At 45.3% G+C, this 72,089-nt stretch overlaps 4 protein-coding genes across 4 annotated transcripts; 2 read left to right on the forward strand and 2 right to left on the reverse strand.

Annotated features, from left to right (window-relative positions):
* Positions 1-25,971: 25,971 nt before the first annotated feature.
* Positions 25,972-27,752, forward strand: LOC123411832 (haloacid dehalogenase-like hydrolase domain-containing protein Sgpp). Its single transcript, XM_045104785.1, has 3 exons — positions 25,972-26,398; positions 26,498-27,032; positions 27,527-27,752. The coding sequence occupies exons 1-3, from the start codon at positions 26,391-26,393 to the stop codon at positions 27,704-27,706; spliced, it is 723 nt and encodes a 240-aa protein (XP_044960720.1). The 5' UTR covers positions 25,972-26,390; the 3' UTR covers positions 27,707-27,752.
* Positions 27,753-35,628: 7,876 nt separating this feature from the next.
* LOC123407949 (putative F-box protein At1g70380) lies at positions 35,629-36,864 on the forward strand. Its single transcript, XM_045101194.1, has one exon. It carries the CDS (start codon positions 35,629-35,631, stop codon positions 36,862-36,864), a length of 1,236 nt encoding a protein of 411 aa, XP_044957129.1.
* Positions 36,865-41,657: 4,793 nt separating this feature from the next.
* Positions 41,658-44,101, reverse strand: LOC123407408 (noroxomaritidine synthase 2-like). The gene is made up of 2 exons (XM_045100533.1): positions 44,007-44,101; positions 41,658-43,090 (listed from the first exon to the last, which is right to left on the reverse strand). The coding sequence occupies exons 1-2, from the start codon at positions 44,099-44,101 to the stop codon at positions 41,827-41,829; spliced, it is 1,359 nt and encodes a 452-aa protein (XP_044956468.1). The 3' UTR covers positions 41,658-41,826.
* Positions 44,102-57,649: 13,548 nt separating this feature from the next.
* LOC123411875 (haloacid dehalogenase-like hydrolase domain-containing protein Sgpp) lies at positions 57,650-58,834 on the reverse strand. The gene is made up of 2 exons (XM_045104833.1): positions 58,412-58,834; positions 57,650-58,312 (listed from the first exon to the last, which is right to left on the reverse strand). Exons 1-2 carry the CDS (start codon positions 58,417-58,419, stop codon positions 57,685-57,687), a joined length of 636 nt encoding a protein of 211 aa, XP_044960768.1. The 5' UTR covers positions 58,420-58,834; the 3' UTR covers positions 57,650-57,684.
* Between the last annotated feature and the right edge of the window lie 13,255 nt (positions 58,835-72,089).

A 72,089-nucleotide genomic window follows, 5' to 3' on the forward strand; every position in this document is an offset into this window, starting at 1 on the left:
TTCTCGGTGGCACCCCGTAGTGGGGCTTCTCTTGCCGACAACTTCAGGTCTCCTGCCGACAAAGTATCAGATGCCGAGAACACGGAGTTAACCCTACCATTCTTGGAGGAGGATGTGGGCAAGGCTCGGCCCCGGGCCTAGATGGGTTCTCAATGGTTTTCTTCAAAAAGTTCTGGAACATCATTAAGCCGGTGATCATGCCGATGTTCCCTGAGCTCTATAGTGGGACTTTCGACATGGCCTAGACTAACTATGGCATGATTACCTTGATCCCCAAAATAGTTGGGGCGACGAATATTAGGCACTTTAGACTTATCACGGAGATCAATGTTCTCGAATGCATATTCTCGAAAGTATGCGTGACATGGCTGGCCCCATTGGCGGAGCGGCTTGAGCACCCCCTTCAGACTACGTTCCTGATGGGCCGACGGATCCATGATGGTATCTTGGCCCTCCACGAGATTGCACATGAGATGCACTCATGTGGTGATAAGGGCTTCTTCCTCAAGTTGGACTTGCAGAAGGCCAATGATCGTCTCGATTGGTCCTTCTTGAGGTTGGTGCTATTACGCAGGGGTTTCATCGACGGATGGTATTCCTTGATTATGCAGATGGTCCAGTCTAGCAAGACGGCCATTAACATTTATTCTGATGTGGGACCTTATTTCTCATCCTCGGCTGGAGTGAAGCAAGGGGACCCGATTTGCCCCCTCCTCTTTAACCTCGCCATTGATGTCCTCGCTAGCATTCTATAAAAAAACACATATGGTAGGCCATATTACTAGGGTGGTCATCACTTGATCCCTGAAGGTGGGGTTACCCACCTCCAATATGGAGATGATACCATGATCATGGTTGAAGGGTCACACCTTGACATTGTGAATCTGAAGTTCCTCCTGTTGTGCTTCGAAGCGATGTCGGGCCTAAAGATCATTTTTTATAAAAGCGAGGTCTTTGCGCTCGATTGCTCGTGAGAGGGATAGCTCCGGATTGCTAATAAACTAAATTGTAAGCTAACGGAGTTCCCCACAACTTATCTGGGATGCCTTTGGCCGAGTTGAAGATCCTTGCGACTGGGTTTGACCCCCTAGTTGGTCGGGTGGCCTTGCTGATGAAGCTGTGTCGAGGCCGGTTTACCTCCAAGGGGAGTAAAACGGTTCTCATTATTGCTAACCTGGCGAGCCTCACCATGTTTATGATGGGGTTGTATATCCTATCGAAGAGTGTTCATAGCTCGTTCGATAAGGAGCTCGCTAGGTTCTTCTGGCAGGCCGCGGACGGCCGACAGATGTACCACATGGGCAAGTGGGCGGTTATCTTCCTATCCAAGGAGCGTGGTGGGTTGGGGATCATGGCCTTCCGCCTTATGAATACCGCCCTCATGCTACAGTGGGTATGGCAGACCCTTCGTAACGATGAGGGATTGTGGCTTCAACTCCTTCAGGCAAAGTACCTAAGGGGTGAGCCGCTTCTCGCTTGTTCACACACGGGAGAATCCCAATTCTGACGCTGTACAAAAGATAAAGGAGGAGATTCGCCTAGGAATCCCCTTTAATACAAGTAATGGGGAGGGGACCCAGTTTTGGCTGGACCCATGGGTTAGGGATGATCCACTCGGGGTGGGATTGCCTATCCTGTACTCCATCTACGTTGATCCATCCCTTCTCGTTTTGAACATCGTCCGCCAAGGGCAATGGGATATTAGGTTCAGGCGCTCATTCCGACCGATAGAAACGGCCGGGTGGAACTGCCTGCTAGATGCGTTGCCAGACATGTTCCCGGACTACCCAGATACGGTGGCTTGGCATCTATCCCCATCTAGGGAATTTTCGATTAGTTTGGCATATCAAGCCCTCTGTCGCTTCCCCATCATACCTTGGCTCTCACCGCTATGGAAGACTCCCCCCTGAAAATAAAAATCTTTCTGTGGTAGTTACTCCGTAATCGTATCCCCTCCGGGATGAAGGTGCTTAAGCGGAACAGACCAGGAGACGTCATGTGCCTCTTATGCGCTGCCCCGGAGACTGCGACACACATAATCTTTATGTGCACGGCAGATAGGGCCATGTGAGAGTTCATCTGCGAGGCTCTTGGACCCGACTAGGAGGCCGAGGACCTCGCGGAGTTTCTCCAAATTAGGGCCAACCACACTGCTCGGCACCGCCGCCTATTCTGGCTGATCTTTACCGCTATGGCATGGACCCTCTCGATGGCTCGCAATAAGATGGTGATGGAAAGGATCTTCCCAAGGCAGGCTTCTAACTCCTTCAAATTCCTTGCTTTTATGTAGCATTGGCACCCCGTCTCTAGGCAAGAAGACCGGAATCGTCTGGATCGTACGCTGGATGCGCTTCAGGCTACAGGGCGACGTCTTGCCTCCCTGCAGGTCCGATGCTCCCCCACCACTAGGTGCCTTTTTTCCTATTTCTTTTATTTTCTTTGGGCCAGAGTGTGTCGTTGCCCGGCTGCTATATGTGACTGAACTTGTATGTGACCATTGCTTTATCTATAAAGCGGGGCGGAAGCCCATTTCGAAAGAGAGACATTTTGTTACGACTATATAGGTGTTTTATAATGCCTGCAATCGAACACTTAAACTTGATTGTGTATAATTTACTATGATCTAAATTCGTAAAAAAACACTGGCTAATGTATGTATAGATACAAAATCATGGCAGCGAAGGGAGTGATAGCAACTCCCAACAGACGGGTCATATACTACTACACATTAGTTCGAATTCTATCTAGGTACATGAGCAATCCTTGCAAATAGCTCACCAAATGGCACGGAAAAACTAAATCCTCTTCCTCTCAAACAAAAGTGAAACAATTTATAGATGGCAAGCCCACAAAGTGGATAGGGACGAGCAAAATGTGATAGCTAATGCAAATCTCAGTTAAGCTCGCGGCACTGATTCTTGAAAATCTAGATGCATGAATGGATGGCATACCATGCTCCCCATGATGTATTGAATTGATCTTCAGGTTCATTTGGAGTTGAATTGGCTTGTTTAATCTAACCCATGATCTAAAGGGTCTGCAGCAAAGACTCCAGCTGGCTTAATTCGTTCCTGCATATGTGTAGGATCGGTGCAAGCATTTGGAGAAGTTACAAGAAGATCCTTAGCTCGTTATAAAGTCTTTCAAAAGCTAGACAAATTTGCAGAAGAGCTCTGCAGATCATATACCTATATAAATGATTGGCACAGTAACATTACCTTGATTGTGGCGCAGCTGGATTGAACAAGTACAAGTTTAGGTAAAACGAAGCCAAATAGATGGACCAGAAAACTAGACACAGAATGGAATAGATACAGCACGCTCTTGCATGCCCAGGCATGCGTACATAGTTGTATTCCTTGGGTTTGCTTTGCTGCTTTACTTGCTCTTCTGCCAACAAAAGGCTGTCAAAATTCTTTGCTCCACCCAGTTGTCATCATCAGATTCTTTGCTTGCTAAGTTTAAAGACCACAAAGGTAAAGGTAAAGATAAAGTTAGGCTACGGGCGACCAACATGTGATCGAGCATTTTTGTTTATCTAGCAGTGGGATCAGGGTTGTACATGCCAACAGAATACTGGGCTTGTGCCAAATTTGAGATCAGGCTGATTGAGAGAAGTCGAAACCAATTATACAAAAATAGTAAGAAGAAAAATTATGATCGTAACACTATTTTCTATACTGGATTGTATCATCACAAGGAAGCACGATTTGTTACAGTCGGACCGAATGGGTCAAATATCGAGCATTTTGCTACTACCATTTTTTAAACTATGATTGGGTACACTCCCCTTAAAGAAATTGTAACTTTTGATTCAAGCCAGTGGTTGAGATTAAAGCTCACTCCTTTAGTTGTGAAAAAGGCAATATGTTTGTTTAAGCTGGACAATTGGGTATTTGGCTTAACACTCTGAAAATACAGCCCGTCAGCATCTCTCGTCTTGTCATTTAAAACAACACATCTTATTTTCGTCTAGACTTGTGCGCATTCGAAAGATCCAAGATAAGCTTTCTTATATCCTACAGTCACACTTAGATAATGCATGATACCCCGCCCCCGCGTCGGCCTCCTCTAGCGGCACGGGAGAAAACCTAGCCCGCGCCACCAGGCGTCCTCTCCCCATCCTCCCTCGCTGCGCCATCATCGGAGGGCGCGCCGGCGAAGCCGCGTGCATGCCCTAGAAGGTGGTGGCGGGGGGATCTCGCGGTAAGATGGAACGACGGTCCGGTGGTTCGGTAGTCCGTGCTGCAAGCGGGCGGCCTCCCCCGCAGGATCCCGCTGGTGGCGACTCCCTGGGCGCCCTCACCAGTGACTCGTTGGCTCCCCCGTCGCGGACCCTCCTCCACCGCGACCTTGCCTGTCCAGGACACGTCCCCAACCATCGCCGTTCGCCTGCCTTCTCGTTGAAGGGTTGTTGCGGCGCTAACTGCTCGTCAGTACAGTGGCTTTGGGGAGGCCAGATCTAAGCCCTATCCCGGTCTTCGCTGTGTAATTCCGGTCAAAGAGGCTGAGTGCGCGGTAGCCTGACAGGCCTAGCTCCGGCATCAGCTCGCCAGATCACTTTGGTGCGAGACATCGACGATCTGCATGGCATCCGGTCTGCGGCTCCTCTTTGATCTATCCATCGGCTAGTTCCGGACTTCTCTCTTTTGAAGGAAAACGAAGACCAGCGTATATTCTCTTTGAACACCTTGATTGCATAAGGACTGGTCTTGTACACTCGCAACGTTAGCATCAACAGCTTCAACGGTTATCGTGAAGCTTTACTTTTGTTGACACCTTGGGACATGTCTGCATCAAGATTTCCAAGAGATCAACACACGCAAAGAATGCCATCGCGTGATTGGAGGACCTGCAAGTGGAGACGGCATGGCCTTCGTTGCGATGGAAACTTTAGTTCCCATGCAGCTGTCCAGACTTCGCTTGCCGGAGATGTTTCCATCCAGATTGGGCATGAGTTCCTGTGAGCCTAGTGGTAATTGAATTTTTAATATTAGCCTTCGCAAGTGGGGGCGGCAGCATTAGAGGACTTCCTGGTTGGTGGTGCTCCTTTGAGTACGGAGTCATGATTTTCAAGGTGAAAACCTAAGGTCTGACCTTTATTGGTTGTGCCTGACAATGGACTTGATGAAGGTATTTTCACTACACCACATCACTACATTCTTAACATACTAGTTGGTCGGGATAACAGCTTCCACCAACAGACAGTCTGTTAGGAGAAAGTATTGCCGACCGATGAGGTCTGTTGGGGAAAAACCAGACGGGAAAGCCCATTGCCGACCGACAAAGTTTTGCCGACCAACAGACCGACGATAGTAGGAAGAATTGCCGACCGACAGTCCATCGGCTATGTCATGGATTTTTCCCGACCGACATCCTGTTGGCCCTTGAAGTAACCTTTCCCGACCGATGTGTCATTAATATTTTTGTTTTGCCGACCGACTGTCTGTTGTCCATGTATGAACCTTCCCCAACTGATGGCCTGATGGTGGCTTCTTTGCCTACCGACTTGCCGTCAGCCCTATCATAAACATTTCCCAACCAACAGTCTGATGATGTTTTGTTTTGCCAACCAACAATTCAGCAGAGGCTGATGATATATATTATTTGGCCATACTTAATGCCAACCAACAATTCAGCAGAGGCTGATGATATATATTATTTGGCCTTACTTAAACAATATCAACCACGTTAGATATCTAACTCACCATACAATATGCATGTACTCCGAAATATTAAAACAGCTGCAAACATATCAATTTATATCAATTTTTGTTGCTCCGTTACACTTGCAAACATCTATGTTTGTTTGCTATAAAATACCCAGCTAATTAACGAGAGCTAAAATGTGCATTGTTTCTACTCCATTGTTCCCAGTATGGCTAAATGATTCACCATTACAAAACGATAGCTACGAGATCCACCATAGACTTACAAAACGATAGCTAGATCCACCATACTGGCTCAAACTACCAGCTTCATGGTGCCTAACTTTTCCTCTTGTCTTTCCTACAATGTTAACAACAGAGATGACATAGTAAGGGTCATAGTGGATTTATAAAAATGCTCAGTATTTTAAGATTTTTATGTATTTTTTTACTATTAGAAATTAAAATGGCGTCTAAATTGTGGAATATTATTCCTATAGGCTCTGTGTCACTAAGTGAATTGCACACAAGATCTCTTAATGATCAAAAGTTGGTTGCTACAGTACATTCTAAACATTGAAAATGCATCCAGCCATACAGTCAGGTTAATTAAATATACAGTTATATGAAGGCACATCCCATAACTGTTGTGGTAGAGTGTCAAATAGTAAATTTGTTGAGTGTTGCGCCACAAACAAGGTGGTGTTCCTGAAATACTGGACATGTATCTTTCAAAATATCTATTATTTTCATCAGGCACACGTTGGTAGTCAGAAGTGATAAATTGACCACACATTTCTAAGAAATAAAATATAAATTGGATTCAGTTAGATAATTTTTGTTTCCCCAACCATAAAAATGTTGAATCCTATAATCTGTCATGTTCTGGTCAAGTAGTAACCAGGCATCTATTTAAAGTCAAAAGGAGGAATTTATCGACGGTCGTCATTCTTTCTTATCAGCGGGGAATTATTTTAGTATCCTAAATTTTGTGCTCATCTATGTCTAACATCCTGTACAAAACCGCTACGCTAGCTCCACAATTTGTAGGGAATATTTGTGACAAGTGCATTGCATGTGTAAGTAAACCGTGGCTTGACTAATGTTGAGGTGTTCCATCGATTTTTGATAATCCAGCAGAAAATATAGTCCTTATGCCCATTGTGGCAGTAGTACTTTTGACATCAGGCATCCTTGGCGGGGAAGAGATGCAGATAGAACTACTTTTTGATGTAAAGTATATCCTGCTGCAAAGTAGTGCCCCCTATGATGTAAGTTTAGTCCACAACTACACATAGAACTACTTTCCAGTGTAGTAGCAGTTTTGTTACAGCAGCAGCAGTTTTTGTTACAGCAGTAGCAGTTTATGATGTAAGAGCTGCACGGGATGATGACTAGTTTAATCAAATTGGAGAGAAGCGAGCAAGTGTAGCAGCAGTTTTGTTTTATTCAACAGAGGTTGTCCACTTTCCAGTGTGTACAGGATTAGCAGCAGTTTGGTTGATTAACATGCATCATAATAAATCAGAGGCCACGAACTAAAGCTAGGACAGTACTGAGTAATGACATTGCTCTGTTTTCCAATTTTCTACAGTGGTAATTATATATGATTCCAAAAAGCTACACATGATTACAAATTAAAACCTAGATGTTCTTTTTCATCATATTTCTAGTTGCACTATCAGTTAGTTTCAAATTCCTGATAAAGAGTGATCTTGAATATTTACATCAGCTTCTGTTTTTCTTTGTCATGATAACTCTGTCATTGTTATGGTTTTGATCATTGAACAAAATTCTATGCCTTCAAATGTATCTATACCCTTTGTGCTGGTTTACTGTAAGTTTACTGTAAGTTACCGTTAACACAAGTGCAGATGCAGTTTCTAACTATTAACCCTTTCATTAATATCAGAACGCAAGCAAAAAAGATAGCGCTAGGGGTGGTCAAGGACAGTACCTTAGCGGCAGGTCGAGGAAGATGCCCCTCGCTTGTTGGGCTTCATCTGGCAAAGTAATCATGAGTCAATATCACACGCCAAACAATTCGAGGCAAGTGGACAGAACATATATTGTTGGTGATTACCTTGCTAGATGGCCATGCAATGGACTTTGTGACAGCATCAACGATACATTGTAAACCGTCACATTCAAAAGGCACCGTAGCATCCCTTCTGATCGCAACATTGACAACAACCTCATAAGTCCCTGGTCCAAGGGGCTCTTCGCCCACAATAGTGTCTGGATCAACTAAGATAATTGTTTCCTTAGCAACAGGAGTTTCAGGACCAGTCCATGCATATAGAAGCACATCCATACCAATCTGAATCAATGATAATTTTAGAAACATGAAAATAATATAGAATTTAAACATATAGGTAAGCATGAGAAGATTACCAGGCTTTCATCTTCATGGGTTGATGAGCTTCTTTCAGGGGGCTTTGCAACAACTCTTCTATGAATAAAAGGCTCTTCATCATCCCCTTGATCATCTTCTTCGCCATCATTATCTTCCTCAACTTCAAGTCTTGAGTTCTATTCAGACAACAATATGGAAAACAGAGTTATTGCATGCAAGAAGGATTATTGATGCAAGGAAAAGATGTGGAAATAGTTCTTTACTTGTCGAGAATTGGAACCGTTATGCGAGCTAGGAGTTTCCATATCATGCCCTCTTTGTGAAACCAACATCAATTCCATTCGGTCCATTCGTTCATGCATTTCTAGCACATGCTCCTCTAGCACGCTAACACGATTTTCAGCTACTCGACGCCCTTCCATTGCAACTAGAACTCTTGTGCTCATTTTACCCCATGTACCCGGTGTGCCCAAATCTTGAGGCGTTGGCCCTAGACCTAACACACGGACATGATCCCTTGGCCCCTTAATTCCACATACACGTGCAAACAGATCACCTTCTTTAATACTTTTTTCCTTCCATTCAGGGTGTGTTTCAGCTTTCTCTATGAGGTCTTTCTGCAAAATGACATTCACTTGCTATGTTAATTCTACTTGTACAATTTCTAAGTAATTCTACTTGTACAATTTCTACGCATGGCAAAAGAGACTTATAATTGTTGTTGCTGAATGAGGCACATAGCTACCTTTCCTATCCCCTTTCTTGCATGTATGTGTTTCGATATAAACTTGATCTCTTCGAGGCTCATGCCCAAGTTTGACAGCCTGCAATCATTTATTTATGCATTAGCAACAAAGACTCTTGCTGCCATTTATAATGGGGGTAACTATTTTTACCATTTCATCGGCAACACGGGCATGAATCTTGCTGCCAGATGTATGAGGCACTTCATTGGCACAATTCCTCTTTGCGATAGCACTGCGAGACTACAAGAAGAAAGGAAAGCAGATTTATGATGAGTAGCCATGTTGACAGAGTGATGTATGTGTACTATGATTTTGATTCAGCGGGATGGCTTACTTCAAATACCTAAGATCTCCAGTAAGTAATAAGGGTCTTCCAATCAGCTTCACTAATTCTGCTATCACGTCTTTTCATAAGTTGTGCATCAGTGAGTGCAGCATCAAACTTGTGCATGTTCAAATCTGACTTCCAATCCTTCCATTTTATGTGTGAAGTGTTGATAACAAAGCTCAAAGCGGATGAATCCAGATCATAAAATGCCTATTAAATAGAGAGAAACTAGGAAACTCAGTTAGACAAGAATTGAAAGAGTGTACGTTAATCAAGCTATGCCCATTTATACCTTCAAGGTCTCCCACATCAACAACTTCTTTTCTACGTCAACATATCGCCAATCTAACTCTGCAGGTGGTATATGCTTCCTCACCAATGTACCAATGAAATTGGTAAATTCAGTGGCATCTGGCCCAACAGGCTGGCCATTCCCATTAAGTGGAATATGGATTTTGGGTTGATTGAGCCTAGCATATATGTTAGCCTTTCGAGTAATTTTCCGTCCACCTTTGTTCTGACTACCTTCATCATCAAGCTCACGAGTAATCTCTTCGTGCAAGAAAATTAACATAGTCATACAACAATTCTAGCAAGTGACATTAGGATACAATATGAGCAACTATACTACAATACCTTTGGAAGGATGCGTTGGAGGATGCCTGCATAGATATATAGTTAGTGTTGAAAGCTACATTTGCTTTCTTTAGGTAGAAAATGAATCTGATGGAAATTCACCTTTCTTTTCTTTTTGGAGGATTGGTTTGCCTCCATATTTTCCTGCATAGAAGCTTTTGTTGCCCGTACCACTGCTATCCATTTATCATTTTCTTCAATGGTCTTACTTCTCTGTAACTCATACTCTACCGCATTAAGTTGATCCACCATGACCCCGCCATCTTTAGCTTTTCCGTTTGCGCTTGCCATTTTTCCTCCTGCAAAAGACACATTATACGAGTACATTTACATCACTGGAAATACTTACAGGATCGTACACAACACTTACTTTTTTTCAATATCACCAGCTTTAAGAACTAGTCCATCTATATCTGTCGTAGCAGAACCAATGCCTCCATACGCAACACTCACACGTATGGCATTACATGGATCAGGCAACATCACACGTAAAACATTACCATTTTCATCTTCAAATTCTTCTATGTCATACAATGATGGCACAAAAACACTAGACCACTCAGCATCAATGGGATCTTCAACATAGTAAACTTGAGTTGCTTGTGTGGCTAATATGAAGGGCTCATCTGATATTTTCTCACCGGTATTAAATACATGCTTGAAATTCACAGAAGTGATCCCAAACTAATCGGTTTTTACCCATTCATCTTCTACACGATTATCAACCCAGTCACATTTGAACAACACTACTTTCCCTTCATGTCTATAGTTTACCTCAAGAATTTCCTTTCTAATGCCATAATATGTCTTGTTTCTTACACTAATATTGCCACTTTCTCCTTTTGCAAAAGACGTGGTTTGTCCAACAAGAGCTACTCCACTACTCTGAAACGGCCGGCCCTCGTCGTATGCTTGGGTATGAAAGTCTACCCCATTTATAGTGTAGCTACTATACTTCATCGCGACCATGTTTGGCTCTTTAGCTAATATTTTTATCTCGTGTGGTGCCTCATCGGCCATTTCTGCCACCTGTGATTACAAAATGCTAATGTTACTCTATAATGGAATTATGTATTGTAGGTTTACAAAGTCACATGCCCACTTATGTGCATTTTAAGCCACTCGTGAAAGGTTTCATAATGCACACGATTGACTTCTCGATGACTTCGAACACCAATATAAGAAAGGTACTCCATATGTTTGCTGCATATATAGGATACATTTATCAACCGACAAGGAAGTAAAAAATAACGTAAAAGCAATACCTAGTATGGATATCTTACTCTAGGTATGGTTCTATGTTGTCATAGTTGAACAAGACATATTTGTGTGCTTGCAGCCAAGTTCTGTTATCTAACATCACCATGCACTTTCCGGCCAGCCCTCGACCAATGTTGTGGAAGAAAGGAGCTGTATCATCAACTTCCATATCTAAACCTCCATCATTCCTAGCTCGGTTGGACCGAGTCTCACCACCTAAATAGCGTGAGCAAAATGTCAAGCTCTCGTCAAACAAATAGCCCTCCGCAATCGATCCTTCCACATGACTTTTAGTGTGTACATGTCCCTTGAGCTTTCCTATATACCTCTCTACAGCCCACATGCTGCGAAAATGTACTGATAACTTGGGCTGGAAGATGAACCATCAAATGTACCATAATATCAAAAAATGAAGGGAGGAATATTGCCTCAAGAAGGCTCAAGGTCTCAGCTATTTCAGCCTGCAACCTTTGCATGTCACTTATGCGAATAACCTGTGAGTACATTTGCTTGAAAAATATGCTCACACAAATCAATACCGCACTCACTCTTTCTGGTAATGTTCTTCTCACAACAAGTGGCAGCAAGTCTTGCAAAAGGACATGGTTCTCATGGCTCTTTAACCCAATTATCTTTTTCTCCTTAACATGCACATTACGACGTATGTCAGATGCATAACCATTAGGAAACATGTCATTTTTAAATGCTTTGCAAAATGTCCTCTGCTGATCAGATTCCATTGCGTAAGGCGCCGGAGGGAAAAAACTTCATCATCATCAAGATCAATAGGTTGAAGATCCTTTCTAATATTGAGTGCTTCAAGGTCATATTGACAATTAATGTTATCCTTGGTGTTTCCATTCACAGCCAACAAAGTGTTAACTCTGTTATCACACACGTTTTTTTCAACGTGCATGATAACAAAGTTATGATGCATCTTCTAATCCTTCCAATAAGGCAGTTTCAACCAAACAGACTTTCTTTTCCAAATGATCAGCGGATCCCCTTTCTTGCGTTTCTTAGTTCTAGGCTTCTTCGTTTTAGGGTCCTTCCCAAACTTGGTTTGAATATTTTCTGTCAGCTCTAAGATTTTCCTACCGGTAAGTGGAACGGGTGTTGTCCCAAGTTCTGTGTCACCGAATGTGCCTGTATCATACCTCAAGGGGTGATCTGCATGTAAGAACCTATGATGCCCCATGTAGGAAGTCTTGCTACCATTTTTCAGCCTAAGAGAACATACATGGGAGTGGCATTCAGGGCAAGCTCCTTCCCAGAGGTAGCACAACCAACCAAAGACCCAAGACCCGATTTGTCTGTAATTATACATATTATGGCAGCACGCAACTGAAAATATTCTCCGCTTGAAGCATCATAGGTCCTAAGACCATCAACAAACATATCTACCATATCATCAACTAGTGGCTCAAGATAGACATCCATGTCAATTTCGGCCAGGAATCAACAATGATAGAATGAAATTTGATTGCTTCATAATCATCCAGGGTGGAAAGTTATAAGGAACCAATAGTACTGGCCAAATGCTATAGCTAAGATTCATGGATCTAAATGGATTAAAACCATCTACCCATACTACAAGCTTAAGATTTATGCTTTCTTTTGCAAAATCTTTATTCTTTTCATCAAAGTCTTTCCATAGGAGAGAATCTGCAGGATGCCTAATCGAGCCATCTTGTGTGCGCTCTTCTGCATGCTATCTTGTGAGAGCCGCAGTTCTGGAACACACAAACAACCTTTGAACCCTCTTCTTTATTGGGAAGTAACGAAGAACCTTCTTAGGAACCTTGTGGACACGTTTCCCATCTGCACTCTTCCTTTCAGGTTTCCATCGTGAAGCCTTACATTCTGGGCATGAATTAGCATTGGCATTGTTCTTCCAAACTAGAATGCAGTCATTTTCACATGCATGGATATTAACATACCCAAGTCCTAAGCACTTGACAAGTTTTTTGGCTTCATTCAAGTTTTTGGGTATCGCGGACTCAGGGTAAGCATCTTCTAGTAGACCTAACAACAGATCAAAACTTCTATCGGACCATCCTCCAAGCAGTTTGGTGTGAACAAGTCTCACTAGGAAACGAAGCTTTGATAATTCTTACAGCCTGGATATAGCTCCTGTTTAGAATCAGCTTCAAGTTTGTGAAGAGATTCTAGAAAAGAATCATCCTGATCTAAACCACAATCATCATCAAGATCTCCCTCTTTATCTAAACCAGCAGCAAGGTCTCTTAGCAAATCAGATATATCATCGTCCTCATCCCTATCGCCGCCCTCATCTAGATTTGGAGGAATGGCAGAAGAAGAGACGCGTTCACCATGAAATATCCACTGCTTGTAGCCATCTGCAAATCCCTCGCATACCATGTGCTCACGGACTTCAGATTCTTCTCTCTAGTACGAGTTCACACAGTTTTTGCAAGGACATAAGATTTTATTCTCGGCTGATGATTTACTAAATGCGTAGCCTAGGAATTTGGTGAGCCCATGTAAGTACTTCTGTGTATGCCTACATCCAAGCATAAATGTGCAGTGTGTTATATGTGATTTCAGCATCTAAGAAATTTAAAAAGATGTGGCATTATACCTAGGTGCATCCATCCAACTTCTATCCATCGTAGGTTAGCTTCACACTTGATTACTACCAAAGCAACACTAAATCCCGAATGGATAATATCAAAACCAGAGAATGCAAGGAGTTACTTAAGTACAGTAAGTACAGTGGTTTAAAAAGGAATGAAGAATCATGGAACAAATTCAACTGTAGTACACATAGTAAAAATAGATACCACCATAACTAAAACAGATCAAAGATGTGGTTTACTCACCAAGTAGTGAAGGATGCAGTGACAAGCGCGAAAGGGGGCTCGCTGTGCAGCTGCTGGTACGTGAGTCGTTGGGAGCAAGAATCCTAATAAACAACCAAATTAGACAATATAAAAATCAGTGCCAAACTTCAATTCTTTCTCAAGCCCTATATTGGCTGGGAGATGATAGGAATACAATAAGATAACATCAAGAAATCTTATACTAAAAGCAAACAAAATTGGACACTCCACACACTGTACTCCCTCCGGTCCTTTTTAGTTTGCATATAAGTTTTGTCCGAAGTCAAAGCATCTCTACTTTGACCAAACTTATACAAAAAATTATCAACATTCACCATGTCAATCCAATATTGTTAGATTCTTTATGAAATGTAGTTTCATAGTGTATATATTTGGTATTGTAGATATTGATATTTTTTAATATAAATTTGGTCAAACTTTACAAAGTTTGACTTGACCGAAATCTAATATGCGAAGTAAAAAGGACCGGAGGGAGTATGCACTAAGGTGGCGTAGCAAAAAATATGATTCAATTTCTCTTCTTCAGCTCAATGTTACTAACAACTGTCCTATGTGCTACCTGCATAAAAACAAGAGAGATGAACAAATGTTTTACATGGCTACTTGGCTGCTACACAATCTTTTGACCTGTTACAATATCTTGATGCTACACTCAGGAAAATTCAGGCAAAAACAGATTTCTATCTAACATTACACGGTATTGTAATGAAAATTAAACGAGGCACATAACACAGCCTTTGACCCATAAACTAGGATGGAATTTAAGCCAAGTAAGATCACTGAATATGCATCCCTAGGTATGGTATGCACACTACTCAATCAAATATCATATTTTGAACATGCTAATATAGTTTCAGACATAAATAGTAGCTTTGCAGTGGAGTAGCGGGAGGGAGGCAGGAGTTCACTCGAGCTCACTAGTTGGAGAGAGAGCAGATGGCGGTGTAGAGGGCGTGGAGACGACAATGAAAAGGCAGACGGCGTGGGGCGGCGGCCGGAGGAGCAGGACGGCATGGGGAGGCGGTCTGAGGAGCAGGACGGTGTGGGAGGCGGTCGGAGGAGCAACACGATGTTGGGTGGACGGAGGAGAAGGACGGTGTGGGGCGGCGGCCGGAGGGCAGGACGATGCTGGGGAGGAGCACGACGGCGGGGCGGCGGTGGGACAGAGTGGGGATCGATGGGAAGCTCCGGTCGGTGTGGGGCGGGGGGCGTGGGTCGACTCCGTCGGCGGCAAGCCCCGGTTGGCGGCGAGCGGCAGGCAGCAGGCGGCGTGGAGATCGACGGGAGGCGGAGGCGTGGAGATCGACTGGCGGGCGGTGTTGATTCGACACAAGGGGAAGCCAAAGAATATTCTCGAGTATTAGCAGTTGATTTGTCAATTTAACCACACCTGAAAGACTTAGTATCTGCAGCAAAGTATCAGTAGCAAAGTAGTGTGATAGTAACAGTAGCAGCAGTGGCAACAGTAGCGGCAAAGTAACAATAGCAGCAGTGACAGCAGTAGCGACAGAGTAACAGTAGCAGCAGTGACAGCAGTAGCGGCAAAGTAACGTAACAAGGATCAGTAGGAAAAACTCGTAGGCATTGGATCGGTGATGGATAATTATGCCGGGTGACATTCATCATGCAACAGTTATAACATGGGGAGATATGTAACTAGCTCCAGTTCGTCAATGTAATGTAGGCATGTATTCCGTATGTAGTCATACGTGCTTAGGAAAAAGAACTTGCATAACATCTATTGTCCATCCCTCCCGTGGCAGCGGGTGATACGTCTCAAACGTATCTATAATTTTTGATGTTTGAGGTTGTTATCTTGTCATCTTTGGATGTTTTATGTACCTTTTATATCTTTTTGGGGACTAAATTATTAATTCACTGCCAAGTGCCAGTTCCTGTTTTTTCTGTGTTTTTGGCTCTTTTCAGATCTGATTTTGGAATGGAGTCCAAACGGAATAAAATCCCCGAAATATATTTTTCCCGAACGGAAGAAGATCAGGGGGCTTATGGACCAAGCCAGGAGAGCTACAGGGAGCCCACAAGCCGTGTAGCCGCCACCAGGGGGCGGCGGCTAGCAGGCTTGTGGCCTCCCTGGCGCCCCCATGACCTAGATCCTTCGCCTATATATTCCCTAAAATACAGAAAAAAAATCAGGGAATCCACGAAAACACTTTTCCGCCGCCGCAAGCTTCCGTTTCCGCGAGATCTCATCTGGAGACCCTTCCCGGTGCCCTGCCGGAGGGGACTTTGGAGTTGGAGGGCTTCTACATCAACATCATCGCCCCTCCAATGACTCGTGAGTAGTTCACTTCAGACCTACGGGTCCGTAGTTAGTAGCTAGATGGCTTCTTCTCTCTCTTGAATCTTCAATACAAAGTTCTCCATGATCTTCATGGAGATCTATCCGATGTAATCCTCTTTGGCGGTGTGTTTGTGGAGATCCGATGAATTGTGGATTTGTGATCAGATTATCTATGTTATATATTTGAGTCTTTGCTGATTTCTTATATGCATGATTTGATATCCTTGTAAGTCTCTCCGAGTCTTGGGTTTTGTATGGCCAACTAGATCTATGATTCTTGCAATGGGAGAAATGCTTGGTTTTGGGTTCTTACCGTGTGGTGACCTTTCCCAGTGACAATAGGGGCAGCAAGGCACACATCGTGTAGTTGCCACCAAGGGTAACAAGGTGAGCATTGTCGTAGATATGAGATTGTCCATCTACATCATGTCATCTTGCTTAAGGCGTTACTCTATTCTTTTGGACTTAATACACTAGATGCATGCTGGATAGCGGTCGACGTGTGGAGTAATAGTAGTAGATGCAGAAAGTATCGGTCTACTTGTTTTGGACGTGATGCCTATAGATATAATCATTGCCATAGATGACGTCACGACTTTGCACGGTTCTATCAATTGCTCAACAGTAATTTGTTCACCCACCGTTTACTTGCTTTGATGAGAGAAGCCACTAGTGAACACTACGCCCCCGGGTCTATTCACACCTATCGTTTCCACTTTCGCTTTTACTTTGCTTTGTTACTTTGTTGCTTTCAGTTCTCACTTGGCGAACAATCTATAAGGGATTGACAACCCCCTTCATAGCGTTGGGAGCAAGCTTTTTGTGTTTGTTCAGGCACTTGAGATACTCCTTTACTGGATCGATACCTTGGTTCTCAAACTGAGGGAAATACTTACCACCGCTGCGCTACATCACCCTTTCCGCTTCGAGGGAACACCAATGCAACGCTCCAAGGCCACGGGGGAAATCCTTTGCATATTTGCCTAGGAATTCCCTTAAGGCGTAGCCGTAGCAGAAGGATTCCTGGTGCCGTTGCTGAGGAGTATCAAGACAAACAGTCTCCCGTCAGCACGTTTCTGGCGTCGTTGGAATGTCTTTTGTTGCAGTAGCAGAAGTATTTCTGGCGCCGTTGCCGGGGAAGGAGAGATCTATCCAAGTAGGTCTCACAAACTCATCTCTTGCATTTACTTTTTTTGCTAGTTGCCTCTCGTTTTCCTCTCCCCCACTTCACATTTGCCGTTTCCATTTGCCTTTCTCCTTTGCCTTTTTCTTTTTGCCTTTTTCTTTTTGCCTTTTGCCTTTTTGCCGTTCCCTTTCGCCCGCCTACTCTTAGGCTTATTCGTGAGAGACGTTTCCTCATGGCCAAACCAAACTATTTCAGAAAATTGGAGGAGATTGAAACTAATGTCAAAGGTTTCAAGTCTTCTCAGTTTCACCAAAATAGTTACTTCCGTAGGGAATTAAAAGAGCAAAATTCCTTTTTGTTCTGTTTGAATAAAGAGGTTGATGATATGGCCAATGATTTCCTTGCACTTAATTCTCAGCTTGCTCACCTTGAAAAATTGGTGGGCCAAATTTCTGACAAGCACACTACCTTAGTCAATAAGATGGCAGCTAAACCTGAAATTTGTGATCCAAATCACGAAGATCTTAAAGTGCTTGGTGTGACTCCTCTTGAATCTTTGTTTTCACGTGTCAAACCTATTGATGAAGGGGCTGGATATGAATCCACTTTGGTTGAAAAACGCCCCAATGATTCCGAGTCCACCCATCTTGATGATAAAGGTGTGGAGAGTGGAGTAGAAGAAATCAAAATTTTGGGTAGTAATGAAACTCCCACTTTGGATTTCAAGGAATTCAATTATGATAATTGCTCCTTGTTTGAATGCATTTCTTTGATGCAATCCATTGCAAACTCTCCACATGCTTATAGCCAAAGCAAAGCCTTTACCGCACATATCGTAGATGCTATGATGAAATCTCTTGAAGAGAAGCTCGGATTAGAAGTCTCTATACCTAGAAAACTTCATGATGCGTGGGAACCTACTATCAAAATCAAGATCAAAAACTATGAGTGCAATGCTTTGTGTGATTTGGGTGCTAGTGTTTCCGCGATTCCAAAGTCTTTATGTGTTATTCTTGGTTTTCATGAGATTGAAGAGTGTTCTCTCAATTTGCATCTTGCGGATTCTACTGTCAAGAAACACATGAGAAGGATCGATGATGTTCTTATTGTTGCAAATAAGAACTATGTACCCGTGGATTTCATTGTACTTGACATAGATTGCAATCCTTCATGTCGCATTATTCTTGGTAGACCTTTCCTAAGGACTATTGGTGCTATCATCGATATGAAGGAAGGGAATATTAGATTTCAATTTCCTTTAAAGAAGGGCATGGAGCACTTTCCTAGAAATAAAATAAGATTGCCTTATGAATCCATGATGAGGGCTACTTATGGTTTGAGCACCAAAGATGACTATACGTGATTCCATCACCTTTTGCCTAGCTAAGGGCGTTAAACAAAAGCGCTTGTTGGGAGGCAACCCAACGAATCTATCATTTTTCTTTCTGTTTTGTGTTTTCCACACTTTCATAATTCTGTTATGATTGTGTTTTTTGTGCTTCTTTTTGCGTTTGTGCCAAGCAAAACCATTATGATTAGTCTTGGGGATGATCGTTTGGTCATGCTGGAAAAGACAGAAACTTTCTGCTCACGAAAAGAATTTTCATTTTTTTTTGTAAGAGCTTTTGAGTTGATTCTTTTTTATGCTGATTGCTACGCAACTTCTTCATACTTTCGTAATTGTTCACTATACAATCTATAAGGGATTGACAACCCCTTCATAGCGTTGGGAGCAAGCTTTTTGTGTTTGTGCAGGCACTTGAGATACTCCTTCACTGGATCGATACCTTGGTTCTCAAACTGAGGGAAATACTTACCACCGCTGCGCTACATCACCCTTTCCGCTTCGAGGGAACACCAACGCAAGGCTCCAAGGCCACGGGGTAAATCCTTTGCATATTTTCCTAGGAAGTCCCTTAAGGCGTAGCCGTAGCAGAAGGATTCCTGGTGCCGTTGCTGAGGAGTATCAAGACAAAAAGTCTCCCGTCAGCATGTTTCTGGCGCCGTTGGAAGGTCTTTTGTTGCAGTAGCAGTGGGGTCCTAATGGGAACTACGGGATATTAAGGTTCTCCTTTTAATAGAGAACCGGAAGAAAGCATTAGCACTTAGTGAATACATGAACTCCTCATACTATGGACATCTTCGGGAGTGGTTCCGGCTATTGTCACTCCGGGGTTGCAGGGTCATAACACATAGTAGGTGACTACAACTTGCAAGATAGGATCAAGAACACACATATATTGACGAGAACATAATAGGTTTAGATCTGAAATCATAGCACTCGGGCCCTAGTGACAAGCATTAAGCATGACAAAGTAGTAGCAACATCAATCTCAGAACATAGTGGATACTAGGGATCAATCCCCATCAAAACTAGCTCGATTATACATGATAGATGTCATCCAACCCATCACCATCCAGCGATCCTACGATGAGATTACTCACGAACGGTGAAGAGCATCATGAAATTGGCGATGAAGGATGGTTGGTGATGACGATGGCGATGATCTCCCCTCTCCGGAGCCCAGAACGGACTCCAGATCTGCCCTCCAAAGGAAGAACAGGTGGTGGCCGCGCCTCCTTATCGTAAAACGCGATGAACTCTCCTCCTTGCTTTTTTTTCCGGGCAAAAGGGACTAAATAGAGCTGGAGTTGGAGGCGACGGAGCACCGAGGGCCCCACAAGCTTGCTAGGCGCGGCCAGGGGGGCCCGCGCCTCGTGGGCTTGCGGGCTCCTCGCTCCACTCCTCCGGTTGATTCTTGCACCAGTATTTTTTATGTATTCCACAAAAAATCCTCGTAAATTTCCAGGTCATTCCGAGAACTTTTATTTCTGCGCAAAAACAACACCATGGCAATTCTGCTGAAAACAGCGTTAGTCCGGGTTAGTTCCATTCAAATCATGCAAATTAGAGTCCAAAACAAGGGCAAGAGAGTTTGGAAAAGTAGATACAACGGAGACGTATCACGCGGCGGCGCGGGGGAACGAAAAAGCTAGGGATTTGGCTCATGGGACGTGGCTGCTTGTGATTTCGAGAAAAAAACGCGGGCTGGGCCGGCTATTTGGCGCTAAAAATTGGTTGTTCGCGCCAAAGGCCCATAACGTCGAATGTTAGTCGAGGTTATTTACCGATCGGTCGGGTACGAGCCATAATAGAATTCCCAACAGATAGTTCGATGGTATATGTTAGTGCATTCCTGGCCGACGGTGGGTCACCATTCATAGTTTTCCCGACCCACACTCCGTTAGCAGTTCACTACTAGGAAAAACCGTATAGGTTAGAGATTATTAGTAGCGCTGGAAAGTAGAAAGCGTTGCTGCTACTTAGCAGTAGCGCTGGACGCAACGCATCGCTATTGCTAATGTCCTTAGCAGTAGCGCTGGCCTTATATTCTGCGCTACTGATAAAGAGGGACCAACGAGGCCACCCGCAGTAGTTATAGTAGCAGTGTCGTTCCTAATCCCGTGCTACTACTAAGGTCAATAGCAGTAGCACTACGTAGCATCCAGCGCTACTGCTAAAAGGGGCCCAACGAGGTAACCGGCAATAGCTGTAGTAGCAGCGCCGGCATTGTAAAAGCGCTACTCCTAAGTACAATAGAACTAGAGCTCCTCCGGAACCACCGCTACTGCTATGTTGAGTTAACACCCCATGTCGTGCCTAAAAATTTCCTAACTCTCCCCCACTCCCCCACCCCCCTCTCTCCTCGATCTCAAGCCGTCACAGCCTCCCTCGCTGTCGTCGTCATCGTCGTTGTCGCCGCCTCCTTCGCTGTCGTCGTCGTCATCGCCGTCGCCACCGCCCCCTCCCCTCCCGCTCTGGTAAGCCCCCTTTCCCACCCGCTCCGGTAAGCCCCCTCCCCATCCCGCTCAGGTAAGCCTCCCACCCCCCTCCAGGCGCCGCCACGCCCCTCCCCTCCCGCTCTGGGCACCCCAAGGTTGCCGCCATTTTGATTTTAGGGCCATCGGTTCAAGATGTCATCTTGAGATGCATGTTAATAAGAAAATCAAGATATGTTTGTTGAAGATCTTTTGATGGGCTAACTAGAAAGAAGGAAAAAAATCCTATGGTTCTCACTTGAATAGTATGTAAAGAATGTGAAATAAATCATTCCTATTTGTAAATTTCATGTAAGTAGACACATTAGGTTTGAATTAGACAAGCAATGGTTTCAAACAACTTATTTAAACTTTGGAAAGGTAAAAGGGTACATACATATTTCACCAACCTACAAATATCATCCTTTTGTTGATGTTAATGCATAAAATAGTAGTGAGTTTCTCACTTTTGCTTGCTAAGTTGTGCTAAGTTTTGCCAGAATGTCCAAGTGGCCTTTTTTTGCCGGAATGTTGATTCATTTCTGTTTCGGCAAATTTCAGGCGCTCTATATGTCCACTATTTAGCAAAGGTCATGCCAATTTTTTCGTGAATTTCGTCATGACTAGTGCTAGAAACTAGGACATATGGAGTGCTTGGGAACTGTCGGAAAGGGTAATGAATCAACATTCCGACCAAATATAGGTCCCTTTTCATATATAGATGTTCAATTCATTCGATATAGAGCCACGGTTGTTGTTTACACATTTACCACATTAAAACAGGAAATGTGTGACGATGAATATTGGGAGTGTGAATATTGCGGCGACTGTCGGGTATGTGCGACACGCCTCACCTGCGAGATGATAGGTTCTTCAGCACGAAGCTTGATGAGAATGGAGATATGTTCCTCCCTTCCATGCAAGAAGATATGTGTTGGAGAGGCTCGGTTTCGAACACCACGAGAGAATGGAGACGAGGAGCGCTAACCTAAGGACTATACATGGTCACACATTTGTTATCAAAGTATTTAATTTAGTTCTTCAGACAGAATTTGGGTGCCCAAATTGGGAAGATCATTGCTAGGCATATGGATTTCAGGAGGGTATGGAAATAACCTTCTATCTTCGTCCTGAAGATAATATGTCAGGCAACATCGACATTTGGATGGTTGTCGATATGCTTCCTGTTTTACTTCCATGTGAGTTCCTCAACCATATTTATCAAGTAATTTGTATTCTATATTTAGAAATAGTTGGTGTTCATCCATATACTAAATTTGTTAAATTATAATTTATAGCTTATTTCATTTCTTCAAGTGAATTACGGAAATTAATTGACACGACACACTACACGTGTGGATCACATCTAACTTGGGAGGAGAAAGATGTTCTTCTCTACTTTCTTGTTGGTGTTCTGGTTTCTAGGGATAACTTTCCGTATAATTTGGGAATTGCTCAAAATTATACATTTTACATGCCACTAGTGCATAGGTTGAGGCCGGATGACATTCACCAAAATATCTTGGTAAGAGTTTCCTAATTAAGTACGCTCTACTATTCCATAAATGATGTTGATTAAATTGCTAACTAGGTTATTATTATGTTCTTCAACAACAACTGCCACATGATGTAGTGCATGTGTTGATGCACCTAGAATGTCATATGAAAATTAAAAGCCCACTGAAGGCTGAGCTCGATGCTCCATACTCGAGTAACCGCAAATCAAAATAAAAAAGGCTCTAAACTGAAGCATTGAGAGAAATAAAGAAGGATCGCAAGCCACAAGTTGGAGACCGTTGGATCTCTGTGATTCATCATGGAGATATAGGTGTTATTCTGTTTTATGACATTATACCTAGGAGCGAGGACTAGGTCTTATGAGAGACAAGTTATTCTGGTTTATATTAACTTGACATGATCGATTAGGATGCATGCATATGATGACTATTATGATGTTTTTCTGTTTTACTTTATGTGTATCATATGATTACTTGGTATATGATTAAGATGATGACGAGTTGTTAGATGAGTACGTAAGATTATGATGAGTTATATCACATGATACTCCCTCCATTCCAAAATTCTTGTCTTAGCTTTGTCTAGAACTGGATGTATCTAAATACTAAATTTGACTAGATACATTCGTATCTAAACAAATATAAGGCAAGAATTTTGAGACGGAGGGAGTACTTTATGTGTATGATGTGATGCAAATTATGCATGTTTATTATGATATGATGAAACCACTGTATAGAGCATGCACAAATATGTAAGGGGACATAAATACGATGCGAATTAAATATTAAAAGCAGACATATTAGCAGTAGCGCTGGAATATGCACTTTCAATCCAACGCTACTGCTAAGAGTTAGCTGTAGCGCGTTAACAGTAGGGCTGGCCCCAGCGCTACTAGGAAGGGTAAAACCAGCGCTACTACTCGGATTTTTCCTAGGAGTGGTTTTCTGGTCAGACAGTGGGTCGGCAATAGTCCTCTTTTCCCAACAAACATCACTAGGGAATTTTGGTGCATGGTGTAGTGTGTTTTTGGGAACGTGGTCTTTCTCGAGGGTGAAAATCTATGATATTTGATCGGACAACGACAATGCTTGTGCATTGTTTCCTTTCTGAAGACGTTGTTTTTGGAGAACCTTTTTTGTAGTTCGGGTGCTGTTTTTGATGTTGGTTAGAGTGCTGCTACTACGGATGATTGATCACGAGGGTCTTTATTTTATTTTTTATGTTTTTATTCTATTTCTTGGCTCTATGTATTCTGAATGGTTTTAGATATCTTGTTGATGTAGAGGCTGCGTGTATTTGGTATCTGCTTGATACTAATATATATTCCCCTTTAAAAAAACTAAGCTAATCCAAGGAGAACCTACATAGCACGGACTAACTAACTCCCAAAGGGACACCAAACGAAGGACGCCACTAGTAAATCAGGCGAAGGCATAGGTCCAGGGACAAAGACTTGAAAAGCAGAGATCTCACAGCAGGAGAGTTACAGCTGAAACGGTGTACCAATTGGCACGTCCACTGCCTGACGACCCCTTAGGCCAACTCCATCCCACGACCTCAAACGAACGTCTGGTTTGATCGGATTTTGTCCGTTTGAAACGATAATGGGTTCGTCCATGTCCGCTTCTGTCCGTTGGGTCGTGTGTGCGCCCACCGCGCGGCCGCACCCCAAATCATGTCCGTGTTGGATTTGATTAAAAAAATTAGAAAAACTCAACTAAAAAGTAAATAAATATAGTTAAAAAACTTAAAACATAATCTCTCCTAAATAATAAAGGAAATTCGGTTTCTGGTCGTCGAAAATTACCCCTAAAGTTTGCATAAATTACCCACCATGCCTCCGGTAAGTAATAGAAAACGTTTCACAAAGCAAAAAATCTTCGACTGGGCCGGCCCATGTAATGACGGTGGAGGCATAGAACAGGTCAATATCCATTGATGCGGCAGAAGTGGAGCACAAACTTGTCCCTGTGGGTGGTGTGACTGAGATGGCACAACACATTGTCGATGTTCCTGTTGCATGATGTCAAAAGCCGTCTTCACCTTCTTGGCGGCATGCTCGTCCTTGAAGCACAATTGCGACAGCACGTATCCGAGGATATCATGCACGCCATTAACAAGTACTAGAGCTAACTCTCTTATATTAGTTTACATAGGAAGTACTATAAAATGAGTGGTTCCAGTCGCCAAACTAACTTACTTATCCATGCGCAGGTGATTGAGTTAACCTCCCCCCCCCCTTCCCTTTCTGAAATCTGAAATCAATGAAGAGTAAAAGTGTGCACCGCCACCGCTGGATGCACCCACTCACATCACGAAGATGGTGAAGCTGCACAGTTTTCTTCTTCTTCTTCTTCAACCAACACAAATTGTCATAGAAAAATGTTCAATTTGCTATGGTAAAAAGATCCGATGTCACATTTATAGTGAAGTCCTAAATAAAAACTAAATGATAATTATTGTGTAAGCATTATTTGGGACAAACATGTTAGTGTTTTTGATTGATAGATGTATGAGTTGCACACACTAAAAATTGATATCAATATCAATGCAATTATGTACTCAATATGGTTAGATAAAATATAAGTTACAAACATTTAATGATATACTTATTAAACCAATTTAAAATTTAGTGACAGTGGATACAAAAAATTAAAAATGTTTGGTGTAAATAGATAACAAATAAACTTAGATAGGTGGTACCACTACACCACGGTGCGGTATTTCATACTGACATGTGTGGGGAAAGATGTCTATTACCAACCGATAATTTGTTGGGAAAACTGTCATCGATTGTTGTTTCAGAAGCTTTTGTAAGGTGACGAACTATCGGTCGGGAATGCATGCACATTTGCCATCTAGTGATCGGTCGGGAATTCTCTTGTACCCATCGAGCCGTGGGTCGGTAAGATGTTATGGTAGTACATTGCACATTTGTATATTTTGAGCTTTTACTGTGATATGTTTTTCTTTTCTTTGGTTCTTGATTTGTACTGTACTAGAGAAGATTGCTACTCCCTCCGTAAACTAATATAAGAGCGTGCTCTTATATTAGTTTACAGAGGGAGTATTAGGCTGGTCACAATGGAGAGGAACTTAGCAGTAACATCACACACTCCAATACAACTTTGCTTATGTGGCACGTATTTAGTGAAGAGAGATGTGCTTGTGGTAACTAGCTAAGTTACCGGAACATCACACACTCCAAGAAACAATGAGTCTATAACCTAATAAATGCATTGTTGCATGACACTACATACATGTTACTCCCCATTGTGGAGGTAGGAACATAGTCTAGGAAAGCGTGTAGGTTCCTACCTTATGTTACTCTCCATTGTGACCAGCCTTAGAGAAACAGACAAATAAATAACTTTCGTCTCATTGACCCGAGGTTGTTGTGTTGTTCAAGGGGCCAATGGAAATCCCAAAACTGTTGGGCTTATTGCCGACCACAACCCTCTTAACTTTGAGAGTTGTGAGATCTCTGCCTGAAGTTGGATGAAACTAATCTGTCTTAATCTGAAAAAACATATTGCAATGGTGTACACACTTTGTTGCAATGTGAACTACTGTACTCCTTCTCTGAAAGGTCAAAAGCTAAGACCGGTGAGATGATGATGATGATGGATTTGTCACGAACCACACTCAGAAACCAACCTCACGAGCAGAGGCAGCTCAGCTCAGACACTCACCAACCAGCTTTCTCCCATTGCCAATATCAACACAGCCATCAGAAATCCACCCAGTTTGCAGATCAGCAGGGCATCCTCAAGAACACAGCACCACAATGGAAAGGTACACTCTTTCTTCAAAGATGTGATTTTTCTTTTCTTTCTGGTTCTCATCAATCTCTGACTTCTTCCTCTGTTTCTCTCACTCTGAAATCCGAATCAGGAGCGGTGGGAATGGGATCTGCCGGGCGGCGTCGATGGAGGCGCTGTTGTTCGACATCGACGGCACCATGTGCGTCTCCGACCCGTTCCACCACCGCGCCTTCTCGGAACTGCTGCAGGGCCTGGGCTACAACGGCGGCGCCCCCATCACGCCTGAGTTCGGCATGGCGCACATGGCCGGCCGCAGCAACCAGCATATCGGCCGCTTCATCTTCCCGGACTGGCCGCAGCAGCGGCTCCACGCCTTCTTCTCCGAGAAGGAGGCGCTCTTCGCGCTGTACGCCGGCGAGGGGCTCCAGGAGGTGCTCGGGCTGAGGGAGCTCTGCCGGTGGGCGCGGGATCGCGGGCTGAAGCGGGCGGCAGTCACCAACGCGCCCCGCGCCAACGCCGAGCTCATGATCGGGATCCTCGGGCTGGCCGACTTCTTCCAGCTCGTCGTCGCCGGAGAGGACTGCCGCGAGGGCCGCTCCAAGCCCTGCCCCGACCCCTACCTCCGCGCGCTCGCCCTGCTCGGCGCGTCGGCTGAGCGGTCCGTCGTGTTGGAGGACTCTCTTATAATAAATCCGAGGCTATCAATAGATCTACCGAGGATAAAGCAATCAGACCGTCACGACACCGAGATTTGTTAACGAGGTTCACCGATATGGCTATATTCTAGGGGCATGACTACGCGCTCCTCTCCGTGACACCGTCACAATACTGCACACTGGCCGCCTTGGGCTTCGGCACACGCCGCCGGCTCCACCTACACGCGTGTGCTATTATGTTGACATATGTTACATCGTGTGTCTACCCCCGCTGTATATGAAAGGCCTATGATACAAGTGTCTTATTAGGACACGATTCCATATCTTGTCTAAACACAATACTACTCAGAGTTCAACTGTAACATACCTTGTATTCCCTCTGTAAACTAATATAAGAACGTTTAGATTACTAAAGTAGTGTTCTAAGTGCTCTTATATTAATTTACGGAGAAAGTACAATAATATTCGACACAACTTTAACAGACTCCGTCGTCGACGTGCAGGCCGGCGTGGCCGCGGGGATGCCGGTGGTGGCTATCGCGAGTGAGAGCCGGGAGGCCAAGGTCGTCGCTGCCGGCGCGTCCATGATCGCCAGGGACTACCGCGACGCCGTAGCTCCCAAGATTGATTCAGAGCTTATCGCGGTGGAGCCTCATGTTTCGTTCCCGTCGAGAATTGAATAGCTTGAATCCCGTCAATAATCCACTTATGAGCCAAAGTTCATCAGCACCCGCGTTGAAAGAAAAAATCAAAATAAATACAAAAACATTTCAAAACATTAAGTTGTCTTTTACATAGTAGATAATTTGATGCGTAGAGTCTGTTCCAATTTTTAAACCATCTCAACATCTAGGCAGTTTTCAGTAAAAAAAAAGTTTACTGTTCATTCATCGTTCTCCCTGAATTTTCAGTATAGAATATAGATACTTCGCCCAACCGCCGCTTAGCTGTTTAATTCTTCTCTTTTCTTTTTTCCGGGCAGATCAAATACCTTTTAAAATATTAACATCTTTCAAAACCTCACTCCAAATCTAAAACTTCATAAATGAAAATTCCTCAAAAATGTAACCTTAATTAATTTCTTCTTTATATGTGGTATTTGGAAAATGACTATTATATATAATTTTCAGAAAACCTTGAATGTCTTTGTGTGGCCTTGATATGCACCAAAGAGGCTACGTTTAAGATTTGAAGTTGTTTGGACTGCATTTGTACATACAAACATTTTTTTCAAACAAGAGTTATTCTATTTCCTATAAACACATCAAAAAATACATAGCATACCTGCATCCCATTTCCATTTCTATTTCTCATGGGAGTCGATCTCCCGCCGCCTCACATGCCTTACTCTTCCTCGTCGGAGCAGGTAACCCGGACGGTCCAGTTGACGTGAGGTCGATGACGGATCCTTCCTGGGAGGAGTCGACGTCTGCCACGACGCGATTGCGTCGCCCGCACTAGTGTACCCTACGCGGCACCGGAGAGTGTGACTCCACCTCTCCAACATCCACCGCCGCGAGGCCCTTCGTCGTATCCCGTGCCCGCTGCCTCGCCCGCTACATTGTCCGAGGACGGCCATGCTTCGTGCTCGACACGTCAATGGAGGGGTTGCGGTTCCGCCATGGCGTTCGGATGCCGGGCGGACCGCACCGTATCCGATGAGGCAGCAACGTCAGATCCAAGAACCGGTTGTGGAGTGAAATGGAGGGGACTGGAGTGAAGTGACTAGGTTTTGGTCCGGCGAACGGATGGGGTCGAATATATGTGGGGTAGATGAAGGCCAGCGCGGGCCACTGCGGGCCAGGTGGGCGTGCGCGGACTCTCTCATATCTGTTCCATATTTGATATGGATATGAAGGGTGCCGGTCAGCCCAAACGTTTGAGACCGGTTTAAGGGCTTCGTCTAGATCGCTTTTTCGTGAACGGTGAGTAACCGGACAGCTTGCCCGACGTCTAGATCGCGCTCTCATATCTGTTCCATATTTTTCTCCCTGTCTTGTTCCATTTCTTCTTTGCTAGAGGAGAACAAAACCGCAGCCGAGGCAGCCTGTGAGCGCGCGTTGGAGCCTCGGTCAGCCCGCTCGGCGCGCCATGCTCTCCCGTGCCATCCGTCGTCGTCAGGTCGTCGGGAGCCCTGCCTGTGAGTGCCGCCGATGGTCCAGGGTCGCCGCTGACCTGGATCCGCCCCCTGTTCATGGCCTTCGCGCCCGCCGTCGTCGTTGGAGCAGCCCTACCCGCCGATCTCTGAACCCGCTGTGAGCAGGCTCTTCCAAAAAACTGAACTTCGATCTTGTTCTAGATCCGTTCTAGCATTTAGGTGTTATGTAGGTTGGCCACCTTGTTTAGCAAGCAAGTCGGCCGTAGCCTAGCTAGTCAGCGCCCTGTTGTGCCATCGTGAGATCCTCGGTTCGACTCCCACACACCCAATATTTTGCCCCATCTTCATTTTTTTTCTTGCACTGCGTAGGGTTGTTCATCAATAGAATTTGCTTCTTGTTTGATCACAAGTCCTACCGTAGTGCATTGGCAAATGCCTTGCAACTCCACCATGGGATCCAGGGATGAAATCCCCATCGATGCATATTACATTTTTAGGAATTATGCCTCTCTAGCGCAACAACTTTTGCCATATTTCTTTTTGTGTTGTTTTGTCAATTTTAACACAACTGGTCAATTAGTCTGGTGGTAGGGCTACTAGTGTCCACCCAAGGGGTCCTGGGTTCAAGTCCCATGTAGCTCTCTCTTGCCATGCTTTATTTTTCTCTTTTTTTTTTTGCACTCACACACACTTAGATTCCTCGGCCGCTGCACTATGTTGCAATTCAATCTATGATCCTTTTTTTCCCTCCTGTGATTTCATCTTTAGCCTAGACATGCATGTTTGTATGAGTTGTGATGTTGTCCGTTTTGTAGATGCCACGCTAGTTGCACGTTGTCCCTCTTTCGTCGTGGCCTCGAGACATGGGAACCCGATAACCGGGATCACCCCATCGCCATTTGGCATGACCCGCACGCTCTCTCTCTATTCGTTGGCACCGATATCTCCTCGAGTCTTCGGGACCGGAACGTTGCCGTGGCATCGTTTCCGTTTGCCGCCATGGTTCCCTTTTGTTCGTCATGGCAACACATGCTTCTTTCTCTTCTTGCCCGTGTTGTTATGAACTCGCATGCATGACGCATTCATGGCATATACATCTTGTGTTGTATGTTCTTGTGCCGTAGCTCCGTTCTATGTTCCGCGAGTTAAACTGTCTAGGATGCCATGTAGGATCACCGCTTCACCCTTTGCCATGTTAACAACAATTTAATATTGACGTGTAAATTAAGGGGAGTGAATTAAATAATTAAACGTGGAGTTTCGTCGATATGCAACCCGTTGCATATCGAGCTTCATTTAATGTGTAGTGTTTGCGTGAGGTGTTTTGCCATGCCATCCCTTGCATGTTGACCTGATCATGCATCATAGTAGGTTGTGCATCATGTTGTGCATCGTGTGGTGAATATCTGTGTTGATGTTTGTTTACGGTTTGCTCCGTCTCGATAGAGTTCCGCAAGCGTGTCGGAATGTGAGGACCCGTTCGACTACGTTGGTTCACCGACTTCTCGGAGTTGTTCTTTTTCCAAGCAGGATCTCAGGCAAGATGACCATTTCTCCAGATACCATTACTATCATTGCCATGCTAGTTATTTCGATGCTATCGATCATGTCTCATTGCCTATCACATGTTAAATATCAGCCTCTCAACAATGCCATGATAACCTTCAACTGTACAACCTAGCAAACCACTGTTTGGCTATGTTACTGCTTGCTTAACCATGTTGTTAGCGTTGCTAGTTGCAATGTAGATGCTTCCATGTGATAACATGGGTTCCTTGTCTTATCACCATATATTATTGCTATTTAATTTAATGGACCTATATACTTGGTAAAAGGTGGAAGGCTCAGCCTTTCTAGCCAGGTGTTTTGTTCCACCTTTGCCCCCTTAGTTTACGGCTACCGGTGTTATGTTCCATAAATGAGCGCTCCTAACACGATCGGGGTTGTTATGGGGACCCCCTTGATAATTCGTTTTAGATTAAAGCTGGTCTGGCAAGGCCCAACTTTGGTACTACATTTTCCTAACAACTAATGAATTGCATAGGGAGTAATTAACCCGAGGATAATTTAATCAACCCCCGGGCCAGTGCTCCTCATGAGTGTTGATCCAAATTGGCAGACTACGGGGCCACTGTGGGGCAACCCGAGGTTTGGTATCTCCTAGTGTGACCCATCCGTCGTGTCCTGAGAACGAGGTACGCGACTCCTATCGGGATCGTCGACACGTCGGGCGACCTTGCTGGATTAGTTTTACCTTTGACGGAATATCTTGTGCATCGGAATTCCGGTGATGCTTTGGGTAATCTCATAGTTGAGGTTTTCCACTACGGAATCCGACGAGATCGCGAGCTTCGTGATTGAGGATTTCTATGCGGCTTGTGGTAATTTGTGATGGACTAGTTGGAGCACATCTTTTCGGAAAGCCGTGCCCGCGGTTATGTGGCAACGTGAAAACTTTGTTTAACACTGGTTCTAGATAACTTGAAGTTAACTTAATTAAAATATGCCAACTGTGTGCGTAACCGTGACCGTCTCTTTCGTGAGTTCCTTCTCCGATCGAGGACACGGTGGGTTATGTCTGACGTACGTAGGTGTTCAGGATCATTCATTTGATCATCAGTAGTTCACGTCCGCTATGCGTAGATTTTCACCCTCTTATTTCTTGTACTCGTAAGTTAGCCACCATATATATGCTTAGCCGCTGCTGCAACCTCACCACTTAACCTTGCCTCACCCATTAAGCTTTGCTAGTCTTGATACCTTTGGAAATGAGATTGTTGAGTCCCCTGTGGCTCACAGATTACTACAACACCAGTTGCAGGTACAGGTAAAGGTTACTTGACGCGAGCGCGTTGATTGTTCATTTGGAGTCGCTTCTTCTTCATCATCGATCTAGGATGGGTTCCAGGCCGGCAGTCTGGGATAGCAAGGATGGACGTCGTTCTTATTTTTCTCGTTTGTTTTCGTCCGTACTCGGACCCTGCTCTTACTCTTGATGATTATGTCATGTACTGATGTGACTATGATGTATCTTGTGGCGAGTGTAAGCCAATTCTATTTATATCTCTTCTTTTCAGTACATGTACTTGTAACGATATCAATTCTTGCGACACGACGAGATGCGCTTCTATCCCTGACGAGGCCTTCGTGCCAAATTGAGGATAGGGTCGCATCTTGGGCGTGACAGTGTGACTCCACCTCTCCAACATCCACCGCCACGAGGGCCTTCGTCGTATCCCGTGCCCGCTGCCTCGCCCGCTACATCGTCCGAGGACGGCCATGCTTCGTGCTCGGCACGTCAATGGAGGGGTTGCGGTTCCGCCATGGCGTTCGGATGCTGGGCGGACCGCACCGTATCCTATGAGGCAGCAACGTCAGATCCAAGAACCGGTTGTGGAGTGAAATGGAGGGGACTGGAGTGAAGTGACTAGGTTTTGGTCCGGCGAACGGATGAGGTCTAATATATGTGGGGTAGATGAAGGCCAACGCGGGCCACTGCGGGCCAAGTGAGCGTGCGCGGGCTCTCTCATATCTGTCCCATATTTGATATGGATATGAGGGGTGCCGGTCAGCCCGAACATTTGAGACCGGTTTAAGGGCTTCGTCTAGATCGCTTTTTCGTGACATGTGAGTAACTGGACGGCTTGCCCGACGTTTGAGGAGGGTTTAATGGATGCGGGTGTAGATGTTCTAAAAGCTTGGTCGCTACAGTTGTTGCCCACGCAAAGAGGATCTTCACCACTGGCGCATGCTTCTTCCTTACTCTCCCGCCACCAACGCTTGCTTCCTCTCTTTCCTCTTGAGCAACCGGTCCTGTCCTTCCTATTCCGATCAGCTCCGTCCTCCTTCAGCCAAATGGAGCACACCTCTATGCTCGTGGTACGTCGCTCTACAAGACTACAACTCAAATCAATATTTGTTATGTCCATTACAACTCAAGCCAACATTAAATCAAATGAAGACCCACGTCAACTTTCCAATAGTAATAACCCAGCAAGCTGAGTTTTTCTTTGGTCTCACATATCGTGGCATCGTGGTTCGTGTTTTCGTTGAGCTCACGAGCGTTGTAGTGGTGTGGTGTGTCCTTTTTATTATTCGGCTCCTTGTATGCAAGCCAACGTTGTTCGGAGTTGATACGCATGGTCTTTTAACGAATGTGCATTCCAAATCCCACACTACGCCTACCATCAAACATCACTTGGGTCCATTCAATTCAAATCCTTTCGGACTTGTTCCAACAATTCGACATAGCTAGGACAACAACCAAACACCATGTCAAGCTCATCCGGGTCCGGATCAATATTGCCTTTTAAAAATGTATCCTTGTCCACGTGATGAACATAAACACATGTTTTTTTCATCCCTAAACAAAACAACATACAATATTTTGTATAAGCAATCATCCAAATACTACAAAATCTGCATAATCAAAAGAAACCTAATCCTAAAATCCAAACAACCCTAATCCTAATCCCATCATACCCCTAACCCCAACACAACCCTAATCCTAACATCCAAACAACTCTAATCCTAACCCCATCATACCCCTAACCCCAACACAACCCTAATCCTAACATCCAAACAACCCTAATCCTAACCCCATCATACCCCTAACCCCAACACAACCCTAATCCTAACATCCAAACAACCCTAATCCTAACCCCATCATACCCCTTATCCTAACATACAAACAAGTGCAACAAAATTGTACACACCCCAAATTTCATGAAGAACTAGGGTTTTCTTACATTTGCAAAATAGTGAGCAAATGAGATTTTTTTTTGAATGAGAGGGAGGGGATCGGGAGAGATTACCTTAAGGGAGGGATTGGGGTCAAAATGCCTGGACCAAACCTTCAGATCTACTTGATTTGGAGAGGGATTTGAGGAAGGGGGAGAGGGGAACTCGAGGGAGACCTCTCTCTATTCTGGTGGATGGAGATGAATGAGGAGGGGGGTGGGGGAGGGCCGGACTGCGTCTTATTTATTGCCTTTCATATCCGTATTTTTTATATCTAAACCTTTAAAACCATACAAGTACATGCAATGCTACATAAACTAGATTAAACAAGCGGTTCATCGGATCACCTTGCATCACCTTGCATCGCTGGACAAAAGAGAACATAATTCATTTGCAAATTCACGGAACAAACTACATAAAACATAATAAAAATATAAACATAAGGGAAGGACAGCGGAAATCACCATTTCCTCGCCGGCCCCTTCCCCTTTCGGTCGTTGACGCGGTTGTGCTCCTCCTTCATATAGGCATCTGCGTGTGGAGGTGTGTCGTCGTCGGAGCTGGAGGTGGAGACGTCCGTCATGTTTGAGTTATCGGAGCTTCATCTCATGCCCGACAGACTGCGGAGCAGGCAGTCTTGCTCCGTGGCATGGCGGTCCGCGTTAGCCTTCGTCGCCGCTTCCTTGTTTGCCTCACGCCTCGACAACGCGATGGCGAGTGGGAGCGCCTCGATATTCTTGCAACGGAGGCGGCACGCATCCGCCTTCGCCGTTGTGAGAGAGCGCCGGAGGACCGATGCGAGGAGCGTTTCCTCAGGGTCGACCGTGCGCGGCCATTGCCTCCACCCTTTCCCTCGCCCGCTGCCGCTCGCGACGGGCTACATGCACCTTCGACTCGGGCGTCCTCGTGCGTCCTGGCCCCGACGCGGGCACAAGGACCCGGCGGTGGCCGGGCACCATTTCCAGAGCAGAGAGTGGTGGAGGTGGGCGACGTACGTGAACTAGCGGAGCAGAGCGGCCGGAGCTGCATGCCGGGCGGGAAGGGCCGGCGATGGCGCCGACGCTCCGTTAACGGGCAACGAGCGCTCAGGAAGAAGACCCGCCGCTGCCGGGGACACGTTGATCCGGCAGTGACCTCCTCAACACGATGCGGAGGGCCACCTCCTGCACATCGATGTTGGGTCCGTCCTACTCTGCACCAGAGTGGCTTCCGTCGTCGGCCATCGAATCGGATGAGGGGGTCAGAGTGGATTGGATGGAGAGACTGAAGTGATCGATGTCTAGGGTTTCCGGACAGGGTATTTGTGGGGTGGGTGGTGGGTCGCGCCGACGTGACGACCGTGTCCGTAGGCGCTAGAGCGGCCTCAGATCTTGTCAGGTGGGATGGTGATCGACCCAGGACGACGCCGTGGTAGCATTGCAAGGGAAAAAACAATTCCCGGAGAATAACGGTTTAGATGTTTTTCCTGTTCCTAATCACACGGCAACCGAAACATCCTAAACAACCGAGTCAATTTCCATGTTATCCAAATTTCCGAATCCGAGTTTGCTACAACTTCCATGTCCGACTCGGTCGAGGCACCATCGAATCGTTTCGGTTTGTCTGTCTGCTCGTGTATATACGTGCGTATATATGGCTGATGACGGACGCTCGAAGTCCCAATGTGTCCATATACCGCTACGGTGCCACAAATCATATCAGCTGCAGCCAACAAGCTCGAAGATGGGTGACGATGGACGCTTGAAGTTGGTCCGTCGACCGGCGACCATGCCGTGCCTGTCTCACGAGCTGATCCTGTGGAAGATCCTGGTCCGGCTGCCCACCAAATCCCTGCTGCGTCTAAGGTGCGTCTGCAAGGCCTGGCGCGACATCATCTCCGGCGCCGACCCCTCCTTCTCACAGGCGCACCTCCACCACCTTCACCAGCAAGACAAGAAGCCCTACAGCCTGCTCATCGCACCACGGATGAAATGCAAAAGCGACGTTGAAGAAGATCCCCGCAACACAACAACAAGACCCTGCACCGAAATGATGGTTACCTCCCCGGGGCTCTACCTGTGGGAGGAGAGCCGGCGGGACGTCGCCACCCTCCTATTCGACATCTCCTCGTTCCCCGGCGAGGGGGCGGCGACGAGGCGGCATGGGCTCGCGCACTGCGACGGGCTTGTGCTGCTACCCGCCGAGGACGCCGTGCGCGTGCTCAACCCGGCCACACGCCAAATCCGCGTGCTGCCGTCGAGCCCGAACAGCGCTCCGCCGGGCCGGTGCCCCGAAGGTGAAGGCCACCAGGCGTTCGGGTTCGGGCGCGACCATCGCTCAAACGCCTACAAGGTCGCTCGCTTCTTCCACCGTGAAACGCGCGGCATGGGTGGTGGTCTCGGGATGGAGGTGTTCACCGTCGGAAAGGACCAGCGCTGGCGCGAGACAGCCGCGCAACCGCCCTACCCTTTCGTAGCAGGGCTGATGGCCACCTTCTTCAAGGGCTCCTTGATCTGGACGATCGACCATTGCTCGCCTATGTATGATTACTCCCATCTCGATGATGTTGGGCACATGCCTTGCTTTGTCCGTTTCAACCTCGAAGACGAGTCGTTCAGCGTCATGAAGGGTCCTCCATGGTACCAAGGGGCCGACTACCTCGACACCAACTTTGCCGAGCTGAACGGGGAGCTGGCCATGCCTCATCCAGGGCCTAACAGCGAACTGGTCGAGATATGGATGTGCGATGATGTGGAAGGCAACAACCCGACACGGTGGAATCAGCGGCTTGTGCTCGACTACCCATTTTCCATGCGTCTCATTGCCACGTTCAATGACGAGATAGTGTATCAAGATACATTGGATTATCTCTGGCGTCGAACTCGTAAAGGAGACAAGGCTATGGCTCGCATGAATGTCTTGAGATATTACAACCCTGATATGGGAACACTTGTTGAATACTCATGGAGGACCGTCAAAAGGTTCGATGTAATCTTTTATGTTCCGAACCTAGTTAGAATCTAGATAACTTAATTAATAGCTGACTTGTTGCTAGCTGTGTAATCAGCAATGACCGTCAGTGGTACATGTAACAGAGTTGTTTGCCACGACGTAAATATTATGGACTTCGATGTGATTTCATAAATGCGCGCTGGGATGATGATGAGCTTGAGATAACTAGGTTACTCTAACGGTTTCTGTAAAGTATTCCATGTGTTTACATTTTTTATTTATTTCAGGAGGTAACAAGTTCGAGTCAACTTCCATGTTTGCTAACCAAGTTCGAGTTAGTTTTTATGCACGTTTAAATTGGTCTAAGTACGTGTCCGACTGGGTATGGACTCTATCATGCCTATATAAGCACAAGATTGTTCACAATAACAAGGTTTGCTCGGTTTCGGTGAAGGAAAGGTAATGACGGTGGCATGCCTCCGGGCTTGACGGAGTCAGGATGAACGCATGAAGGGGGCGAGTTTGCTCATGGAGGAGGCAAAGCTCTCATGTTTTATGGAATTTTGGCTGAAGTAACTACTAGCATTAAAGAATAATTAATTCATTAAGGGGGGTCTAGCACCCCCTCGCCCCCCCCTTAGATCCGTGCCTCCTCCGGGTCACTCTAGTGCTTGTAATCGTCGTAGATGGTCCACTGACATGGTTGTAATTTTCATTATGTTGGTTATTATTCTTTGTACTGCCATAATTAGAATTCAATAGATTTGGTCTTTCCCAAGGAAAAAAGTTTATCAAGCTTGTCAGGCCCCACGTGCCAGCCGCCACTCGGGTGCCAGCCTAGCCGCGCCGCATGCACATCAGATATGCCGTTGGCGCCGCACCAAGGAGGACCATGCGTTCGGTTCAGATGACGCCCCGGCATCTGCTTCATCGTAGTCGTATCACGGTGACGACGAACGTCCGCTGGTAAGACGTGAAGCCTTCTTCCCTGCCACACCCTGCGTCAAGACGAGCATCCCAAGGTGGCTCCCGACGACTCCCGGAGTCGGACTACATCGACCTGGTGAACAAGTATAGTGGTGCACACGCCGGCAGGATGAGGCCAGTGTCCAACTGTCCAAGCCTCTACCATCATCTACATCAACGTCAATGAAGAGAAGAATGAAGTCACTGCATCCATCTTCGTCATGGCAATGCCTACGTAATTAATCTTTCCGATATTTCTTCTCTCTTTTCATCTCATTTCAGCGAGGAGACACGGAGTACCGACTAGTTGAAGGAGGACGTGACAAAACTAACGGCAACATTAATCCTTGTCAACCCAACTCAGGTGTCCTTTACTGATTCCAGTTTCTATATCCCTAACAAACAACGGCTGCCAACTTGATTTCTCCAGAATCGAATCTATAATTATTTACACACATACAAACAGCGAAAGCAAAAGCACTAGGAAGTAGAGTCAAACCAACGTCCTCCCCAAGGAAAGAGTCCAGGTCTTCCTCCTCCTTCCTTCGGCAGTGACTCCGGTCCACCCCATCTCCAATGGCCTTTGGCTCGGGAGCGCCGCTGCGCTGATTAGCTGTTTAGAGCGCACATGATCCTCTCTATCAGCATACTTAATTATTTTTATTTTTTTCAATTTTTTTATCTTTTAAACCGAGCGTCAGAATTCAAATCCTTTTTCACGGCTGACTTTCTTACGACGAGTTTTTCAAAAGTAGATTTTAAAATCCGTTGATTTTCATAAAGTATCTTATGCCTTTCACGGCTGCATAAGTTCTATTTTTTATTGATTCTTTTTAGTTGATTCTTATTAGAGTCTTTGTAAAATACTTTATGAAAATTTCTATTAAAGTTTGTAAAAAAATATACTTTATGAAATTCTTTTTACTATTAAAGTTTTTAACAAATAAATGCTTTGATAATTTTAGTTAATACTATTTTGATTCTTCTTAGTTGATTCTTTTTGCTATTGAAGAATATCATATTTAACTGATTCTTTTTAGTTCATTCTTTTTGCTATTAGAGTTTTATAAAAACTTTTTAGTTCATTCTTTTTGCTATTAGAGTTTTATAAAAGCTTTTAAATTCATTCCTTTTGCTATTAGTTCATTCTTTGAGCTAAGACAAATTACCCTGAAATTAAAAAGCAATACAAATGAACTTTGATAAGTTTAGTTAATATTATTTTTGGTTCTTTTAGTTCATTCTTTTTAACAAATCAATACTTTGATAATTTTAGTTAATATTATTTTGATTCATTTTAGTATATTCTTTTTTGTATTAGTTTAATATTTCAGCTAAATGATCCTAAAATTAAAAAGCACTACATAGTAAGTTGGCATGGTATCATCATTTTATCCACGTAGCATTTGTTAAAAAGTTGAGAGGGTTACGGTAAGAATTGTATGCACTTCGTGTACAAAATCGACAGTCTCTTTCGAAGTATGATGGTTTCGCACGAAAACTCATGTGTTATAGAGAGATACCATTTTTTTCATCTTATTTCAACTCCAGACTTTTTGTGCCTTCAACATGCACCATTTAAAGCCACATCATCAATTTCCAACCATTTTTTACTTTATTTGGTATTTTTCTTGCATTTACTCATTTTTTAAGCTAAATGACCCTGATATTGAAAAGCACTACAAATGAACTCTGAAAAGGTTAAAAGTTGCATGGTTTCATCATTTCACCCACATAGCGTGTGTTCAAAAGTTGAGAGGGTTGCGGTAAAAACTGGATGCACTTCGTGTATAAAATGGACAGTCTATTTCGAAGTATTAGAGTTTTAGACGAAAACTCATTTGTTATAAAGGAATTTTATTTTTTTAACTTATTTCAACTCCAGACTTTTGGTGCCTTCAACATGCACCATTTAAAGCCACATCATCAATTTTCAACCCTTTTTTTACTTCATTTGGTATTTTTCTTGCATTTACTCATTTTTTGAGCTAAATGACCCTGATATTGAAAAACACTACAAATGAACTCTGAAAAGGTTAAAATTTGGCATGTTTTCATCATTTCACCCATGAAGAATGTGTTGAGAGGGTTACGGCAAAAACTGGATGCACTTCGTGTACAAAATGGACAATCTCTTTTGAAGTATCAGAGTTTTGAACAAAAACTCATTTGTTACAAAGGGATTTCATTTTTTCGGCATGCACCATTCAAAGTTTATTCTTTTTAGTACATTGTTTTTAGTTAATATTTTAGTTGTGGAGAGAAAGTCTTCACTTTTTCTTCGCGCGTGTCCCTTGCTTATATATTGTGTCGTAACCATGGACAATTTTCATCACATATATCATAATGCTTCAGAAAGCTTGATCACATCATATTAAATATTCTTACACACAAATCATACTTAACATGGACATAATAAAAATAATAGTTCAGATATCCTTTACAGAAAGTACTGCATAACATGAAGAGACCCCCAAGCACTACTCGTCGTCCGGATCAAAATACTCGTCGTCCAGATCAGAATACCCCCAAGTAGTAGATACTAATGGTACGAGGTGACGCTGCCCATAATCGAAGATTCTAATCTTGCGGTACAGCTCGTATAAAACGTACCCATCTTTTGATGCATACTCAATGTTGATAGGGTCAAGTGGGGTCTTACCTTAAAGTTTGTGCCCTGACTTGGGGAATTCTGTCTTCATATCAGCGTACTCCTTGTCGACCAAGGCAGATGCCATACGAGCCATTGAAGTCTTGTCATGCTCAAGCCTGAACCTGTCCTAAAGACCAATGTGGCATTCAGCTGGTATCTCAATACCCCAAGTGGGCCTTATCTTGATCTTGTCATTTGTTATATCAATGCTAGCAAAATTTATGCCGCTGCAAAGGAAGCCCATGAGTTTTGGACAGTGCTTATCACTACTGCAACAACAAAATGGAACAAATGTGTTAAATATATACTACTGCAACAAGTATAATAGAATCATAACAAGTATAATTCGACACAACTATAATAAGAATCATATATAGCAAGTTTCCTATTTCCTATATGCATTACCTATCCTATGAATCAAAAGAAGCCCCTAATCTATGACATGTTCTCACGATGGCCAATATGCAACTACAAGGAAAATTCCTATGCAATTTTCCTAATCCTCCTATTCCTATGCAGTTTTCTATTCCTTTGTAATTTTCCTATGAATCAAAGAAAAGCCCCATTCCTATGAATCAAAGAAAAAAAACCCAATTTTCCTATGAATTTTTCCTATCAATCAAGGAAAGTATGACATGTTCTCGACATTCCCAATCCTCCTATTCGAATGCAATTTTCCTATCCTATGAATCAAAGAAAATCCCCAATTAAAACTATGACAAGTTTCGTATTACCTTGCCCACTGAAAGACCATGACACAATGTTTGAAACAAAGTTGGACGACGGCAACATCGCGACAATCAGCCGTGTACTCGAGATCGAGGCTCATGTACTTGTGTTTCTCCTCTAGAAGTCATGCCTCGAACATGGAAAGAAAAACCGGACCTTGGCGCTGTCGTTCGTGTAGACGACATCGAGATTGGTCGTGTCATGTGCGAGCACCTTCCCGTAGCGAGTGATTGGATTCATGGTAGAGGATGGAGATGGAGGAGAGGGAGACGAACAGAGGAAATATAGATGAACAAGGCGAGAGGGAGGCGTTGGTCTCGTTTGATCTCGCGGTTACTGTAGCGTTTGATCCGCCTCCCACCGCTACATCGCCCCCTCCAACCAGATCCGCAGCTCCTGGCCCCTAGCACATGTATTCTACTAGAATTGCTCATAACAAAGCACATGTATTCTACTAGTAATTGTAATATCTATAGCACGTGGAATGCGTGGGTTGTTGTCAGACTTTTGGATATAGTTTGGGAAGCTGAGATAAGAGCAGAATGAAATAGTTTTGGAGATATAGAGCTTGCTATGTGTCGTATTTCCATAATAATTGCCGCTCTCTGCCTGATCTCCTCTTAACTTTGGCCATGAGCCCGTTCTTCATCTGCAGAACAACCGACAGCTTGGGCCTCACGGCGCTGTTATCCAGCACCTCCACATCGAAGTTCCAGGCCACCGTGGCGATGATTGATGTCACCAGCGCCACGGAGATGTTCTTGCCGAGGCACGCACTCCAATCTCCCCATGCTGTAGGTGGAGATCAGGATGGTGTCGCCGGCGCGCACCTTGTGGCCGCTAGGCAGCACGTCGTCGGCGACTACCTCCTTGCGCTCGAGAGGCGCGATCGGGTACAGCCTCAGCGACTCGAACATGGCCGCTCGCTGGTACACTAGATCTTTGGTCTCGTTTGGCTCAAACACCACGACGCCCCCAACGGATTTGCGTGCGGCGGCGATCGGCGCCAGCTCCTCGCGGATGGCAAGCATGGCGTGTGGGTGCGTGGCGAGGTTGTAGACGAGCCATGACAGCGCCGACCCCATGGGGTCACGCATTGCGACCATGAAGTTGATGAACGTCCTGATCAGGAAGTCAGTGGGCTCCCTGCCTCGGTTAAGAAACTCCGGGTCCGGGCTGGGGACATGGATGTAATGGGACAGGATATCGTCCTCGGTGCTCCTGCCGGTGGTGGTGGTGACCTCCATCTTTCTCTGGATGCTCTCCGCCACGAACCCATACAACACGGCTTCTGCCTCGGCTAGCTTTCTCTCCTGCCCGATGTTGAGCCATCTCATCGTTTTCCAGAAGGAGACAGGCAAAATGTCCCGGCACACGGCCACCTCCATCACAGTATCCATGGCCGCGGCGACGTGCATGGGTGGCATCGATGCGGTCAGGCGGCACGGATCCCTGCCGAACACTGCTATCACAGTGATGTCGAACACAAGCCTGCCTAGCAAGTCCTCCATGTCGAAGCTGGCCTGCGCGTCCGCCAAGTGGTTTAGCAACGGCACGAGCCCCCCTGCCAACTTGGAGCGGCAGCAACCGTATATGGAAGCCTGCAACCGCGGTCTGGTCATGACATGATGGATGGTGTCGCGCTGCCGGCGCCAGGATTCGCCGTCGGCGGTGACTATTGTGCCGCCCAGTATGCCAAGGACCTTAGCGAGCTTCTCGCCCTTGACGTAGTTTGCGAAGTTCGACGTGAAAATGTGGCGAACGTTGGACGGGCAGCAGGTGACGAAGTAGCGCACGCTAGTCGCCGAAGGGCAGCGCAGCTCCAAGTTGTGCCCGGAGGCGGACAAGCCGGCTGCCGCGTACTCATGGATGTTGTTCCAGTTGGCGATAAGGCTAGGGAGCATGCCCACGATTGGCCAATCAGTTGGCAACAATGGGTTGCTTGGCCTCCTAGATTTGATAACCAAGACGAGGACAAGTGGAAGTGCTAGTAGTAGTAGTTGAGGCAAGAAAGAGAGTACCATCTTTAGCTGATGCTAATGTTATGCTTGCCAAGACATGCTAACCAGGCTCTATTTATGGAGGTGAAAAGTGGAAGGCAGCTAAAATAAGACAAAAAAATTCTCAGAAAAAAGCTAAAATAAGACAAAACTTGCCCAATCAAGAGAGTTGAAAAAAAAGCTTGCATCGAGCTATCAGCTTTTATTTGTTGGGATGTATAACAAGACAAGAGCTGGGACCTCGGTTTTCTAAACACGGTATCTGTACTAAGAGATAATTTTATGGTGCATCATATTCGTACTACGTACAATCTTACTAAATCTCAGTCCACTAAGTCTCAGTCCATGTTATATTCATGAGATCTTATGTAACACCTCATTGTCTAAAAAATTTGGATGTTAATAGATAATTCATATAAATCTCGTATTTTCTATGCATTATTTGTTTTTCTGAAATTTTTGTCCATTATTTTACTATAGCAGTTCATAAAAAAAATACAAATCGCACTATGCAGTTCAGCTACACAGTGGCCCAACCGTCGTCGTGACAATTTGCAGGTATAGGGGAGGAGCTGCACCCTAGAACCGTCAAACAACCGAAGCCTCTGTGAGGTTTTTTTCCAAGTGCGTGGATCCGATTGACGAGAGTAGGTACCCGTGAAGCAAACGGGTCTATGGACTCATTGTCGCCCATGACCAAAGTGCCATAGTTCCTTAAGAGACTTTGAAGATTGGCTTGCTTGATGCGGGTGTGTCCCTCAAACATGAGCTCCAAGGTATCCCACACCTCCTTCGTCGTTTCTTTGGCTATTAGTTGTTGGAGGACATCTATCGGCATCACCGAGTAAATCACCGATGCCGCCTACCGATCCTTCCAGTGCTCGGCTCCCTCCTTCTTGAAAGCGTCACCTCCTGGATCGACCGCGTCCCACAACACGTTGGCCCGGAGACCACACTCCATCAGTGCCTTTCAGACCCCAAAGTTCTCGCGATCAAATCGTGGGTACGACGAGCTCATCGAAGCAGCAAATACTTTAGTCGCACCGAAGTATGTCGCCAGTTGCTTGGCCTTGTCGTCCTCTGACATGATTTTTCGTTACTAGAAGATCAACCTTACTTTGATATCAATTGTTGATCCAGACTGCGCCGCCGAGTACTTTCCAACAATATACGGGTACGAGCCTGCTAAGCTAGCAAGGAGCCACCTTGATGGATTCTTTGGATGTCTGGCTAGCTTAGCATAGTCGCCTGTTTGATCGATCGATACTGCAAATTACGAGAACACAGAAGACGCTGAGTTATGGCCACATGACCGTATCAGTTCTGATGTTTATATTGCTTTGATCTGGTGTTAGTTGTGTTTACAAGGGGCTATACAAACATATACTATATATAGTAGCAGGATGGATTAGCTAACCTACTCGGTTACTACTGCTTATCCTACTTGATGATCAGTAAGGAACCTACACGGACACATATACATGTCATGTTTAGTTCCAACACACCAGAGATATAGACAGTCTAGACAAGAGATATAGATACTCTAAGGCTGCATGTAATGGTAGTATCATGCATGCCAATTAGGCAATTTTGATGAGGTGACATAGAATTAAATAAAGAAAGATAGGGTTGAGTATCATATCATGATACCGTATCATATTAAATGATGTGCTACTATGTGTCTTGCATAACAATAAATGAACCACCCTATAATACTGGCATATGATACTATGCATTACGGATGTGATATCATACATTAGTATCATATTTATGATACTAATATATGATACTACCCATTACAATCAGCCTAACCTCCGGCCCATTATATAGTTGCCGGCTCAATCAAATTATGGGCGACACGTATGTCTCGGTCTTCGTTGTTTGTTGGGTTTTAGGTGTTAATTCAGTCAACATGGGTGGCGCTGGTATTAATTGTTGATAGTTGATTTACAAGATAGCTAACTGCTCACGCCGTGCGGTTAACATTTTTTTATTAATTGAATCAGATGAGCTGCATAAATTGAGTGTGTGTCTCCCCTTTCTGGGTTTTGAATGATTCAAAATTGATTTGTGCTCCCTTCGTCACGGTTTAGAAGACACGTTTAAAAAATCTCTGGGACCAAGGTAGTCACCGATTGGTTGTGAGATGTAGTAGGTGTAGATGCTAATGCGCCTAATCAACTTGAGAAAATACTAGTACTAATGCGTGAGCAGCAAATTAGGAGGGCGCATGCATGAATAGTACTACAACGAATTAATAGAAGTAATTGCTTTCGCGTCTTAAACCTTGTCTATTTTGAAAACACACGCAAGTTTAACTGTGCCTTCTAAACCGTGACGGAGAGAGTACTATCTAATAGATCAATATGCTTTCCGGTTGAAAAAAGAGAAGAAAGCAATATATCCATGCTTCGAATTGTGTGTGTAGTATTCTGTCCATTATAAATTTGTTGAAATTCCAGTTCTGTCCTAGGTTAAAGTAAATTAGATCAAGCGTATAGGACAGTGTGATAATAAATACATATATGGAAATATTTGAATTACTTTCTTGCACATGATTTTCTTAAGAGTTAGAAATATACGAAAATAGAGAAGGACCGCACATGGTTGATGTGATGGAGAATAAAATTTTTAGGTCCGGGGTGTCTAGACACCCTATTATCTATACAGTCCGTTTTGAATAGGGTGCATAGAGATTTGTGCCACGTACTCTGCTGATCAAGTAAATTAACATGTCTGTTCCTTGATTATGCACGGGAGAAGTGACAATATTTAAGGAATCTAGACCTAGTCTCGTACTGTCCATCATATGACAGACACCCCTCGGTCTGCATGCATATGCACTGATGTGAAACCCCTTTTTTTTGACAAAAGGTACTGTAGCACAATTAACTCTATTGACGCCACATCCAGCCCCCATGAGTTGTCACTCAGCAAAAACAACACTTACGAGTTGTCATTTCAACCTTGACCCGCTTGAGTACCGACCCCCTGCAAGACCTACTCGACGCAGAGCACTTCTGTTCCCTACCTCATGCCGGTGTTTCTCTCTGTTAACTGACCTTGTGAACTATGCTGACTCTGAAAAAAGTCTGCCGTTGGACAGATCATAGCACGAATCTAAACGTAGTTGATAAAAGCGGTCGGGACCTCCGGGTGCCATCGCACCTTTTCGTTGATGTGATAAGTTAATTTCCATTACCCTATGATATACTAGTTGTTACACCTGATGTGAGGTAGGAAAAGCGACCGCTTATAGTTGGTACACCGCCGTAGCATCCGTATATAGTTCCTCCTGTGTTTAGAAATTGAGTTCTGATCACGCACAACGGAAGCATGTGGAATAAAAAGGTACTCCCTCCATAAACTAATATAAGAGCATTTAGATTATTAAAATAGTGATCTAAATGCTTTTATATTAGTTTACAGAGGGAGTATTGTTTATTATTCTAGTGTGTTACTCCTACTAAGTAAACCAAAATGAGAAAAAAAAGCAGAGAACTAAAAAAAGATGGACAAACGAGATGGCGCAAAATAAAGAAATAAGATGTTTAGAGGCACCAAATAAAGTGAGAGGGACGGAGACAATGAGAAAGAGAGAGAGAAGGGGGGGGGGGGGGAGCGAGGGCGAGGGTATTTGTCAACACCATTATCGCATGCCTCAGTACAATCATAATTTGAGTTTCCCTACATGACTGTGATGCATACGATGTACTCTTTTGCAATGATTATTGTTGGGATGTGATGAAACATTACCTTATGATAAGACCATGCATGTTTTTCACATGCAAGATAGATATACACTTCTCCCAGATTCATTAGTCTAATCACAAAAGGGATAATTTTGCCCCAAAATCTACATGGAAAATAAATTTGGACGGAAAATTCCAAATTCTACCGAATTCCGTGCACCTTTTCGGGCCCGTTCAAGGGGCTAGATCGCCCTTTTAGCGGTCAAATTTTTTCCTGTGCATGCCCGCATTCGAGCGTGTATGGCCGAGTGTGTACGTCGAGCCGTACGGTTATGCCTTCTTTCCTTGACATTTTTTCTTCTTATATTTGGTTTATGTTGGGCCTATTGGGCCTAATAGCCCTTGCCCTATTTTTTTCCTTTCTCTTTTCTAAGTATATAAACCGCCGGTACGGAAATATATCGACCCGAGGAAGCCGTCGTTGCATAGAAACCATAACACGCATAGGACGCACTTTTAGGCCCCCTCGCCTCTAGATGCCATCTTCGCGCTGAGATGTGGACCTGGGATGTTCAAAAAAATTATTGTCTTCATTAGCATCTAATAGTCATCACGGTCTTTATGTGAATAAATTCTTTTTCGTTTGACGTTGTCCGTAAATAAGGGGTGCTAATCTCTATGGCACATAGTCCATGGGTCAGACTTATGGCCCGCCGATCCCTAGAAGGAAGGACTACCGAAGCTGTGAACCTCTGTGTGATCAAGATGGAAACTTCGGAAAACTTGGCATGTACTTCAAAGATAGTTTTTGTAGACGGAATGATCGACAATTGACTACATGTGTAACCTAGGTATCCCCGATGTGTATATTAACCGAGGGGTTTAGTATGTAGAGACACAATTTCCAGCCTTAGGGTTGCACACAATTATACGTTCTTGAGGTAGATCTTCATGCACTCTATACTCCATTATATCAATACAATCAAATTAGTAGAAAACAACGCTATGGTCCAGGCAAGAAAAGGGCTTTAATCCCGGTTCTGTTACGAACCAGGACGAATGGGAGCATAAGTCCCGGTTCGTGAAGCCAGGGCATTAGTCCCGGTTTAGATGGGACCTTTAGTCCCGGTGTGAGCCACGAACCGAGACTAAAGGGGTGGTGGCAACCATTCGTCTGGCGTGAGCCCGTTAGTCCTGGCTCGTGGCTCAAACCGGGACTAAAGGTCCAAACCGTTTGATTCCCGTGCCTTGGAAGTTGTTCCTGCGAGATCAAACGCTACAGTAACCGCGAGATCAAACGAGACCAACGCCTCCCTCTCGCCTTGTTCATCTATATTTCCTCTGTTCGTCTCCCTCTCCTCCATCTCCATCCTCTACCATGAATCCAATCACTCGCTACGGGAAGGTGCTCGCACATGGCACGACCAATCTCGATGTCGTCTACACGAACGACAGCGCCAAGGTCCGGTTTTTCTTTCCATGTTCGAGGCATGACTTCTAGAGGAGAAACACAAGTACATGAGCCTCGATCTCGAGTACACGGCTGATTGTCGCGATGTTGCCGTCGTCCAACTTTGTTTCAAACATTGTGTCATGGTCTTTCAGTGGGCAAGGTAATACGAAACTTGTCATAGTTTTAATTGGGGATTTTCTTTGATTCATAGGATAGGAAAATTGCATTCGAATAGGAGGATTGGGAATGTCGAGAACATGTCATACTTTCCTTGATTGATAGGAAAAATTCATAGGAAAATTGGGTTTTTTTTCTTTGATTCATAGGAATGGGGCTTTTCTTTGATTCATAGGAAAATTACAAAGGAATAGAAAACTGCATAGGAATAGGAGGATTAGGAAAATTGCATAGGAATTTTCCTTGTAGTTGCATATTGGCCATCGTGAGAACATGTCATAGATTAGGGGCTTCTTTTGATTCATAGGATAGGTAATGCATATAGGAAATAGGAAACTTGCTATATATGATTCTTATTATAGTTGTGTCGAATTATACTTGTTATGATTCTATTATACTTGTTGCAGTAGTATATATTTAACACATTTGTTCCATTTTGTTGTTGCAGTAGTGATAAGCACTGTCCAAAACTCATGGGCTTCCTTTGCAGCGACATAAATTTTGCTAGCATTGATATAACAAATGACAAGATCAAGATAAGGCCCACTTGGGGTATTGAGATACCAGCTGAATGCCACATTGGTCTTTAGGACAGGTTCAGGCTTGAGCATGACAAGACTTCAATGGCTCGTATGGCATCTGCCTTGGTCGACAAGGAGTACGCTGATATGAAGACAGAATTCCCCAAGTCAGGGCACAAACTTTAAGGTAAGACCCCACTTGACCCTATCAACATTGAGTATGCATCAAAAGATGGGTACGTTTTATACGAGCTGTACCGCAAGATTAGAATCTTCGATTATGGGCAGCGTCACCTCGTACCATTAGTATCTACTACTTGGGGGTATTCTGATCTGGACGACGAGTATTTTGATCCGGACGACGAGTAGTGCTTGGGGGTCTCTTCATGTTATGCAGTACTTTCTGTAAAGGATATCTGAACTATTATTTTTATTATGTCCATGTTAAGTATGATTTGTGTGTAAGAATATTTAATATGATGTGATCAAGCTTTCTGAAGCATTATGATATATGTGATGAAAATTGTCCATGGTTACGACACAATATATAAGCAAGGGACACGCGCGAAGAAAAAGTGAAGACTTTCTCTCCACAACTAAAATATTAACTAAAAACAATGTACTAAAAAGAATAAACTTTGAATGGTGCATGCCGAAAAAATGAAATCCCTTTGTAACAAATGAGTTTTTGTTCAAAACTCTGATACTTCAAAAGAGATTGTCCATTTTGTACACGAAGTGCATCCAGTTTTTGCCGTAACCCTCTCAACACATTCTTCATGGGTGAAATGATGAAAACATGCCAAATTTTAACCTTTTCAGAGTTCATTTGTAGTGTTTTTCAATATCAGGGTCATTTAGCTCAAAAAATGAGTAAATGCAAGAAAAATACCAAATGAAGTAAAAAAAGGGTTGAAAATTGATGATGTGGCTTTAAATGGTGCATGTTGAAGGCACCAAAAGTCTGGAGTTGAAATAAGTTAAAAAAATAAAATTCCTTTATAACAAATGAGTTTTCGTCTAAAACTCTAATACTTCGAAATAGACTGTCCATTTTATACACGAAGTGCATCCAGTTTTTACCGCAACCCTCTCAACTTTTGAACACACGCTATGTGGGTGAAATGATGAAACCATGCAACTTTTAACCTTTTCAGAGTTCATTTGTAGTGCTTTTCAATATCAGGGTCATTTAGCTTAAAAAATGAGTAAATGCAAGAAAAATACCAAATAAAGTAAAAAATGGTTGGAAATTGATGATGTGGCTTTAAATGGTGCATGTTGAAGGCACAAAAAGTCTGGAGTTGAAATAAGATGAAAAAAATGGTATCTCTCTATAACACATGAGTTTTCGTGCGAAACCATCATACTTCGAAAGAGACTGTCGATTTTGTACACGAAGTGCATACAATTCTTACCGTAACCCTCTCAACTTTTTAACAAATGCTACGTGGATAAAATGATGATACCATGCCAACTTACTATGTAGTGCTTTTTAATTTTAGGATCATTTAGCTGAAATATTAAACTAATACAAAAAAGAATATACTAAAATGAATCAAAATAATATTAACTAAAATTATCAAAGTATTGATTTGTTAAAAAGAATGAACTAAAAGAACCAAAAATAATATTAACTAAACTTATCAAAGTTCATTTGTATTGCTTTTTAATTTCAGGGTAATTTGTCTTAGCTCAAAGAATGAACTAATAGCAAAAGGAATGAATTTAAAAGCTTTTATAAAACTCTAATAGCAAAAAGAATGAACTAAAAAGTTTTTATAAAACTCTAATAGCAAAAAGAATGAACTAAAAAGAATCAGTTAAATATGATATTCTTCAATAGCAAAAAGAATCAACTAAGAAGAATCAAAATAGTATTAACTAAAATTATCAAAGCATTTATTTGTTAAAAACTTTAATAGTAAAAAGAATTTCATAAAGTATATTTTTTTACAAACTTTAATAGAAATTTTCATAAAGTATTTTACAAAGACTCTAATAAGAATCAACTAAAAAGAATCAATAAAAAATAGAACTTATGCAGCCGTGAAAGGCATAAGATACTTTATGAAAATCAACGGATTTTAAAATCTACTTTTGAAAAACTCGTCGTAAGAAAGTCAGCCGTGAAAAAGGATTTGAATTCTGACGCTCGGTTTAAAAGATAAAAAAATTGAAAAAAATAAAAATAATTAAGTATGCTGATAGAGAGGATCATGTGCGCTCTAAACAGCTAATCAGCGCAGCGGCGCTCCCGAGCCAAAGGCCATTGGAGATGGGGTGGACCGGAGTCACTGCCGAAGGAAGGAGGAGGAAGACCTGGACTCTTTCCTTGGGGAGGACGTTGGTTTGACTCTACTTCCTAGTGCTTTTGCTTTCGCTGTTTGTATGTGTGTAAATAATTATAGATTCGATTCTGGAGAAATCAAGTTGGCAGCCGTTGTTTGTTAGGGATATAGAAACTGGAATCAGTAAAGGACACCTGAGTTGGGTTGACAAGGATTAATGTTGCCGTTAGTTTTGTCACGTCCTCCTTCAACTAGTCGGTACTCCGTGTCTCCTCGCTGAAATGAGATGAAAAGAGAGAAGAAATATCGGAAAGATTAATTACGTAGGCATTGCCATGACGAAGATGGATGCAGTGACTTCATTCTTCTCTTCATTGACGTTGATGTAGATGATGGTAGAGGCTTGGACAGTTGGACACTGGCCTCATCCTGCCGGCGTGTGCACCACTATACTTGTTCACCAGGTCGATGTAGTCCGACTCCGGGAGTCGTCGGGAGCCACCTTGGGATGCTCGTCTTGACGCAGGGTGTGGCAGGGAAGAAGGCTTCACGTCTTACCAGCGGACGTTCGTCGTCACCGTGATACGACTACGATGAAGCAGATGCCGGGGCGTCATCTGAACCGAACGCATGGTCCTCCTTGGTGCGGCGCCAACGGCATATCTGATGTGCATGCGGCGCGGCTAGGCTGGCACCCGAGTGGCGGCTGGCACGTGGGGCCTGACAAGCTTGATAAACTTTTTTCCTTGGGAAAGACCAAATCTATTGAATTCTAATTATGGCAGTACAAAGAATAATAACCAACATAATGAAAATTACAACCATGTCAGTGGACCATCTACGACGATTACAAGCACTAGAGTGACCCGGAGGAGGCACGGATCTAAGGGGGGGGCGAGGGGGTGCTAGACCCCCCTTAATGAATTAATTATTCTTTAATGCTAGTAGTTACTTCAGCCAAAATTCCATAAAACATGAGAGCTTTGCCTCCTCCATGAGCAAACTCGCCCCCTTCATGCGTTCATCCTGACTCCGTCAAGCCCGGAGGCATGCCACCGTCATTACCTTTCCTTCACCGAAACCGAGCAAACCTTGTTATTGTGAACAATCTTGTGCTTATATAGGCATGATAGAGTCCATACCCAGTCGGACACGTACTTAGACCAATTTAAACGTGCATAAAAACTAACTCGAACTTGGTTAGCAAACATGGAAGTTGACTCGAACTTGTTACCTCCTGAAATAAATAAAAAATGTAAACACATGGAATACTTTACAGAAACCGTTAGAGTAACCTAGTTATCTCAAGCTCATCATCATCCCAGCGCGCATTTATGAAATCACATCGAAGTCCATAATATTTACGTCGTGGCAAACAACTCTGTTACATGTACCACTGACGGTCATTGCTGATTACACAGCTAGCAACAAGTCAGCTATTAATTAAGTTATCTAGATTCTAACTAGGTTCGGAACATAAAAGATTACATCGAACCTTTTGACGGTCCTCCATGAGTATTCAACAAGTGTTCCCATATCAGGGTTGTAATATCTCAAGACATTCATGCGAGCCATAGCCTTGTCTCCTTTACGAGTTCGACGCCAGAGATAATCCAATGTATCTTGATACACTATCTCGTCATTGAACGTGGCAATGAGACGCATGGAAAATGGGTAGTCGAGCACAAGCCGCTGATTCCACCGTGTCGGGTTGTTGCCTTCCACATCATCGCACATCCATATCTCGACCAGTTCGCTGTTAGGCCCTGGATGAGGCATGGCCAGCTCCCCGTTCAGCTCGGCAAAGTTGGTGTCGAGGTAGTCGGCCCCTTGGTACCATGGAGGACCCTTCATGACGCTGAACGACTCGTCTTCGAGGTTGAAACGGACAAAGCAAGGCATGTGCCCAACATCATCGAGATGGGAGTAATCATACATAGGCGAGCAATGGTCGATCGTCCAGATCAAGGAGCCCTTGAAGAAGGTGGCCATCAGCCCTGCTACGAAAGGGTAGGGCGGTTGCGCGGCTGTCTCGCGCCAGCGCTGGTCCTTTCCGACGGTGAACACCTCCATCCCGAGACCACCACCCATGCCGCGCGTTTCACGGTGGAAGAAGCGAGCGACCTTGTAGGCGTTTGAGCGATGGTCGCGCCCGAACCCGAACGCCTGGTGGCCTTCACCTTCGGGGCACCGGCCCGGCGGAGCGCTGTTCGGGCTCGACGGCAGCACGCGGATTTGGCGTGTGGCCGGGTTGAGCACGCGCACGGCGTCCTCGGCGGGTAGCAGCACAAGCCCGTCGCAGTGCGCGAGCCCATGCCGCCTCGTCGCCGCCCCCTCGCCGGGGAACGAGGAGATGTCGAATAGGAGGGTGGCGACGTCCCGCCGGCTCTCCTCCCACAGGTAGAGCCCCGGGGAGGTAACCATCATTTCGGTGCAGGGTCTTGTTGTTGTGTTGCGGGGATCTTCTTCAACGTCGCTTTTGCATTTCATCCGTGGTGCGATGAGCAGGCTGTAGGGCTTCTTGTCTTGCTGGTGAAGGTGGTGGAGGTGCGCCTGTGAGAAGGAGGGGTCGGCGCCGGAGATGATGTCGCGCCAGGCCTTGCAGACGCACCTTAGACGCAGCAGGGATTTGGTGGGCAGCCGGACCAGGATCTTCCACAGGATCAGCTCGTGAGACAGGCACGGCATGGTCGCCGGTCGACGGACCAACTTCAAGCGTCCATCGTCACCCATCTTCGAGCTTGTTGGCTGCAGCTGATATGATTTGTGGCACCGTAGCGGTATATGGACACATTGGGACTTCGAGCGTCCGTCATCAGCCATATATACGCACGTATATACACGAGCAGACAGACAAACCGAAACGATTCGATGGTGCCTCGACCGAGTCGGACATGGAAGTTGTAGCAAACTCGGATTCGGAAATTTGGATAACATGGAAATTGACTCGGTTGTTTAGGATGTTTCGGTTGCCGTGTGATTAGGAACAGGAAAAACATCTAAACCGTTATTCTCCGGGAATTGTTTTTTCCCTTGCAATGCTACCACGGCGTCGTCCTGGGTCGATCACCATCCCACCTGACAAGATCTGAGGCCGCTCTAGCGCCTACGGACACGGTCGTCACGTCGGCGCGACCCACCACCCACCCCACAAATACCCTGTCCGGAAACCCTAGACATCGATCACTTCAGTCTCTCCATCCAATCCACTCTGACCCCCTCATCCGATTCGATGGCCGACGACGGAAGCCACTCTGGTGCAGAGTAGGACGGACCCAACATCGATGTGCAGGAGGTGGCCCTCCGCATCGTGTTGAGGAGGTCACTGCCGGATCAACGTGTCCCCGGCAGCGGCGGGTCTTCTTCCTGAGCGCTCGTTGCCCGTTAACGGAGCGTCGGCGCCATCGCCGGCCCTTCCCGCCCGGCATGCAGCTCCGGCCGCTCTGCTCCGCTAGTTCACGTACGTCGCCCACCTCCACCACTCTCCGCTCTGGAAATGGTGCCCGGCCACTGTCGGGTCCTTGTGCCCGCGTCGGGGCCAGGACGCACGAGGACGCCCGAGTCGAAGGTGCATGTAGCCCGTCGCGAGCGGCAGCGGGCGAGGGAAAGGGTGGAGGCAATGGCCGCGCACGGTCGACCCTGAGGAAACGCTCCTCGCATCGGTCCTCCGGCGCTCTCTCGCAACGGCGAAGGCGGATGCGTGCCGCCTCCGTTGCAAGAATATCGAGGCGCTCCCACTCGCCATCGCGTTGTCGAGGCGTGAGGCAAACAAGGAAGCGGCGACGAAGGCTAACGCGGACCGCCATGCCACGGAGCAAGACTGCCTGCTCCGCAGTCTGTCGGGCATGAGATACAGCTCCGATAACTCAAACATGACGGACGTCTCCACCTCCAGCTCCGACGACGACACACCTCCACACGCAGATGCCTATATGAAGGAGGGGCACAACCGCGTCAACGACCGGAAGGGGAAGGGGCCGGCGAGGAAATGGTGATTTCGGTTGTCCTTCCCTTATGTTTATATTTTTATTATGTTTTATGTAGTTTGTTTCGTGAATTTGCAAATGAATTATGTTCTCTTTTGTCCAGCGATGCAAGGTGATCCGATGAACCGCTTGTTTAATCTAGTTTATGTAGCATTGCATGTATTTGTATGGTTTTAAAGGTTCAGATATAAAAAGTACGGATATGAAAGGCAATAAATAAGACGCAGTCCGGCCCTCCCCCACCCCCTCCTCATTCATCTCCATCCACCAGAACAGAGAGAGGTCTTCCTCGAGTTCCCCTCTCCCCCTTCCTCAAATCCCTCTCCAAATCAAGTAGATCTGAAGGTTTGGTCCAGGCATTTTGACCCCAATCCCCCCCCCTTAAGGTAATCTCTCGCGATCCCCTCCCTCTCATTCAAAAAAAATCTCATTTGCTCACTATTTTGCAACGGTAAGAAAACCCTAGTAAGGAAGAAGCATGCGCCAGTGGTGAAGATCCTCTTTGCGTGGGCAACAACTGTAGCGACCAAGCTTTTAGAACATCTACACCCGCATCCATTAAACCCTCCTCAAACGTCGGGCAAGCTGTCCGGTTACTCACCGTTCACGAAAAAGCGATCTAGACGAAGCCCTTAAACCGGTCTCAAACGTTTGGGCTGACCGGCACCCTTCATATCCATATCAAATATGGAACAGATATGAGAGAGTCCGCGCACGCCCACCTGGCCCGCAGTGGCCCGCGCTGGCCTTCATCTACCCCACATATATTCGACCCCATCCGTTCGCCGGACCAAAACCTAGTCACTTCACTCCAGTCCCCTCCATTTCACTCCACAACCGGTTCTTGGATCTGACGTTGCTGCCTCATCGGATACGGTGCGGTCCGCCCGGCATCCGAACGCCATGGCGGAACCGCAACCCCTCCATTGACGTGTCGAGCACGAAGCATGGCCGTCCTCGGACAATGTAGCGGGCGAGGCAGCGGGCACGGGATACGACGAAGGGCCTCGCGGCGGTGGATGTTGGAGAGGTGGAGTCACACTCTCCGGTGCCGCGTAGGGTACACTAGTGCGGGCGACGCAATCGCGTCGTGGCAGACGTCGACTCCTCCCAGGAAGGATCCGTCATCGACCTCACGTCAACTGGACCGTCCGGGTTACCTGCTCCGACGAGGAAGAGTAAGGCATGTGAGGCGGCGGGAGATCGACTCCCATGAGAAATAGAAATGGAAATGGGATGCAGGTATGCTATGTATTTTTTGATGTGTTTATAGGAAATAGAATAACTCTTGTTTGAAAAAAATGTTTGTATGTACAAATGCAGTCCAAACAACTTCAAATCTTAAACGTAGCCTCTTTGGTGCATATCAAGGCCACACAAAGACATTCAAGGTTTTCTGAAAATTATATATAATAGTCATTTTCCAAATACCACATATAAAGAAGAAATTAATTAAGGTTACATTTTTGAGGAATTTTCATTTATGAAGTTTTAGATTTGGAGTGAGGTTTTGAAAGATGTTAATATTTTAAAAGGTATTTGATCTGCCCGGAAAAAAGAAAAGAGAAGAATTAAACAGCTAAGCGGCGGTTGGGCGAAGTATCTATATTCTATACTGAAAATTCAGGGAGAACGATGAATGAACAGTAAACTTTTTTTTTACTGAAAACTGCCTAGATGTTGAGATGGTTTAAAAATTGGAACAGACTCTACGCATCAAATTATCTACTATGTAAAAGACAACTTAATGTTTTGAAATGTTTTTGTATTTATTTTGATTTTTTCTTTCAACGCGGGTGCTGATGAACTTTGGCTCATAAGTGGATTATTGACGGGATTCAAGCTATTCAATTCTCGACGGGAACGAAACATGAGGCTCCACCGCGATAAGCTCTGAATCAATCTTGGGAGCTACGGCGTCGCGGTAGTCCCTGGCGATCATGGACGCGCCGGCAGCGACGACCTTGGCCTCCCGGCTCTCACTCGCGATAGCCACCACCGGCATCCCCGCGGCCACGCCGGCCTGCACGTCGACGACGGAGTCTGTTAAAGTTGTGTCGAATATTATTGTACTTTCTCCGTAAATTAATATAAGAGCACTTAGAACACTACTTTAGTAATCTAAACGTTCTTATATTAGTTTACAGAGGGAATACAAGGTATGTTACAGTTGAACTCTGAGTAGTATTGTGTTTAGACAAGATATGGAATCGTGTCCTAATAAGACACTTGTATCATAGGCCTTTCATATACAGCGGGGGTAGACACACGATGTAACATATGTCAACATAATAGCACACGCGTGTAGGTGGAGCCGGCGGCGTGTGCCGAAGCCCAAGGCGGCCAGTGTGCAGTATTGTGACGGTGTCACGGAGAGGAGCGCGTAGTCATGCCCCTAGAATATAGCCATATCGGTGAACCTCGTTAACAAATCTCGGTGTCGTGACGGTCTGATTGCTTTATCCTCGGTAGATCTATTGATAGCCTCGGATTTATTATAAGAGAGTCCTCCAACACGACGGACCGCTCAGCCGACGCGCCGAGCAGGGCGAGCGCGCGGAGGTAGGGGTCGGGGCAGGGCTTGGAGCGGCCCTCGCGGCAGTCCTCTCCGGCGACGACGAGCTGGAAGAAGTCGGCCAGCCCGAGGATCCCGATCATGAGCTCGGCGTTGGCGCGGGGCGCGTTGGTGACTGCCGCCCGCTTCAGCCCGCGATCCCGCGCCCACCGGCAGAGCTCCCTCAGCCCGAGCACCTCCTGGAGCCCCTCGCCGGCGTACAGCGCGAAGAGCGCCTCCTTCTCGGAGAAGAAGGCGTGGAGCCGCTGCTGCGGCCAGTCCGGGAAGATGAAGCGGCCGATATGCTGGTTGCTGCGGCCGGCCATGTGCGCCATGCCGAACTCAGGCGTGATGGGGGCGCCGCCGTTGTAGCCCAGGCCCTGCAGCAGTTCCGAGAAGGCGCGGTGGTGGAACGGGTCGGAGACGCACATGGTGCCGTCGATGTCGAACAACAGCGCCTCCATCGACGCCGCCCGGCAGATCCCATTCCCACCGCTCCTGATTCGGATTTCAGAGTGAGAGAAACAGAGGAAGAAGTCAGAGATTGATGAGAACCAGAAAGAAAAGAAAAATCACATCTTTGAAGAAAGAGTGTACCTTTCCATTGTGGTGCTGTGTTCTTGAGGATGCCCTGCTGATCTGCAAACTGGGTGGATTTCTGATGGCTGTGTTGATATTGGCAATGGGAGAAAGCTGGTTGGTGAGTGTCTGAGCTGAGCTGCCTCTGCTCGTGAGGTTGGTTTCTGAGTGTGGTTCGTGACAAATCCATCATCATCATCATCTCACCGGTCTTAGCTTTTGACCTTTCAGAGAAGGAGTACAGTAGTTCACATTGCAACAAAGTGTGTACACCATTGCAATATGTTTTTTCAGATTAAGACAGATTAGTTTCATCCAACTTCAGGCAGAGATCTCACAACTCTCAAAGTTAAGAGGGTTGTGGTCGGCAATAAGCCCAACAGTTTTGGGATTTCCATTGGCCCCTTGAACAACACAACAACCTCGGGTCAATGAGACGAAAGTTATTTATTTGTCTGTTTCTCTAAGGCTGGTCACAATGGAGAGTAACATAAGGTAGGAACCTACACGCTTTCCTAGACTATGTTCCTACCTCCACAATGGGGAGTAACATGTATGTAGTGTCATGCAACAATGCATTTATTAGGTTATAGACTCATTGTTTCTTGGAGTGTGTGATGTTCCGGTAACTTAGCTAGTTACCACAAGCACATCTCTCTTCACTAAATACGTGCCACATAAGCAAAGTTGTATTGGAGTGTGTGATGTTACTGCTAAGTTCCTCTCCATTGTGACCAGCCTAATACTCCCTCTGTAAACTAATATAAGAGCACGCTCTTATATTAGTTTACGGAGGGAGTAGCAATCTTCTCTAGTACAGTACAAATCAAGAACCAAAGAAAAGAAAAACATATCACAGTAAAAGCTCAAAATATACAAATGTGCAATGTACTACCATAACATCTTACCGACCCACGGCTCGATGGGTACAAGAGAATTCCCGACCGATCACTAGATGGCAAATGTGCATGCATTCCCGACCGATAGTTCGTCACCTTACAAAAGCTTCTGAAACAACAATCGATGACAGTTTTCCCAACAAATTATCGGTTGGTAATAGACATCTTTCCCCACACATGTCAGTATGAAATACCGCACCGTGGTGTAGTGGTACCACCTATCTAAGTTTATTTGTTATCTATTTACACCAAACATTTTTAATTTTTTGTATCCACTGTCACTAAATTTTAAATTGGTTTAATAAGTATATCATTAAATGTTTGTAACTTATATTTTATCTAACCATATTGAGTACATAATTGCATTGATATTGATATCAATTTTTAGTGTGTGCAACTCATACATCTATCAATCAAAAACACTAACATGTTTGTCCCAAATAATGCTTACACAATAATTATCATTTAGTTTTTATTTAGGACTTCACTATAAATGTGACATCGGATCTTTTTACCATAGCAAATTGAACATTTTTCTATGACAATTTGTGTTGGTTGAAGAAGAAGAAGAAGAAAACTGTGCAGCTTCACCATCTTCGTGATGTGAGTGGGTGCATCCAGCGGTGGCGGTGCACACTTTTACTCTTCATTGATTTCAGATTTCAGAAAGGGAAGGGGGGGGGGGAGGTTAACTCAATCACCTGCGCATGGATAAGTAAGTTAGTTTGGCGACTGGAATCACTCATTTTATAGTACTTCCTATGTAAACTAATATAAGAGAGTTAGCTCTAGTACTTGTTAATGGCGTGCATGATATCCTCGGATACGTGCTGTCGCAATTGTGCTTCAAGGACGAGCATGCCGCCGAGAAGGTGGAGACGGCTTTTGACATCATGCAACAGGAACATCGACAATGTGTTGTGCCATCTCAGTCACACCACCCACATGGACAAGTTTGTGCTCCACTTCTGCCGCATCAATGGATATTGACCTGTTCTATGCCTCCACCGTCATTACCATGGGGAATGGAGGGAAGACACCCTTCTGGGAGACGCCTTGGTTGAGAGGGAAAAAAACGATGGATATCGCCCCTCTAATCTTCGCGTACTCCAAGCGGAAGAAGTAGGTGGTGAGGGATGCCTTGCGAGACAATGCTTGGGTGCACAAGATCAAACCTTCCGTCAGCCTCTCGATCAACCGCATTGTGGAGTTCGTGGATCTTTGGGTTTGTCTTGAGCAGTTTCAACTTATACCGAACGTTGATGACGATATCTCTTGGAAATTTGAGGCGAACGGTGAGTACTCTGCGGCCTCTATTTACAAGGTCCAATTCTTGTGCTCCGTTACGACCACCATGAATAAGACTATTTGAAAGGGTTGGGCAGTTCCCAAGGTCAAGTTCTTCTCCTGGTTAGAGTATCTCTAGTAGACCCCGTAAAAACCGACCCGTAAAAACGCGTATAAGGGGCACTATAAACCGTAAAAAACGGTTCGAAATTGCCCCGGACAGAACAGTCCCCGTAAATGGAATTCTATTCTACTATAACTCATTTTTTTTCTTTTTCATACCATACCGATGAGCCATCTCCGTCGATTGTGTGCCTCGCCCTAGCGCCCTGGCGCCGCCCGTTTCGGGCCACACATGCAGTGGAGGAGCCCTGCGTCGCCCGCCCGGACCGCCGCGCTCCCTGACGTGCCCGTTGTGGGCGTGCAAGCTCCCCCACCACTGCCCCGCTCTTCTCTGGTGTCGCCCGTCCTTTATCAGGCCGCTGGTGGCCTGCTCTGCCCTACCCATGGACGGCCTCACCTCAGCTGTGTAGGTCGAGCTGGTCGCAAATTTGGACCGGTGGCGACAAATTCCGGCGTGTGGAGGCTTCTTTCGATGCGCGGCGACGGATTTTAATGAGTTCTAGGTAGATTCCGGTCAGTTCCGCAGGGGCGCGTTTGCTGTGACGAGGTTTAACCGGTTTACGGATTGAACTGTATACTGCCTATAAAACCGTATATATAAGGTTTTCGCGGATGGATTTACGTGTCCTTTAAAAAGTTTATGGGTCGAACAAGTTTTACGAGGAACTGTAAACCCGTCGTTTTTTTTCGGCTTTGACCATTATACGGGTCTGCTAGAGATGCCTTTAGCGATTGGGAAAATGAGACGGACGAGCACCTCTTCTTTCGATGCAGGTTCACACGATATGGAGATTGGTAAAAGAGTGGCTTGGCATTGGGGCTCTAAAGACCCACCAATGACCAGCTGAGCATAGCGTCAAGTATGGTGGACGAACATGTCGAAGCCCAACGCGGTGGCTTCCCTGACTATGCTTGCTGGTGGTTTGGAACGAGAAAAACGCTAGAGTTTTCAGGAAGAAATCAACGCGCCTTCTACATCCTAAAACTTATCAAGATGAAGCAAAGTTTTGGATCACGACAGGAGCTAGACACCTGAGTATCATCATGCCTCCAGAGTAGGTGTTGTTTCTTTTGTTGTGTAGCCATTAACGTGTACTCAAAAATTCCCCTTTTTTATTAATGAATGAGGCAGGTCGTTTGCCTCTGTTTAAAAAAAAAAATTGAACGCGCAACGCCGTGCTAGCCGATGCATCATCTTGTGAGTAGAAACGAGAGAAAAGCACATTGCCTTCGATCCCACTAAGGCCAACTCCATCGTGCGACCCCATCATGTCCGGCCTCGCTCGTTTGGGGTAAAAGAAACAAATCTGTCGGTCTAGCGCGAAACGGTCCGAACCCATCTTATTCGTTTTGTGTCCGGCACAACCCATTTCGAGCACAAACTTTCGTAGGGTTTGGGTCGCGACGGACAACAAACGAACGCGCGTTCGTCCGCGTCGGGGACGCGTGGCAGGCGACCACCTAACTCCCACCCGCCCACATCAATGCGCACGAGCGGCCGGGCCAGCCTGTCATCCGCTCATGGAACGGTCGCGGCCCTTCTTAAATGGCGAAGCCGTGGACCGGTCGTCGTCCACACTTCCCATCGCCACCCCTCGGCCTCCTCGAAACCCGACAACCAAACCCTAGCAGCCTCCTCGAACTCGCCGGTCGCCCACCTCCAAGCCATGGGCCTGTGGAACTACGGTCGCAAGGGGAAGCACGACCGCGAGGCTGGCTCCTCGCAGGCCGCCGCGACTCCGTGAAAGAGGAGGCCGCATCGCCACTGCATCGTGCCTCCGTCGCGGCTCCCTTCACCATCGCCCCTAGACCCGCCGGCCAGCGCGACCGGCAGTACCTCAGCGCTAAGGTATGCCGGCGCTACTGGGAGACGAGGCCGTCGGTCCCGTGGAGCGACGTCCACCTACCCAACGCATGGCACCTCTCCGCCGACCGGGTCCCTATCCTGCCGGTGCCCACGAGCGGCCGTGCGCGCCGCGACGAGATCGAGCGCCACCGCCGTCTCCTCCCCGACGACCTGTACTACGACGAAAGGTACGCCACCGACTGCACCCTCTGGGACACGTGGCTTAGGGACGAGCACGACGTGCGGCGCGCCTCCTACTTCACCGGCATGGCCTCGGGGCCACGGCGGACACGGGAGGTGCGCGGGCGTACACGGGTGCGTGGCCTCACGCCCACGCTGTCGCCTTCTTCGTCTTCGTCACCACCTCCACCTCCTCGCATGACGGAGGAGGAGGAGGCCCGGCTCATGCAGCGCGTCATGGAGGACTCCATGATGACGCATGATGAGCGCCAATGCCCGAGCCTAGACCGTGCGATGGCCCTCTCTGCGGCCGGCGACGTCGCCATCCCCGAGCAGATGGAGGAGGAGGAGGTGGCTCGCGTTCCCTCCGGATCTGGTGGGCGCGTCATGGAGCTGGTCGTGCACCGCGCCGGAGATGGCGCAGGCAGTAGGGGCCGTGAACTGGTGCCCCACGCCGTCGCGGTCACCGGAGCGGGAGGCCTCGCCACGGGAGGAGGTGCTGCAGGCACCTGCCAGCTTCCAGCCCGCCCCCGCGCACCAAGGACCGTCGGCCCACCTCCGGACGCCGCCGGCCTACGTCAACCTCGTCAGCGACGGCGACGACGATGACACCGGCGGCCAGCGAAGACGGTGACGGCCATGGCATCGACGGGCTTTTTTTTATGTTAATTATGTCAAACTGGGCCGTTTTGTGGCCGTGAAAACTGAGCCGTTTTTTATGTTAATGTTACTAGCAAAATGGCCCGTACGTTGCCACGGAAGAAAAAAAACATAATCTCCAATGATGGTGACCACATTATGTTCACATATGATCGCTTGATTTAGAAATTTTGTGCACAAACGCAAGAAAATGTTTCTTTTTTTAAATTTATTCATAAGTTGAAGCAATCTTTACATTTTTAAAATATATATATCACGGTTGTCAAAAATCTTGGTAACTCAAATATTTATTCTGAATTTCAAAAACTTTTTTTAGAAAACATACAATAATAATTCGATCCATCCAACAGTTAATTCTTCAAAATTCACACAGCTATATTATCACAAAGACTTAGAAGCATTAATGTTCAACTACATACATTAGATCTTTCTTGAACAATTTTACAAATATGGGAACGATTTTAAAATCGAGAATTTTTTGTACAATTTGAAACATTTACTAAAAATCGTGAATATTTTTTATATTTCGAACGGGTTTAAATATTTTCTTTTGAATTTGCCACCAATTCAAGAAAAGACGAACATAATTTTTGATGTTGGAGGATTTTGTTTTAAATTCACAAACATTTTTTGAAATGCATGAAGCTTTTCTGAATAAATAAACATTTGCATAAATCAGTAATATATTTATTAAATTCATGGACATTGTTTTAGAATTTGCAAAACAATATAAAAATCCGGAGCTTTTATTGAATCCTATTTTTAATTCAAAATAAAAATTCGTCAGCATTTTAATCCAAATTCCTGTTTTTTAATATGCAAAAGTTTTTGTAATTCTAAATTATTTAAATTATAAATAAACAAAAATGGAACGGAAAATTTTAAATAAAGAAAGAAACTATCAAAACAGGCATTAGCTATTTTTAAAATTTTAGGACATATTTTGAATTAGATAGCATTTTGTTAAATGCATTTAATAGTTTTTAAGACATGGAATTGTATTTGAGATCATGGACTATTCTTATTGTACAAACATTTTTATAAAATTGCAAACATTTTATTGTATATGCGAGCATTTTTTACAAAACTCCGAGCAGTTTTTGAAGTCACAAAAATTTTAATTTTCTAAATATGTTGATTTATAATTTTCAGTTTATTAAAATTTTAAAGATTATTTAAATTTTTAAATTATTTAAAATAAAAAATAAAAAGAAACTGAAAATAAATAAATAAACGGAACTAAAAGCATGCGCCTGTGCATGGGCCGGCCCATACGGTGTGCTGCATATTCTCCCAGCGTGCAGAGCGTAATATAGGAGGTTCTTACATGGGCCGGCCCAGTCGAAGATTTTTCGCTTTGTGAAACGTTTTCTATTACTTACCGGAGGCATGGTGGGTAATTTATGCAAACTTTAGGGGTAATTTTCAAGACGGACGACCAGAAACCGAATTTGCTTTATTATTTAGGAGAGATTATGTTTTAATTTTTTTAACTATATTTATTTACTTTTTAGATGAGTTTTTCTATTTTTTTTAATCAAGTCCAACATGGACATGATTTGGGGTGCGACCGCGCGGTGGGCGCACGCACGATCCAACGCACAGAAGCGGACATGGACGAACCTATTATCGTTTCAAACGGATAAAATCCGGCCAAACTAGACGTTAATTTGAGGTCGTGCGGTGGAGTTGGCCTAAGGTGTCGTCAGGCAGTGGACGTGCCAATTGGTACACCGTTTCCGCAGTAGCTCTCCTGCTGTGAGATCTCTGCTTTTCAAGTCTTTGTCCCTGGACCTATGCCTTCGCCTGATTTACTAGTGGCGTCCTTCGTTTGGTGCCTCTTTGGGAGTTAGTTAGTCCGTGCTATGTAGGTTCTCCTTGGACTAGCTTAGTTTTTTAAAGGGGAATATATATTAGTATCAAGCAGATACCAAATACGCGCAGCCTCTACATCAACAAGATATCTAAAAACATTCAGGATAAATAGAGCCAAGAAATAGAATAAAAACAGAAAAAATAAAATAAAGACCCTCGTGATCAATCATCCGTAGTAGCAGTACTCTAACCAACATCAAAAACAGCACCCGAACTACAAAAAAGTTCTCCAAAAACAACGTCTTCAGAAAGGAAACAATGCACAAGCATTGTCGTTGTCCGATCAAATATCATTGGGAACGACCACGTTCCCAAAAACACACTACACCATGCACCAAATTTCCAAAAACAGGAACTGGCACTTGGCACTGAATTAATAAGTTAGTCCCAAAAAGATATAAAAAGGTACATAAAACATACAAAGAAGGCAAGATAACAGCGTGAAACCATCAAAAATTATAGATACGTTTGAGACGTATCACGCGCTCGGGCTGACCGGTCAATCTGACCGAGCGGTCAAACTAACCCGTGGGCCAGGGAAGTCAGCGGGCGTCACATCAGTGTCCCATCGGAGCTATTTATACGGTGAGGTGTCGTACCCTATCTATTTCCAGATCTGCGCCGCTCTAACTCCTCTCGCCCCTCACCGCCGGCGAACCCCATCAAAACCAGCCCACGCATTCCAGCCTCGCCACCGCCTGGATCATGGGGAGCCCAGGATCTTCCAGCTCGCGCGGGAGCCATTCCGGCGGCGGAAAGCGGAGGCCGAAGCGGCCGGCGCCGGAAACCCCAGAGTCTGAGCGCGAACGGGCGGCGCGGGTTACTTCTGACGCTGCTCGGAAGCATGGCGCTCGAAGGTACACCAACTTGGGGCTCGCGCCACCGCGTGCCTTTGCCCGGCGCGAGGTGGAGGAGTACGAACGCCCCGCCAGATGGTGGAAGCGGCGCGCTCCTCTGCCGCCCCTGCCGCGGGCTCCTCCGCCATTGCACCCGCACTGGTGCCGCCGGGCTTTCTGCCGGAGGACTACGTCAACGACGGCGAGCTCGAGGACGTCATGGCCGAGGTGATGGAGCGCAGCAAGGAAGAGGCCCAGCGGGTCGCCGCGCGCCGGCAGAGGGAAGAGGAGCTCGACGAGATCCGCCTCCGCCAAGCCATCGAGGCATCCCGCGCCGACAGGGGGTGGGGCGCCTCCGACTCCGACTCTGACTGATCGGCGCCGCCGCAACGTCGGGGCCGCGCCGCTGGGGCTCTGGTGAGCGCCCACTTTTGGTGGGGCAGATGGTTAGGAGCTAGCCCGTGTAATCGGGGAGGGTTAGGTGGTCCTTGTAATGAACTTATGATATTTTCTGTAATGGATATATGTTTGTTCGAATTCGGTCTCTTTTCTTTTAAATGTTTTTAAATTTACCCGTTTTTCTGAATCGGAGCTCGCCGGCGTTGCCGTGCTTCGTCGCCGGAGAAGAAGAAGAGGGAGGATGAACGCGCATGATAACTGTTTGACTGTAGTAGCGGCCATCTGGGTCCCATGCCGACGTGGATAAGCCGTGGGTCCCGCCCGGTCCACCTAATCCTGATACATATTGTGTTTAAGGGTCATGTCGTGCCTGGGCTATTTGTGCGCACAGAGGTGTCGCAGCAGAGCCATTCTTACCAACGACGTCGTACTCGTTCCAATTCACCTCAAAAACGTCGCACAGAAGCTATTCGCCCGATGCATAGAGTTGAGAAAGTAGTAGTTGACGCCTCCTTCAACTTAGCACCATCACCTGGTAAAAGAGGAGTGGTGTATCTATATTTAATGGGTTATATACGGAGGGCGGAACTGTTGTATACTATTCGAGAGTTCAATAAGTAATCCAAAAGTTTTATCAGAATTTATAAAAGATTTGAATGGAACCAAACTTACTATGTTATTCTTACAGATAATTGGTTGTTTGGTTTCGAAGAGTTTCCATAGCAAATACGTCTGTGTGTTTGGCAATGTCATATCGTCACTTGTTATCACAACAAACGGCTCACATCAACTTCGAATATTGAATATGGGATTTGATCTAGCGGTGCCACGCCAGTTTGCTACTGTGTTGGAAAAGGCCGGCCGGTTCAGCATAGGTGAGCAGTCCATAAAACCGAGGATGGGTCTCCATCAGATCTCCATAAATTAACGAGGTACGCACTACGGAACCAAAGCATTCCTTGGTAGTAGGTGCGCAAAGAACACAAAGTGAGTTCTTTTTTTTTGGCGTACGAAGGGACACCAGGCATTCGGCCGTCAGAAACAAAGGTCCGGCGAAATTTAGGCGACGGCCAGAGAGGGACGCGCCGACGACCTAGCTCACCAGCACACAGCAGACCTCGCCGTTGCCTCTCCCCGATCACCTTCCAATGGATCTTCGTCAGGCCATGGCGCGTCCTCGTCGCCGGCGGCGAAAGGTATAGCTCCAATCCTTTTCCGTGATACTGTGCTCCATACGGATGATTTCGACTTGATATTGGCCAGTGATTAACGTGTGGTCGATTAGTACTTTTTGCGCCATTTGTTCAGTCAGAGATTAGTGCTCGATCGGTGGCCTACATCTGTTAACTGGTTGTTTCCTAATGTTTCCTTCAAGTGTAATACCTGTAACACAGCGCGAATACTGTCAAGTGCTCGTACCTTTTTTAACGGAAATCAAGTGTTTATATGGAAATTAAGCATTCTATTGGTGATCACCAAGTTGTATCATAACGATTGTTTCCAGCTACATGCGTATACTCTAAGAAAAATGAAACATTTTAAATGTATTTTAATGATTGAATCTGATCTCTTATTGTGTGGAGCTAATGTTGTGACAGAACTGGCATATTCCATACCTGGTTTTTATGTGTGCTGTAATTATTTAGTAGTATTCTTCAATTCAGAGAAATTTGTTTGGCAGCAACACTAATAGATGATATACTTTATTATGAAAGATGATAAGTTTTCTAGAAATAAATTTAAAAATGTTAGAATTTTAATACGGTAAACTTTTGGAATCGATTTCGATCCAGAAAGTTCAAACGTAGCACTTATGTTTCTGATTAAGCACTTTCTGATATCATTAGCAACGATATTTTAAGGTTGAAAATTTTATAAATAAATAAAAAATTACTGTTGTCACAACTTCATGCTTCTACCTAATCCCGTGTGAATGTAATATTAGCTGGGTGTTCTTTTCACATATCAGTAATTGCACGATGAGCTTCTTTGTTGCACTTGCAGAGATATTATTAGACGCTCATGTTCCTTTACCTCATTATTGAGACACCTGTTATGGTTTATATTGTGCATATATTCCAGCTGCTGTATTTTGTGATGGTTATCTTGCATGATTAGATAAGCGGTCAAGGGACCCTCCCAACAGTTACGTATATGATTTGGAATTCAGAAAGTAAAAAGAAAAAAGGTCATTGTGTTTAGGAATGCAATAGATCAAACATGTAATTCATAGTGATTAGGCAACACGCATGTCGGGACCCCGATCCTAAGCCATAGGAATCTAGCTCGTAACACACTGCATCCCTTTGCGGTCTCACGCACGGTTAATCCCACGGCTGCCACCTTACCTTGGCCGGGACCGTTTGCGTCTTTTCACTCGCGTATGCAATTATGTCGCTAGCAATCCCACGTCAGAGAACCCGGGTCGACATAACTAGTCAAAGACCTAAGTGGCACTACCGTACGGAGACAGGCATAAGTAACCCAGCAAAGCAGGTGTCGGTCATTAGCAAGTGTAGACGAGTCGTAGCAAGCTACAATGACTCCATTACACCGCGTGACATTTCCCCGTAGGGACAGACACATCAGCTAAGAAGGATACATGTCGGTCAACCAATGTGTCCGGAGCAGTAGCAAGCTACCAAGGCCCAGTGGAAGCACAAAGGGGCATTTCTCTGTAAAGTAAGCTACTAAAGGTACATGGCTAGATGGTCGAATCCCATACATGCTAAATACACCACACGTACGCATGAGGTATTCAATATGCATAGATACAACAATGGCATCACAACATAACCATAAACATACAACTTTATTTAGAAGGCTCGATAGAGCCTTGCACATAATATTATACAAATAGGGGTCTCAAGACCCATCATCACAAGTCATACACTCATAGTCTTACAAGCCAGCGGAAACATAAAGCTGTCTGAGTACAGACAGATGGAAAGGTAAAAGGCACATGGCCTGACTATTTACATATCCATCCTAGGGCCAGATCGTAGCTGGAACACCAACTACTCATCGTCGTCGAGGTCTAGATAGAACTCACCTGATGGTTCATGGGTATCCTCTACAACAATATTAAGCAAACATGAGTACAAACGTACTCAGCAAGACTTTAAAGCGGAACTATCTACATCATGCACAAGTATCAATGAAGGGGGTGTGGGGTTTCATGCAGCAAGCCAGCTTTGACTCTTGGCTAGCATATACTACGGTTTTAAATAGTTTTTACAATTTTGACAAATCGTACACGAGTCCACTACCACCACAACAATACACCACCATGAACTCCTTTCCGTCTCCCTACGGAAAAGCCATGCATGATACTCACGCTTATCTTGATACTTTTATGAGTACCCATTAAAGTTATCTATGAACAACATATGTTTCCAAGTAGTCCATATCCGCGGACGCGGCAATTCGAATAGATTATAACCCTGCAGGGGTGTACTTCTTCACACATGCTCTCACCACTTATCGCTATGTGCACGTCATGCACCTCGGCAACCTTCAAGCGGAAGCCTAGCGAGGGAGTCGTCCACGACCGTTAACCACGCTAATACCTAGCCCAGGTTTATGACCTATTTGAGAGTGAACCCGCACGGAAGTCCGGCCGAGGTTTCCGCCACGGCCCCAAACGATGTGCGCAGGGTTCCCAAGCCCACCATCCGGGTGCCACTTGGTACACCGTGCCACTGCCTACCGTGTCGTAGCCCACCTCTTAGGTCAGCACTACGCACGGCCTCCAGCATGACTATAAACATCAGAAACTACTTCCAACTCCTGGACTGAGTAATAGCCGATTAATAAGTCGACCAGGTCATATTTCAGGGCACAACATGTGGTAGTATCTAGTCTTGGATTACATACATGGAACTCAGTTCCTATGAACGGTACCAATGAAACAACCTGCCATGTACTCCTACATAGCCTTTCATCGGTACCTTTACCAAATCAGGTTCCACACTTATTCGCTATCACTAGAACACATTGCCCATTCCTGTTCATATCCCAGATGACACAGACCTAACTCAACTCTAAGCATAGCAGGCAAAGTAAGGTAAAGCACGTCATGGCACAAACATCTACCAGGTATGCTAGGTTGCAAGGTTTAGCTATTTACTGTGACAAAAACAGGTCATGCAATGGAATAGGTTCTGCTACCGAAGTAAAGCATTTGAAGTATTTTGTCCTAGTGCAATAAGTGAGAGAAGGAGCAAAAACATGGGATTATATCAGAATGATCAAAAGGGTGCTTGCCTTGTTGCTCAGCAGAGGGGTAATATCCGTCAGTCGGATATTCAGACGTATCCGAAGGGGCGGGGCCTACCGAATAACAACATACAATCAATATCAAGCATATGCAGCAAAATGATGCATGAAATGCAATGTAGCATGGTTTGAGGTGACTAACAGAACCCTTTGGGTGATCTTGATTTGAAATCATAATTCAAATATCATTTGAATTATAATTTCTCAAATTCATTTAATTGATTTGACCTGATGCTGTTTCATAACTTTGTTTTTCATGCATGAAAGTAGCACCATTGGATTCCTTGGATTTTTCTGATCATTTCACATATATTATTTGTCAGATTTGGAGTTATATTTAATTTTCTATGAATTTATAAAGTTTTGCATTTATTCTGGAATTATATTTAAACAGAAAATGAGTTATTGCATCAGCATGACATCAGTAGGTCCAACTCGCCGTTGAAAGTCAAACCTGAACAATGGGACCCACTGGTCAGTGACTCTGGCCAGTTTTTAGATTAAGTTTAAACCTAAATAGTTATTTAATAGTGCTGGACCCACATGTCAGTGACCGTTTAGGGTTTTAATATAAACTTTATTTTAGTTGACTAATTCTAATTAGCATGGGGGCTGACCACTTGCCAGTGACTCAGGGGAGTCAGATCCACCGGCGGTGAGGTGGATCTCACCAGCGATGAGCCTCCGGCGACCACATAGACGGCGGAGGGCTTCGGGTTTCCTACTCTGGCAACCAAACGAGCGGCGGAAGGCACCAGACGATCGGCCACTCTGTCGCGGTTCCATTTTTGCAAGTTACAGGGGCTGAGCTGGCCGGTGTTGACGCCGGCGACGAGCTCGGCGGCTGCCGGAGCTCGGGCTAGGTGGGGGTCATCGAAACAGAGGCCAAATCGCATGGGGCTTAGCTCGTATAGCATCTACACGTCGAGCTGAAGCTAATGGTAGCTTCAAATCGACTGGCCGATCACCGGAGGGTCACCGGCGACGAGCTACTGCGGCGGTCCTCATCGGGCTCCGGTGGAATCGGGCGCTAGAGGAAGCAATCGAAGGGGAAAACAAGGGGGAAAGGACCCTAGGCTCACCGCAGGTGCAGCGGCGTCAAAAGCGGGCTCGGGGATGGCCTGAGGAGGGAGAACGGCGGCGATGAGCGTCGGTGATCCGAGGCAGAAGACGATGGGGATCCGGCGATGTAGGGCCCGGGGGCTTGCGTGGCTCGATGAGAAGCTTGAGGGGGTCGAGGCGGATCTTCTGCGTGGCTCAGACAAGAGGGAGAGGGGCTGGAGCGACGGCGAGCTCGAGCTTGAGCTCGGCTC

This window comes from Hordeum vulgare, chromosome 7H (genome assembly GCF_904849725.1).
Source record: "Hordeum vulgare subsp. vulgare chromosome 7H, MorexV3_pseudomolecules_assembly, whole genome shotgun sequence".
Taxonomy (NCBI): domain Eukaryota; kingdom Viridiplantae; phylum Streptophyta; class Magnoliopsida; order Poales; family Poaceae; genus Hordeum; species Hordeum vulgare.

Bases quoted from the DNA above. Each gene is read 5' to 3' on its own strand.
- LOC123411832 (XM_045104785.1), top strand. The intron at 27,033-27,526 runs GTGTTGGAGGAC...GTCGACGTGCAG, and splicing joins CGTCGGCTGAGCGGTCCGTC to GCCGGCGTGGCCGCGGGGAT.
- LOC123407949 (XM_045101194.1), top strand. From the start codon at position 35,629: ATGCCGTGCCTGTCTCACGAGCTGATCCTGTGGAAGATCCTGGTCCGG.
- LOC123407408 (XM_045100533.1), bottom strand. From the start codon at position 44,101: ATGGAGTGTGGTCTCCGGGCCAACGTGTTGTGGGACGCGGTCGATCCA. The intron at 43,091-44,006 runs GTAGGCGGCATC...TATCAAATCTAG, and splicing joins GCCGAGCACTGGAAGGATCG to GAGGCCAAGCAACCCATTGT.